Source organism: Lepidochelys kempii, chromosome 14 (genome assembly GCF_965140285.1).
Source record: "Lepidochelys kempii isolate rLepKem1 chromosome 14, rLepKem1.hap1, whole genome shotgun sequence".
Lineage (NCBI taxonomy): Eukaryota > Metazoa > Chordata > Testudines > Cheloniidae > Lepidochelys > Lepidochelys kempii.
The window spans coordinates 47,447,799-47,518,845 of NC_136393.1; the positions used below are offsets into that span (position 1 = coordinate 47,447,799).

At 46.9% G+C, this 71,047-nt stretch overlaps 2 protein-coding genes across 4 annotated transcripts; one reads left to right on the forward strand and one right to left on the reverse strand.

The window, feature by feature from the left end:
- Nucleotides 1–10,376: 10,376 nt before the first annotated feature.
- Nucleotides 10,377–34,076, forward strand: LOC140898183 (C-type lectin domain family 2 member D). Of its 3 annotated transcripts, none has more exons than XM_073311613.2 (7): nt 10,377–10,450; nt 16,375–16,521; nt 22,333–22,560; nt 27,482–27,598; nt 31,093–31,274; nt 31,965–32,068; nt 32,281–34,076. In XM_073311613.2, exons 3-7 carry the CDS (start codon nt 22,482–22,484, stop codon nt 32,429–32,431), a joined length of 633 nt encoding a protein of 210 aa, XP_073167714.2. In that variant the 5' UTR covers nt 10,377–10,450; nt 16,375–16,521; nt 22,333–22,481; the 3' UTR covers nt 32,432–34,076. The 3 variants fall into 3 exon arrangements, with proteins under 3 accessions (XP_073167714.2, XP_073167713.2, XP_073167712.2); XM_073311612.2 differs by lacking the exons at nt 10,377–10,450; nt 16,375–16,521 and adding exons at nt 17,822–17,975; nt 21,578–21,814; XM_073311611.2 differs by lacking the exons at nt 10,377–10,450; nt 16,375–16,521 and adding an exon at nt 17,822–17,975.
- Nucleotides 34,077–34,314: 238 nt separating this feature from the next.
- LOC140898179 (killer cell lectin-like receptor subfamily B member 1B allele A) lies at nt 34,315–49,667 on the reverse strand. The gene is made up of 6 exons (XM_073311606.1): nt 49,529–49,667; nt 38,836–38,940; nt 38,287–38,436; nt 36,638–36,792; nt 34,860–34,972; nt 34,315–34,449 (listed from the first exon to the last, which is right to left on the reverse strand). Exons 1-6 carry the CDS (start codon nt 49,665–49,667, stop codon nt 34,323–34,325), a joined length of 789 nt encoding a protein of 262 aa, XP_073167707.1. The 3' UTR covers nt 34,315–34,322.
- Between the last annotated feature and the right edge of the window lie 21,380 nt (nt 49,668–71,047).

A 71,047-nucleotide genomic window follows, 5' to 3' on the forward strand; every position in this document is an offset into this window, starting at 1 on the left:
AATTGGAAAAGGTACAGAAAAGGGCAATACAAATTATTAAGGTATGTAACATCTTCCATATGAGGAGAGATTAATAAAACTGGGACTTTTCAACTTGGAAAAGAGACAACTAAGGGGAGATATGATCGAGGGGTCTATAAAATAATGACTGGTGTGGAGAAAGTAAATAAGGAAGTGTTATTTACTCCTCATAATACAAGAACTAGGTATCACCAAATTAAATGAATAGGCAGCAGGTTTAGAACAAACAAAAGGAAGTATTTCTTCACATAACACACTCAGCCTCTGGAACTCCTTGCCAGAGGATGTTGTGAAGGCCCAGCATGGACGGCAGGTATTAAAGGCCAGGGTAGGTTAAGCCAACTGAATCTTATCTTGGATGATGTCTTGATAAAGGTCCCGGTGCTTTAAATGTCCTTTATCTGCATAATTTTCCTTGATATAGGCATGGAAGTGCTTTATTTCCCCAGTGAGGTTAACATCAACATCTTCAGGATAGTTTTTCATCAGGAGCATTACTCTTTCATTTGCTGTTTCTCCAAGGCATCTAAATCAACCAAAAATGAAAATTTGTTTGCAACATTTTCATATACGATTTCTCTTTTCTTCAAATTGGTTTCAAGTGCATCTGTTACAGGGATAAAGGATTTCACCCGAAATTTGTCTCTTGAAGAAAATGTTTCACCAGCATTAGGTGCATCACCATCATTGACTTCTTTTTTTTTAACTCTTCTGGGTTTATCTACACATTTGTAATCTACATCAGACAGGTTTTCTTTTGCTTTACGTTCAAATTAGTCTTTCACGGGTTTCTTTCAAGAAGTGGGGGAGTGATGTGTAAAGTTTTGCACATGAACTAAGAGCTCTCGGTGCATCCTGTAGGGCCTTGCTGGTTTTGTGGAACTGATTCAACAGACGATTTCAAAGTTCTAACATGAACACAAACTCTAATTCCTCCATATTCTGGTTAACTAAGAGTTATAATTATCAATGGAATACCAATTTTCAAAGAATGAGAATACAGTAAAATGAATAAGCTGTAATATAGTAGACAGGTACTCACCAATCCAACAGTAGTATTGCACTGCAGAGTGGTTGGAGTCTTGAAGTACTTAGGTGTGTACAGTAAAGTTTTCTATACAGTAGGTTATCACTAAAAATACACTTAACACTAAAACCCCACTGAACGTAATTTAATTTTTCTTTGATGATTCAGAAGGCACTTCAGGATCTTGCAGTGCCTCAGGGTCATCATTATCAACATCAATTATCGTTGTAGATGTAGAAGGTGTAAGAGATTGGGCTGAACCTGTACTTACCCTATAACACACCCTGGAAGCTGCTTTTTTAAATAAATCCCTGATATCAGCTTGCTGACTTGTCTTCTGCGTCTTTTGCATAAAAGCAGAATGCAGCATGTGCAATTGCATAACCTCTGGGGCAGTATACTAGTCCCGGTTACTAGATTGAAGATTTGTATTGGGAGATATCAGAAATGCCAGTTAATAGAGCTTTCCAGTTAATAAAGTGCCGGATAATACAGCTTTTACTGTATCACCTTTTTCACCGTCATCAGTATGAAGATGATTAAGCACTTCAATAATTGAACCATAACTATCTGCTGTAGCCTTTGCATGTGCTTCCCATCTAGTGTCAAAAAGACATTTTTGTACGGTGAACTCAGGACCCAAAAATGATTTGAGCACTGCCCAGCAATGTGACGAAGCAGAAAAGAATGTGTATATCTGTTGCACAATAGCAAAAAAATTAACTGCATCAGCAATCAGCTGCAGCACGGCCAACAAGAGCAAGTGAATGTCCAGCACATGGAATATATATAGCATGCTTATTTTTCTCTAGAAGTTTTTGCAGCATGCCATTATACCAACCTGCCATGTTAGCTGCATTGTCATATGACTATCCTCTGCACTTACTGAAGTCAACTTTGCAGTCATTCCATGGATAATCCAGCACTATGTTGGCCATATTTTCACCACTATGATTTTTCAGTTCAAGGAAAGTTAGAAAGCACTCAGTGGGAAAAACCATCATCGGGTGACACATATCCTACAATAACAGTTAGTGATCTACGTGTGAAAGATCTAGTATAGAGTCGACACACAAACTGAAATATCCTGCTTCTCTTAAGTCATCCAAAATGGATCCTCTCACTTTTTTAGCCATAAACTGGATGAATTCATCACATATTGTTTTAGACAAGTATGAAGGTTTCCCATATCCTCTGCTTCCATAATGTTTTATATGGTTAGACAGAAATGGATCAAACTTAATTTTTTTCTCAGCCCTGGCCTCCTGCCTGTCAATAATGAACAATTAGTGAAGGGTAAGGGTAGGGTAAGGGTATTTGTGTAGCTAGATGTGTATATTTTTGTCATATTTGAACAAAAATCTCTATATTTAGAGAAAATCTTCTTTTTCCCATACCTCCTTTATTTATCAACGGATTTTGATAAAATTTAAATGGAGTATGCTTTTTCTTTTTTAGAGGCTTCGCAGATTCATAGACTCATAGACCTGGAAGGGACCTCGAGAGGTCATCTAGTCCAGTCCCCTGCACTCAAGGCAGGACTAAGTATTATCTAGACAGATGTTTGTCCAACCTGCTCTTAAAAGTCCCCAATGATGAAGATTCCACAACCTCCCTTGGCAATTTATTCCAGTGCTTAAACACCCTAACAGTTAGGAAGTTTTTCCTAATGTCCAACCTAAACCGCCTTTGCTGCAATTTAAGCCCATTGCTTCTTGTCCTAACCTCAGAGGTTAAGCAAAACAATTTTTCTCCCTCCTTCTTGTAACAACTTTTTATGAACTTGAAAACTGTTACCAGGAGGGGGGTGGGTGGTGAGACCAGGCCAGGGTCACATTCTCTCGGGTTTCCATTCAATAGGGATGCAGCTGACAAACAGCTCATGCCATGAAACCCAGCACAGAGAGCTGGGCCCAAGCCCAGTGTTACAGCCGGGGGTGGGCAGGGAGCTGCAGAGGGAGGGGACAGTTATTGGGGGGCCTGCAGGACAATAATTAATAGATAAGAGGTCGAGTTCAACACGATTTGTCAGGTCTGTTACCTCGACGACTCCTGCTAGCCTGGGCCGCTGCCCCCCTCTCCCTGCTCTGCGCTTGGCTTCCCAGGAGAGGCAGGTTGAGATGAAGATGGAAACAACCCCTAGCGCATAGCGCTTTACCTGCAGGCCATGTGTTTACTTAGCGCTCCTAGAGTGGTGTGGGGGGGTAGGGGGGAGCAGAGAGAGGTGCGAGCCCTTGGTTGGGAGCCTGGGGGGAGGGGCTGGAGAGGCGCGATCGTGGTTGGGAAACTGGAGGGAGGGACAGAGCAGAGATGAGAAGAGGCAGCGGGAAAGGGGAAGTGGAACCAGGAGCTCAGGGTGGCTGGCCGAGGGGGTGGGGAGCTCAAGTCACCTCTTACTGAGCTGCTTGTTTTCAGGCGGCTTGGGCTTGTTTTTGAAAGGCAGAGTCACATATTTATCTCGTGAGACTTGGCAACTTTCTGTATATTTCAGTCCAGCAGCAAGCACACCACAACAAACACAAACACACACACAACAGACGACAAAGGGATGCAGTAGATTTTCCATCACTTTAAATCAAGACTGGATGCTTACGTCACTGGGTGAAATTCTCAGGTCTGCGTTATGCACGAGGTCAAACAAGACTAACACAAGGGTGCCTAGTGGCCTTAACATCTATGACAGCTTTAATGCCTTTTGATATCCATTGAGAGAAGCTGCCCAGAGGGTCAGAGGCTTCTTTGAGACTTGAAAACAGAGGAGTCCCACTGCTAGGGGGGTGGAAGCAATCGCCCAGGGGCCTAGTTCTGAGGCGTGTTGCTAGGCCCTTGCTGGGGATTGTGGGGCCTGCACTGAAGAACGCTGTATGTGCTAAGTATGGATTCTGTGGAGATCTGGTGAAGGACAGTATGGAACATTTCCCCCTTTTACACTGAAGTCCCCAAATGGAGACTGTAAAGTTCAGAATTCTGCGGCTGCTGCCACCCCACTCTGCGGCCCGTATTCTCCTTCTCATGCCTTTCCTGCTAACTCCATTGGTTAGTCCGTAGGACGAGCTCATGGGCAATACCGAGCCAACAGTTACACTGGGAGCAGGGACTTGCCTGAAGGACAGCTGGAGCTCTGCAAGGCATCGGCAGCCCTAGCTCCACTCCCAGGGCCTATAGCCGGCCCGCACAGCCCACCAGCCGTATTGGAGCCTTGTGCATTATTGCCTCTCCAGACAGCCATCAAGAAAAGCTAAAGTTGCGAGTGTAACGCAACAAGTGTCCGTATTGCATCAGGCGTCACCGTTCTGCCGCAATGTTGTGAAACCCCGTTGTGTCAGCATTACACGCTCCGCATTGCAGCAGGGGGCGGGGAGTGTCTGCAGCAGCCCGATGAGCAGAGGAGATACTGATTGTCCGCGAAAGGGCAACGAAATGGTTCTCCTGTGGCCCTGCAGCATTTCAATGTCGGCAAGCCCTAGCTCACCCAAGGGCGCTGTTAGTTCTCTGAGTCCGTACAGAGCTGTCCCCTGCCCAGGCCACAGGAGAGCCAGGCTGGCCCCGAGCTGCAACCGGCTGAAGGGAGACGCCATTTTGGGACAGGTGAGCACCCTGAACTGATCAGCTCCCCCAGCTGGCAACCCACAGACAGCCCATGGGCTGTGCCCTCGTCCCCCGCCCCCAGCGCGTGCACGCAGCCCCCCAGTTCTATCCTACTACTCGCTAGAAGCAAACACAGCCGGAAGTTACCCTGGAACCCCACCCACCACCACAGCGGGTACTGGGGGTGATGCAGCCCTCCCCTCGCAGCGTGTCACCCCCTCACCCCGCGTCCCTTCTCTCCCCCAGCTCCCTCCTCCCCACCCCATTTCCCCTGCACCCCAAGATGAGTCTCTAAGTCCCCACCCCACCCATCTTCCCCCATCCCCTCCCCTCAGTATCTTCCTTCCCCAGGCCGGTCTATGGGGCTGGGTCTCTCCCCTCTCCTCACTAGCCCCGGAAATCAGACACTCGCTGGCCAGTGTAGTGTTGGAAACTGCTCCCCATAGGAATGTGCTACCTGGAGCAGTTACTGATATGTAATAGATTGTAAGAAACTGCTGTCTGATGTAGCAAATGCCTGCGGGTAGCACTTTTTCCCCTGCACTCCTTTGTTGTCCCCTGCACTCATAGTAGGACAAAGTATTATCTAGACCATTCCTGACACGTGTTTGTCCAACCCGCTCTTAAAAATCTCCACTGATGGAGATTCCACAACCTCCCTAGGCAATTTATTCCAGTGCTTAACCACCCTGACAGTTAGGAAGTTTTTCCTAATGTCCAACCTAAACCTCCCTTGCTGCAATTTAAGCCCATTGGTTCTTGTCCTATCCTCAGAGGTTAAGGAGAACAATTCTTCTCCCTCCTCCTTGTAACAACCTTTTATGTACTTGAAAAGGGTTATCATGTTTCAGTCTTCCCTCATAGGTCATGTTTTCTAGATCTTTAATCATTTTTGTTGCTCTTCTCTGGACTTTCTCCAATTTGTCCACATCTTTCCTGAAATGTGGCACCCAGAACTGAACACAGTACTCCAGGTAAGGCCTAATCAATGCAGAGTAGAGCGGAAGAATTACTTCTCATGTCTTGCTTACAGCACTCCTGCTAATACATCCCAGAATTATGTTCCTTTTTTTTTTTCAGCAGTGTTACACTGTAGACTCATATTTAGCTTTTGATCCACTATTACCCCCAGATCCCTTTCCACAGTACTCCTTCCTAGGAAGTCATTTCCAATTTTGTATACATGCAACTGATTGTTCCTTCCTAAGTGGAGTACTTTGCACTTGTCCTTATTGAATTTCATCCTATTTACTTCAGACCATTTCTCCAGTTTGTCCAGATCATTTTGAATTTTCATCCCATCCTCCAAAGCACTTACAACCCCTCCCAGCGTGGTATCAGTCGCAAAAATTATAAGTGTACTCTCTATGCCATTATCTAAAGCATTGATGAAGATACTGAACAGAAACGTATCCAAAACTGATCCCTGCAGGACCCCACTCATTATGCCCTTCCCACATACTGTGAACCACTGATAACTACTCTCTGGGAACAGTTTTCCAGCTAGCTTTGCAGCCACCTTATTGTAGCTCCATCTAGGTTGCATTTCCCTAGTTTGTTTATGAGAAGGTCAGTGCGACACAGTATCAAAAACTTTACAAAATTCAGAATACCATGTCGTCCACTTCCCCCCATCCACGAGGCTTGTTACCCTGTCAAAGAAAGCTATCAGGTTGGATTGACACAGATTTGTTCTTGACAAATCCATGCTGAGTGTTACTTACCATCTTATTTTCTTGTAGATGTTTGCAAACTGCTTAATTAATTATCTTTCCAGGTACCCAAGTTAAGCTGACTGCTCTGTAATTCCCTGGGTTGTCCTTATTTCCCTTTTTTATAGATGGGCACTATAATTGCCCCTTTCCAGTCTTCTGGAATCTCTCCCATCTTCCATGACTTTTCAAAGATAATTGCTAATGGCTCAGATATGTCCTCAGTCACTTCCTGGAGTATTCTAGGACGCATTTCATCAGGCCCTGGTGACTTGAAGACATCTAATTTGTCTAGTCATTTTTAACTTGTTCTTTTCCTATTTTTGCCTCTAATCCTACCTCATTTTCACTGGCATTCACTATGTTAGACATCCAATCACCACCAACCTTCTTGGTGAAAACTGAAACAAAGAAGTTATTAAGCACTGCTTCCAGTTCCACATTTTCTGTTTCAGTAACTCCTCACTTAAGGGTTCATGTTATTTTGTTGCTGATCAGTTAGGGAACATGCTCATTTCAAGTTGTGTAATGCTCCCTTATAACATTGTACGGCAGCCGCCTGCTTTGTCCGCTGCTTGCAGGAAGAGCAGCCCGTTGGAGCAAGCTGGTGGGGGCTTGGAACCAGGGTGGGCCGGCAGCCCCCCATTGGCTCCCCTACGTTCCCTGTGGGGCAGCCTTCCAGCAGGCTGTCAATTGCTGGATAGTTCAGCTGTCCCTCCCCCCACTGCCCTGGGCTGCTCCTGCCCTCTGCCTTGGAGCTGCTCCCAGGAGCCTCCTGCTTGCTGTGCAGGGGGGAGGGAAGAGGGGTGCAAATGTCAGGGTGTCCCCCTCCCCTGGCTCCTGCCCCCCATCTCCACAGAGTGGGGGAGGGAGGGAAGACACAACAGGCCTCAGGACGGAGGGAGCTTGCAGGTAGCAGCTGCAGTCTCAACTTGCTGATCTACTTAAAAGGGCAATGTACTTAGAGTGGGGTCAACGTACTTTAAGGGGCAATGCACGTCTCTCTCTCTCACACACACATTCACACACACGGTGTGTGTCTCTGTCTCTCTCTGCCATGCTGTGCCTCCTCCCTCCATTTGTGCAACCTTGTAGAGTGTGAGGCTACATTAACAACAACGTGTTAACCCTTGAGGGCTCAGCCGAGTGCTGGTTCATCACTTAGCAGTAAGGCATCCCCTGGGAAATATCCCACCCCCTTCCACCCTCTGACTCCACCCCCTCAACCAAGCTTCACACTCATCACTGCTGTGCACAGTATTAAATTGTTTGTTTAAAACGTATACCAGCGGTTCTCAAAACTTTGTACTGGTGACCCCTTTCACATAGCAAGCCTCTGAGTGCGACCCCCCCCTCATAAATTAAAAACACTTTTTTATATATTTAACACCATTATAAATGCTGGATGCAAAGCGGGGCTTGGAGTTCAGGCTGACAGCTCAGAACCTCCCCCGCCCCCCCATGTAATCACCTCATGACCTCCGCTGAGGAAGGAAACGTCTTTCCCCCCAACACCCCCTACACCCCCTTTTCTGGGGAAGGCTTGATAAAAATCCTCACCAATTTGCATAGGTGAACACAGACCCAAACCCTTGGATCTTAAGAACAATGAAAAAGCAATCAGGTTCTTAAAAGAGAAATTTAATTAAAGAAAAAGTAAAAGAATCACCTCTGCAAAATCAGGATGGTAAATACCTTACAGGGTAATCAGATTCAAAACATAGAGAATCCCTCTAGGCAAAACCTTAAGTTACAAAAAAACACAAACAGGAATATACATTCCATTCAGCACAACTTCTTTTATCAGCCATTTAAACAAAACAGAATCTAACGCATATCTAACTAGATTGCTTATTAACCCTTTACAGGAGTTCTGACCTACATTCCTGCCCTGGTCCCAACAAAAGCATCACTCAGACAGAGAGAACCCTTTGTCCCCCTTACCCCCCTCTAGCTTTGAAAGTATCTTTTCTCCTCATTGGTCATTTTGGTCAGGTGCCAGCGAGGTTATCTTAGCTTCTTAACCCTTTACAGGTGAAAGGGTTTTTCCTCTGGCCAGGAGGGATTTAAAGGTGTTTACCCTTTATATTTATGACAGCTTGTCTCTGCATCACCCGCTCAGGTCAGGAACATGCTTACTTGGTTAGCTGACACTTATTGTGTTTGTATTCTGCCAAGGCCTACTCTGGATCATACTTAGCTCCAGCAAGGATACATTATGACTAAAATAGTGTGTAAGGAGCGGTGCTAGGGGTCACTCTCCTGAGTTAGCATTAATAACAGCAATGGTAAGGTTCAGCCTACCAGTCCGTGCTTCTCCAAATTATTAGTAATTTGGGGGATAAAATTACTTCATGCTCAACACCTTAAAACAACCTTTTCGTTCCAGGTTGCATCCAAAAACACTGCAGAACTCCTTCCAATGGATTATTTGACGTGATCCTCAGAAGATGCGTCTATCACAGGAGTGGGTGGGTAAGGTTTTGTGGCCTGCGATGTGCAGAAGGTCAGACTAGAGGATCATGATGGTCCCTTTTGGCCTTGAAGTCTGAGCTTTGCTTAACAACTTTCTGTTACTTCCTTTGCAGGAACGTTCCTGGGGCCTATGGACAGACTCTCACTGAGCACTGACTGATCAGATAAGTATTATCCAATCACTCTCCAATTGCTCAAAGAAACTCTAATCCCACTCTTGGTTCTCTGTAGAATACAACTGATTCTTAGAGGATCTTTCTGATCTCTCCCCTCAGGTTCGGCTCAGAAACCAGCTCATCATTTCTCCCAGTAAATGACAATCAGTTTATTTGACTACTGGGGAGGATTAGGCTGCCCATCATTGGCTGGGATTTCTAATAGCTATGAAGGGGTCAGGAATCTCAGAAACAGGCATGAATCAGGTGAGTGGCTTCCCTTCTGAATGACCGCAGGGGATTCAGGCCTGGCTGCTCTGGTGAAGGTTGCAAACCAGTTTACTTTATAGCTCCCCTGTTCTCAGATGCTCCTAAGTTTGTTGATTTCCCAGAGCCGGGAGGGAGCAAGGCCTAGATCTCCTCAAAGGTATTTAGGTGCCTAATCCAAAATCTGGAGGACTGTTTTAGTTTGATCCAAGCAGTGTGCCTGCCTAGTAGATGGAGTGGGGCCCTCCAGTTGTAAAGAGGTTCTTTGGCTGTGGGCTCCTCTCTTCGTGAGTAGCTGAGAGCATGATGTGAAGCTACAGCTGGTTTTACGGTTCAAGTGTTTTCAGGCAAGGAGGGTTGTGAATGGGTGTCAAACAGCTGCATTTGTACCTCCCCAATTGAGACTGGGGTCCCAGCTAGATGGCAGGTCTCGAGGATTGGGGGCCCTGGTATGGAAAAAGTTGTAGACCTGTCATGGTTATAACTATGAATCTGTCCAAGTACTGAGACCAGGAGTGAGTCTATTTGTGAGTGGGATTGATCAGAGCCAGATTAAGGCATAAACATTATTGACCCTGACCAGGGCCCTGGCTCCTACCTGGAGTCATGTGATTACCTCAGACTGTTTTGTTGTTGTTGTTTGTTTGAAAAGTTTTGAGTCCTTAGGAAGAAAAGACCAGAACTGTGACTTGACTGTAAGCAACACAGAAACATCTGCGTGAGTCTACAGAGAGCCTGAGACCATTCTCTGAATTGGGAGGAGCTGCTCCATGCATCTCAATGGAGTGTTAACCCCAAAACCATCAAGACCATTCCAGTAAAGGACTCTGCATTTGGCAGGAGCAGAAGAATGCAGTGGGCCCAGTTCCCCTGCCCCCACCCAAGTAAAGACACCAGTCCCGCACCATCTCCTTGCCTCCTTCGCTCCCTTGCATCTTGGGAAGAAGGTGGTGTGGAGATGCTGGAGTGGGAATTGTGGACTTCTGTGAACGCTGCAAGTAAGGGGAGATGCTGGGGAGAGGACTGTGGGCGAGGAAGGGCTTGTGTTATTTTGTTTGGATTCTCACTTACCCTGGAGGAGGGAGGACACTTGTTGGCATGGTGACTGTGGAGAGCTACATTGAAGTTTCTACCCAACTGCTGAGGGGAAACTGAGGCATGGCCAGAGGTAAACTGAGGAACAGACCGACTGGATGCCAGGCCAGGTAAGGGCCTCTTACAGAACCCATTCTTTGGTAACTTGTGGCTGTTTGGAGTTTTTGACGCACAGGTTTATGCTGCTTTGGAAGGTGGTGGTGGTGATTTTTGTTACCTAAAGCTATTTGTAGCATGAAGCTCTGATTTCATATGTGGTTGTTCAGGTTTATACCACACCTTCCCCATGGTATCCAAGTGCTGTCCAGTGCTTTAGTGGTGTGACTAGCATCAGTCGTGCATGGTTCTGTTTTCGGGTTTTGTATTGCTGCCCATCCCCCACAATATCTGAGTGTCCTCCATTGTAGCTCAATCTATATATATATATATATATATATATATATATATATATATAATTACTTAAGAATCCCCAGTCATCATTTTGAGGGTTGACAGGTTCTTGTCCCAAGATCAGGCCCAGTATTATTCAAATTATTGTATAGATAGGAATGGGCCTGTAAGGTCCTTGTATTCATCATCATCGTGTTCCCATGATGCCTCTGGCGTTTAGGGCAGCAACGAAGTTCCTCCACTCCTGTCTGCTTCTGGCAAGTCTTTCAATGGTTCCCCAGCTGTGCCCCAGGTTTTTCACTTGGCTTCCCCAGCTCTTCGCCAGGTTGTTTTCAGGCGGCCTTGTTTTCGCTTGCCTTCAGGTGTCCATCTTATTGCTACTCTGGTAATGGAATCAGTTTCCATCTGACGCACATGGCCGATCCATCTCCAACGCTTCCTGGCAAAGATGGTGCTCAGATCCTCTTGGCTGCACTGTGTCAATAGATCTTGGTTTGAAATTGTTCTGGGGCAAAAAGATATGGAGGATTTTTCTGAGGCAGGTCATATGGAATGAAGACAGTCTGGGCATGTGATACTTTCTTATTCCCCAGCATTCTGCACTATAAAGTAGTGTTGAAAGCACAGCTCTGATAAATCTTGAGTTTGGTTTTGGTGTTGTAGTTTGATGATTTCCAGACTGTATTTAAGCTCCTAAAGGTATTCCTGGCTTTACTGATTTTATTCCGGATGTCCTGGCTTGTTCCACCACCCAGACTGATGGTGTTGCCCAAGTAGGTGAATGTTTCTATGTTGGTCAGAACATAATCCTCTATCCATACTGGTGATGGTGAGGCAATATTAAAGGTCATGATATTTCATAGAATCATAGAACTGGAAGGAACCTTGAGAGGTCATCTAGTCCATTCCCCTGCACTCATGGCAGGACCAAGCACCATCTAGACCATCCCTGACAGGTGTTTGTCTAACCTGCCCTTAAAAATATCCAATGATGGAGATTCCATAACCTCCCTAGGCAATTTATTCCAGTACTTAACCCCCCTAACAGTTAGGACATTTTTCCTAATGTCCAACCTAAACCTCCCTTGCTGCATTTTAAGCCCATTGCTTCTTGTCCTGTCCTCAGAGGTTAAGGAGAATAATGTTTCTCCTTCCTCCTTGTAACAACCTTTCAGGTACTTGAAGACTGTTATCATGTCCCCTCTCAGTATTCTCTTCTCCATACTAAACAAATCCACTCCTTTCAATCTTCCCTCATAAGTCATGTTTTCTAGACCTTTAAACATTTTTGTTGCTCTTCGCTGGACTTTCTCCAATTTGTCCACATCCTTCTTGAAATGTGGTGCCCAGAACTGGACACAATATTCCAGCTGAGGCCTAATCAGCGTGGAGTAGAGCGGGAGAATTACATCTCGTGTCTTGTTTATGAAACTCCTGCTAATACATCCCAGAATGATGTTTTAAAGTCACTGTCAACCCAGTGTTGTGTGCAGAGCAATACCCACTTCCCCGCATCGATGACCTCTTCGCAGGCCTGGCTGGGGGACAAAAGTTCAGTAAGATTGATCTGAGTCAAGCGTATATACAGATGCACGTCGATGAAAAGTCCCAAGAGCTGTTGACTATTGTGACGCATAAAGGGCTTTATTGATACTGTCATCTACCCTTTGGAATAACGTCTGCTCCTGCCCTGTTCCAGAGGGCTATGGACCAGATCTTGTGTGGCTTGCCAGGAGTCCATGGTCACTGGAAGGAATGAGGAGGATCACCTAAAGAATTTAGAGACTACCCTACAAAGACTGGAAGAGCATGGCCTACGAGTCCGCAAAGACAAGTGTGAATTCTTCCAGCCCCCTGTTGAATATTTGGGACACATCATTGATGCTACAGGTCTTCATAAGGCCCCTGCAAAAGCTAAGGCTATTGTGGAGGCTCTCCCTCCTCAAAATGTTAGCCAGCTTCGCTCGTTTCAAGGACTATTAAACTATTATGGAAGGTTCATCTCACAGTTAGCCACACTGCTAAAACCACTTCACCAACTCCTTGGGCAGAACAAGGCCTGGAAGTGGACTGAAGCCTGTGATGTTGCATTTAACAAAGCTAAGGATGCATTGCTAAATTCTGACGTTCTGACGCACTTTGATCCATCCTTACCCCTACAGTTGGCCTGTGATGCCTCCCCTTATGGAGTGGGAGCAGTCGTGTCACACATTATGCCTTCTGGAGAAGGGAGACCTATTGCTTTTGCTTCATGCACTCCAAGCAAAGCAGAAACTAACTATGCCCAAATCGAACATGAGGCATTGGGAATCATTTTTGGAATTCGGAAGTTTCATTGGTACCTGTTCGGACGGAAGTTTACTCTTCTCACAGACCATCAACCTCTGACTTCAATTTTTGGACCCCACACAGGCATTCCCCCATTAGCTGCTAGTCGTATGCAATGTTGGGCATAGTTGCTTTCCGCACACACGTATGAAATCAAATATCGGAAATCCACTCTGCACAGCAATGCGGATGGTCTCTCAAGGCTGCCTCTGCCATCAAACGTCAACATATTGCCCAGAAGGAAATCTTTTACTTTGAACAGGTAGAGAATACACCCATCACCGCTACTCAGGTAAAGGCGGCAACTCGAGTTGACCCAGTATTGTCCTAAGTTATGGACCTGGTGATGCATGGAACATCTCGACAAACCTCTCTGATCTCACCCTACCTTGTTACCTACATGTCCAGGAGGATGGAGTTATCAATCCAAACTGGTTTGTTGTGGGGGAGACATGTCATTATCCCACCACCACTGAGATCACAGATGTTAGAATAGCTACATTCCGGTTACTGTGGAATAGTGCACATGAAGGAAATTGCACAAAGCTATTTTTGGTGGCCTCGATTGGACAGTGCTATTGAAGAAAAGGCAAGAGCTTGTATGTCATGTCAGGGTGTGAGGAATGCACCCCAGTGGCACCCCTACACCCATGGGACTGGCCTGAAAACCCATGGCAAAGTATTCACATTGACTTCGCTGGCTCCCTTGAAGGAAGCATGTTCTTGGTGGTGGTAGATGCCCATTCTAAATGGCCAGAAGTCTCTATAATGCAGTCCACTACTGCAGAGAGTACTATCCAAAAACTACGGGGACTCTTTAGTCGTTTCGGTCTGCCAGAACAACTTGTGAGTGACAACAGACCGCAGTTTGTCTCTCAGGATTTGCAAAATTTTATGAAGGCAAATGGGATACACCACGTCCCAGGCTTTCTAATGATGGGACGACAGCTGTGCACTTGCCTTGATCTGCTGAAACCTTCTGAACCCCGACAAACTGTGCAAAGTCAGCAGCAAGATCAAGTTACCAGGCGTGCACCCAGAGCAAAAGACCGAACCTGTAGCCTGGGACAGCCAGTTTGGGCTCGGAATTATACTTCTGGAGCTAAATGGGTCCCTGCCACTGTCATCGCTCAAACAGGGCCTGTTTCTGACACAGTCCGGGCTGCAGAGGATCTCACCTGGCGGCGACGTGTAGATCAGCTGCTGCCAGGTCATGCCAGTCCTCAGGACATCTTCAGCTGAGTTGCCTGACTTCACCGCTTCTGGCAAGACACCGAATCAAGAGTCACCTGATCCTGACTGTCCCCCTCCATTACTGCTGGTGGCTGAGATACCGCCCTGCCCAGAACGAGCTGATACCACATCCTCACCCATTCGCCCTAGGAACCCTGAGCCCATTGTCAGGCCTGCGCCCAAGACACTTTTGGGAGCAACAACACCAGAAGTCTGCCGTAATCCACCGAGAGACAGAAGGCCTCCTCAATGGCTGGATCTTTAGCTAGGGTGAACCCATGGTTACGGGGCAAAATAATCTCCAGGGTTTAGCCGGGAACGGAGGCAGTCTACCCTCCTTCTCTAGTTTAGTGTCTGTTTTATTTAGGGGATGTTCTTATTAAGGGGGGCAGGAATATGTTGTGCATTTGGTTGTCGTGGTAATAGACCCTTGTTGTTGCTATGGCAACCGAGTTAGATCATTAGGGGATAGCCCAGCCAGTTTTGGCTGGTTTTTGGTTAGTTCAGTGTGTGGCAATAAATGGCTGCTTTCAAGGTTTACAGCTCTCTGTGTCTCCAGTGATTTCTTCCTAAAACTGTTGCCCCCAAGGATGTAACAAGCCGCAGGGGAGATGTGTGTGTGGGGAAGGGGGGGGGCAGAGGCGGCGATGGCCCCTGCTGGCCCCCCCATCGTGGCCCCCGCTGGCCCCTCCCCTTTTCCAGCATCGCTCCCCATGCCTCCCCGGAGCACCAGTCACCACTGCCTAGCCCTATGGCCTACACCAGGGGTCTAAAACTCGCAGCCTGCGGGCCATCTGCGGCCCGCGAACCTCCCCAGTGTGGCCCACGGGGCTCCAGCAGTTTTGGGGCCAGGTCTCTCCCTTGGCCCCACCTACTGCCCCCGGGCGCTCCCACCCCCCAGGTGATTTAAAATGGCCCAGGGCCCTGGCAGCGCAGTGGAGCAAAGTGGCATCTGCCTGCTCGCTCCACCTGTCTGCCGGCTCCTCCCTGCGGCCCCGTGGTGGGGAGTGGAGGGCTGTCCCTCCGAACGCTGCCCCCGCCCGAAGCGCCCCTGCAGCCAATGGGAAGCTGCAGGGGCGGTGCCTGGGGGCAGCAGTACATGGAGGCCCCCCAGCCCGCCCCGCCTTGGTGCCCCACGTAAGCGACGCACCCCCCCCAACCCCCTCCCAGAGCCTGCACCCCCTCCCCACACACCCCAAACTCCCTCCCAGAGCCTGCACCCTCTTCCCACACATCCCCTCCCATCCACAAACTCCTTCCCAGAGCCTGCACCCCTCCCCCTGCCCCAGCCCAGAGCCTGCACCCAGCACCCAAACTCCCTCCCAGAGCCTTAGGCAGGTGGGGGGTGGAGTTTTTTTTGGGGGGGCGGGTTATTATTTTCTCCGCTGGGGGGATTTGAGGACTGGCACTGGTCCCAAGGTAAATTGAGTTTGAGACCCCTGGCCTACACCATGTAAATAAGAGTGTTTTCCTTTGTCTCAGTTCCTAACCCAGAAGGAGAACTGCCTGTCTCACTTTACTGTTCTATATTGACGCTCTTCACTGTGGTGTTGAGGCACCTTCCATGTACAATCAATAGCTAAGCCCCTAGTGGTCTTCATGGTGTCTCTGGCACGTCTTTCTTTTCTGGGTAAAAGCTCTGCTTAGAGTAAGGTGTTCAGAGTTTGGGGGCTGGTTGGCTGACTTGTGTCAGGGTCTTTGTGAAGTTGGGGAGCATTAGGGCAGATGGAGGCGTTCATGCTCTGAGTATCAATCTTGTAATGGGGAAAGGCGTTTTTGAAAAGGAACTTTTGGCCCCCATTGTTACCCAGATGTTTTGTAACAGGGCCAGGTTCTTTGACTGGCTACCAGCATCTATTGTCTGGGGAATAACCTCCCTCAGTCCACCAGGTAAACAGAAGACTTAACAAGGAAATATCTTCCAAAACAAACAGGGCTTATTTAGAGAACTTAACAATACCAGGGAATGCAAAGGGGAAAGGAAAATAAAAACAGTAAATAACTCAGTGGTTTGCCCCAACAGTGGGCCTGAAGCCAGGTCCCCAAACAGCCCTTGGCAATAACCAAAAGTTTGTACTTGCAGGTCCTCAACGAACCAAGGTCCCAACGGACCCACGGGATGATGATGGACACAGAAGCGGTCGTCTGCGACTGGGCTTGGTGGATCCTGGACCTACCACTGCCTCCAGCGATTGCCAGGGACAGGAGATCAGGAGCACAGGAACAGATGGTAAGTTCACTAGGTCACACACGACAAGTCAGTCAGTCCCAGGTGAGGATGCTCTGTGGTGAAGGAAACCTCCTGAAGCTGGCACAAATAGTCCGTTACTGGCTGCCTCGCTAACGGACAGCAACTGCTGACGGGCGCGCAGCCCTTATAAAAGGTTCTGTGTTGTGAAAGTTCCTCAGAGCCTGTCCCTTCTGGAAAGTTCCTAGAAAGATATAATTACTGGAAGGGACCTCGAGAGGTCATCGAGTCCAGTCCCCTGCGCTCATGGCAGGACCAAGTTCCAAGTCCTTTACATGTGCCATACACACAACAGCATCCACAACATTCATAAACATGAAAATAAACACAAGGGAAACAGCCCCATCCCCATCCGAGGGTCTGGGTGTCTCCCATGTAAAAGCAATAGTAGGTTTGAAGCCCCTTGTGGTCTTCCTGGACTCCATAAGAACATAAGAGCAGCCAGACTGGGTCAGACCAAAGGTCCATCTAGCCCAGTGTCCTGTCTCACCAATGCCAGGTGCCCCAAAGGGAATGAACAGAACAGGGAATCATCCAGCGATCCATCCCCTGTTGCCCATTCCCAGCTTCAGGCAAACAGAGGCCAGGGACACTATTCCTGCCCATCCTGGCTAATAGCCAGTGATGGACCTGTCCTCCAGGTACTTATCTAGTTCTTTTTTGAACCCTGTTAAAGTCATGGCCTTCACAACATCCTCTGGCAAGGAGTTCCACAGATTGACTGTGCCTTGGGTGAAGAAAAACTTCCTTTTGTTTGTTTTAAACCTGCTGCCCATTTGTTTCATTGGGTGACCCCTAGTTCATTGACACTCCCACCCTGACGGTTAGGTTTTTTTTTTTTTAAAATGGCGCTGCACACAGTGGCAAGTTTCAGAGTAGCAGCCATGTTTATCATACACATTGTAAGGGGAGGGAATCACTTTAGATAAGCTATTGCCAGCAGGAGAGAAAACCTTTTGAAGTGATAAACACCCATTTTTTTCATGGTCTGCGTGCATAAAAACATCCTCACTGCATTTTCCACTTTTATGCATCCCACGGAGCGAGCTGTAGCTCGCGAAAGCTGATGCTCAAATAAATTGGTTGGTCTCTAAGGTGCCACACGTCCACGGTGGCAAGTTCTCTAAAAACATCTGCTCAGTGACCCCCCCAAGGTCTTTCTTGAGCCCCCACAGCGAATTGACACCCCTTCTCTCCTACGCCGAGCTGGGGTTGTGTTTTCCCACCTGCCCCCTTCCCGCAGAGACCGCCCCCCCCGCCCCTCTTTGGCTGGGGGGCGGAATCCGTCAGCACTTCCCGGATCCCAGCAGGGCACGGGGGCCTTGCTGCGAGCGCTGATAGGCCCCACGTCGCGCCCGCGGGGCGGGGTCGCCGCCTCGGGGCTGATCCCGCAGGTGTTTGCGCCGCGCCGAGCTCCGCCAGGCTTCGGCTCGCAGGTGAGGGTGGCGCGTGTCCCCGAGCTGAGTCCAGGGCTGCGGACACCCCCCCCCCCCTCCACGGAACCTCTGGCTCGGGCTTTTGGTGCCCCCCCCAGCCCCGCCTGCTGCTGGGAGCCGCGGGGCAGGGGCCGGGGCATGGGCCGCAGGTGCCGGTTCCCCGGTTGGGGGGTGCAGCAGGGCCCGGCCGGAGACGGGGGAATGGGAGGCTGCAGCAGCTGGCGGCCATTCCCCCCCCCACACACACACGGCGGCAGTGAGCGGGGGGGAAGGAGGAGACGCGCTCTGTGGGGGGCCCCCGGGATTTCCAGAGCAGCAGCGGCCCCTGGTGCGGGAGGGGAGCAGCCCCCGGGAGCTCGGAGGGTGGGAGCAGCACCTGGGGCTGTAGCCCTGGGTGTGCGGAACCAGGTGCAAACAGCCGCCCCCCACCGCCCCCCACCGCCTGCACGACGGGCTCGGGTCCCCTCCCCAGCCCCACACAGTCCGGTGGGGTTGGGTCCAGGGTCCCAGCTGCTGCCCGGCCCCCCCACCCAGCCCTCTGCAGGTCCGGAGCCTGCTCTAGCTCCGACCCCCTGCTGAGGGGCACCCGGACTTTTATCGGTCTGGTCGGTGCTGCCCACCCCAGCTGCCAGGGTCCCTTTTCCACCAGGAGTTCTGGTGGGAAACTGGATGCCTGACAGTCGTATGGCGAGGTAAGAAAAAAGGGTTATCAAAACAAGTTTTGCATTTAAATCTGATGACTTAAAACAGTGCTTCTCAACCAGGGGTCCGGGGCCCCCAGGGGAGCCTCAAGCAGGTTTCATGGGGCTGCCAAGCAGGGCCGGCATTAAATTTGCTGGGGGCCCAGGGCAGGGAGCCGAAGCTTCACCCCATGGGGCTGAACCCTGAGGCTCCGAGCCTCGCCACTTGGGGCTGAAGCCGAAGCCTGGGCAACTTAGTTTCATGGGGGCCCCTGTGGCATGGGACCCCGGGCAATTATGTTGTTTGCTACCCCTAATGCTGGCCCTGGCTTTTATATGCAGAAAAAAGGAGTTTGTGGCACAGGTAGGCCTTGGAGGTTTTCACAGTGTGTTCTGGGGGCCTCTGAAAGAAAAAGGTTGAGAACCCCTGACTTAAAAGTCCTGTATCCTGGTGATGACCAGGGATCGTAGGTAATAATACAAATAGAAGAGCCCTTGTCTTCTATATAGAGCCTATGAGGCCATTCGGAAAGTCAACGCAACTGTTTGTGGCTATAGCCGAACGCATGCAAGGCCAGTTTACTCACAGTGCATTTCCTCCTGGATGACAGCTTGCATCCGTGCTTGCTGTGATCGGATGGAAGTTCCCCCACCTCTTCAGCTGCATTCCTGGCTCATGTTCCGCTTCGGGAAATCTGCAGGGCGGCGACGTGGTCCTCTGTTCACACCTTCACGTCGCACTGCGCCATGTCCATTAAGCTAGGGGTGACGTTGCGTTCGAAACAGTAGTTCTTCAGTCAGTGACACGTTGTCTCTGACCCCACTTCTGAGGTAGGGCTTAGGATTCACCTAACTGGAATTGATATGAGCAACTGTAAGCCACACACCTTCTGGGTGTGGTGTACTGTCCCATGTAGTGACACTGAGACCACTTACAGAGAGAGGTCAAATGAGGAGAGGCTGAGGGAAATGGGATTGTTTAGTCTGCAGAAGAGAAGAATGAGGGGGGATTTGATAGCTGCTTTTCAACTACCTGAAAGTGGGTTCCAAAGAGGATGGATCTAGACTGTTCTCAGTGGTAGCAGATGACAGAACAAGGAGTAATGGTCTCAAGTTGTTACGGGGGAGGTTTAGGTTGGATATTAGGAAAAACTTTCACTAGGAGGGTGGTGAAACACTGGACTGCATTACCTAGGGAGGTGGTGGAATCTCCTTCCTTAGAAGTTTTTAAGGTCAGGCTTGACAAAGCCCTGGGTGGGATGATTTAGTTGGGGATTGGTCCTGCTTTGAGCAGGGGGTTGGACTAGATGACCTCCTGAGGTCCCTTCCAACCCTGATATTCTATAATTCTGCTCTACAGCCTTAGGTAAGAGCCAGATGGCTTTTAGCTCATGCGGGGTCGTCGTTGGGCAGGATCGAACTGGGGACCTCTGGAGCTTAGTGCATGAGCGTCTACCGCATGAGCTTGCGCCACTACATGGGACAACACACCGCACCCAGAAGGTGTGTGGGTTACACAACCACTCGAACAAAAGTCGGTTGCTCACCTTTTTGTAACTGTTGTTCTTCAAGATGTGTTGCTCATATCTATTCCATACCCACCCCCTTCCTCAATGTCGGAGTAGCCGGCAAGAAGGAACTAAAGGGGGGGTTGGGCCGGCAGGGTCATATATATAGGGCACCATCCTGGCACTGCTCCAAGGGGCTCCACTGCCAGCCTGACAGGTAGTGTCTAGGGAAAACCTTCCAGCAGTTGTGTACGTGCCGAGCACGCACCCTAACTAGCATTGAGCCACCACCAGAAAGAAGAAGTTATAGTGGCATCTTTGGCTTTTGTGGTCACCAGGCTGTAGACCGCAGAAAGGGATTAGGGCTCGTTGTGGACCACAATCTAAATATGTATCAACTGTTGGGGAAAAAAGGGAACATCATTCTGGGATATATTAGCAGGAGTGTTGTAAGCAAGACACAAGAAGTAATTCTCCCACTCTACTCTGCGCTGATTAGGCCTCAAACTGGAGTATTGTGTCCAGTTCTGGGCACCACATTTCAGGAAAGATGTGGACAAATTGGAGAAAGTCCAGTGAAGAGCAACAAAAATGATTACAGGTCTAGAAAACATGACCTATCAGGGAAGATTGAAAGGAGTGGGTGTGTTTAGTCTGGAGAAGAGAAGACTGAGAGGGGACATAATCTTCAAGTACCTGAAAGGTTGTTACAAGGAGGAAGGAGAAACATTATTCTCCTTAACCTTTGATGATAGAACAAGAAGCAATGGGCTCAAACTGCAGCAAGGGAGGTTTAGGTTGGACATTAGGAAAAACTTCCTGTCAGGTGGTTAAGCACTGGAATAAATTGCCTAGGGAGATTGTGGAATCTCCATCATTGGAGATTTTTAAGGGCAGGTTAGACAAACACCTGTCAGGGATGGTCACTCTAGGTGCTTGGTCCTGCCATGAGTGCAGGGGACTGGACTAGATGACCTCTCGAGGTCCCTTCCAGTCCTATGATAAATTTATCATCAGAGGAAGTGGGCTCCAGCCCATGAAAGCTTTTGCCCAAATAAATGGGTTAGTCTTTAAGGTGCCAGAGGACCCCTCGTTGTTTCCACCTACCATGCTGGCTCCCCGTTGATGTTATAAGCACATGTGTGCCTCAGTCAGCTTTGTGGATCACAATGGTGTTCCTTGGATTTTCTAGCCACCTAAAAGCTAGGAGCTGTGATGCAGTGCTTGAGTCCTTTGTGGCTCCCACGCCACCTTCGTTAAGACTTTTGAGCAGTGGTCCTCAACCTATTTACCATTGTGGGCTGCATCCAGTACGTGTATGGCCCTGCTGAAGTCTCATGGGCTGTAGCTGCGTGCTGATTGGGCCGCAGGTTGAGAACCATGGCTATTGAGCTCACCTTGTTTTCATCCATAGATTAGAAGGGCAAAACAAGCTTTGCTGCTTTTTCAACTCCCAATCGGTTTCTTTGAATAAACTGGAAAGAAGAGAATACTCTCTGTACCTGCATTAGAGGCTGCTGCTGTCCAAAGCTGCTTTAACAAACTATCACCAGTGCGTAGCCAGTGACTGGCACCCGCTCAGCGGCTTGACTTTCTTCAAGACTTCATCAGCAAACGTGTTCTGCTGGAATAGTATTCTTTTTAATTAAATGTAAATTATTTTAATTGGATTATAGTAAATTTAGGCCTTAACATAGGTTGTTATAATAAAAAAAAAAGTTTAATTTTAAGTTGGGGGTTATTTAAAAAAAGTATTTAAATAAAAACACCAAATTTTAAACCACTGATTTTTAGGCAATCTCGGGGTTGGGGAGGCTGAGTCCTGTGTCTGTGCCCCTCCCAAACTCCTTCCCCTCCACCTCCCTAGAGTTGCCAGTGTAGGGGGAGGCACTACACACAGTTCTGTATTGTGCACACTTGCCTTTTATGTCTGGAGTGTGCACATCCCTGTCTGCACCCCCATCCAGCCTCAGTGCGTCCCTCCCCTGCTGAATTTGGAGGGGGAAGGATGAGAGGAAATGGGAAATCTTCAGTGAGGGGCTTGATGACACCGGAGGGTATTGGTTACTACGCTGTTCTTACCTCTGGGGTTTGTTCTGAGGGATGGGGGAATGGGACGCCATAAACAAACCCACTGACCCTTGTGTTGTCCTGACTGTGTCATTTCAGGTTCTAGGTCAGCCGGGAGGGGAGCCAAAGCCGTGGAGGATTGTGTAGCTGACTCTGCCACGGCTGCATGAAGCTGGTTCTTGCTGCTGGTGAGAGGGGTCCAAGTTGATGAGAGTCTAGCACCCACCACTGCCTCACTGAGAGGAGAGATGAGGGAGGGAGAGGAAGCAGATCCCTCTGAGCAGCCTCTTAACGGCTCCAGAGACTTGAAGAGCAGAGGAAAACCAGGTAACTGGAGTTTTCCTGCCTAGCAACAGGCTGAAGAGAGATGCTGACTTTCAGTGGTGGGTGTAACTGCCCCCCCATCCCACCCCGGTGCGGCAGGGGCTGTATTCCTTCAATGGACTCCGCTTGTTTCCTGCCGCTGCTCTCTCGTGTGGTTGTTGTTACACGTGCATTTTTAGGACGGCACATGTTGTCAAGGTTCCTACCCCACTCTGAACTCTCGGGTACAGATGTGGGGACCTGCATGAAAGACCCCCTAAGCTTATTCTTACCAGCTTAGGTTAAAAACTTCCAACGTACAATCTTTGCCTTGTCCTTGAACCGTATGCTGCCACCACCAAGTGTTTTAAAGAACAGGGAAAGAGCCCACTTGGAGACGTCTTCCCCCAAAATATCCCCCCCAGGAAAGGGGGTGTAGGGCTTGGGAAGGCTTGATAAGAATCCTCACCAATTGGCACAGGTGAACACAGACCCAAACCCTTGGATCTTAAGAACAATGAAAAAGCAATCAGGTTCCTAAAAGAAGAATTTTAATTAAAGAAAAGGTAAGAGAATCACCTCTGTAAAATCAGGATGGTAAATACCTTACAGGGTAATCAGATTCAAAACATAGAGAATCCCTCTAGGCAAAACCTTAAGTTACAAAAAGACACAAAACCAGGAATCTACATTCCCTCCAGCACAGCTTATTTTACCAGCCATTAAACAAAAGGAAATCTAATGCATTTCTAGCTAGCTTACTTACTAACTTAACAGGAGTTGTGAGGCTGCATTCCTGATCTGTTCCTGGCAAAAGCATCACACAGACAGACCAAACCCATTGTTCCCCCTGGGCTCCAGATTTGAAAGAATCTTGTCTCCTCATTGGCCATTTTGGGTCAGGTGCCAGCGAGGTTACCTTAGCTCCTTAACCCTTTACAGGTGCAAGGATTTTGCCTCTGGCCAGGAGGGATTTTCTAGCACTGTATACAGAAAGGTGGTTACCCTTCCTTTTATATTTATGACAACATGGTCTATCCCTTTTGGCTCACATCTCCGTGGATACGTCCTGTCACTGCCCTTTCCTTCCGTTTGTTTGAAAGGGTCAGATCCTCCCTTCCGTGTGTGAGCAGCAGGCAGGCTGAGGTGTGCACACTCCTAACACACGCAGAGCCCTGCCTCTTTGCAGGGCAAGGAACAGGTGTAGCTGCCTGTGGCCACAGCACATTCACTTGTGTTTTGCCAGTGCACTTACTGTGCCCTCAGATGTGGCTCTGGGCACTAGGGAAGAGGATTTGCTAAGACTGAACTCCCACAGGGGTTTTGTGGATTTACTCTCCGTGGTACATAGGCTCTCTTCCAAATTTCCTGCCAACCTTTGGTTATTAATTATGGCAATTCTCTGGCTATTCTTTTTATCCATATAAATGGTTAATCTCTTTTTTAACTTTCCTAAATTCTTGTTCTCAATTTCCTGTGGCAGTGAGTTAGAATCATAGAATTTTCAGATTGGAAGAGACCTCAGGAGGTTCTAGTCCAATCCCCTGCTCAAAGCAGGACCAACACCAACTAAATCATCCCAGCCAGGGCTTTGTCAAGCCGGACTTTAAAAATCTCTAAGGATGGAGATTCCACCGCCTCCCTAGGTAACCCTCCAGTGCTTCACCACCCTCCTAGTGAAATAGTGTTTCCTAATATCCAACCGAGACCTCGCCCACTGCAACTTGAGACCATTGTTCCTTGTTCTGTCATCTGCCATCACAGAGAACAGCCTCGCTCCATCTTCTTTGGAACCCCCCTTCTGGTAGTTGAAGGCTGCTATCAAGTTCCCCCCTGACTCTTCTCTTCTGCAGACTAAATAATCCCAGTTCTCTCAACCTCTCCTTGTAAGTCATGTACTCCAGCTCCCTAACCATTTTTGTTGCCCTCCGTTGGGCTCTCTCCAATTTGTCCACATCCTTTCTGTAGTGGGGGGACCAAAACTGGACGCATTATTCGAGGTGTGGCCTCACCAGTGCCAAATAGAGGAGAATAATCACTTCTCTTGATCTGCTGGCAATGCTCCTACTAATACAGCCCAATATGCCGTTGGCCTTCTTGGCAACAAGGGCACACGGCTGACTCATATCCAGCTTCTTGTCCACTGTAATCCTGAGGTCCTTTTCTGCAAAACTGCTGCTTAGCCAGTCGGTCCCCAGCCTGTAGCTGTGCATAGGCTTCTTCCATCGTAAGTGCAGGACTCTGCCCTTGTCGAACCGCAGATTTCTTTTGGCCCAATCCTCCAATTTGTCTAAGTCACTCTGGAACCCATCCCTACCCTCCAGCATATCCACCTCTCCCACCAGCTTAGTGTCATCTGCAAACTTGCTGAGGGTGCAATTCATCCCATCACCCAGATCATTAATAAAGATGTTGAACAAAACCAGCCCCAGGACTGACCCCTGGGGCACTCTGCTTGATACCAGTAGTCAACTAGACATCAAGCCATTGATCACTGCCCATTGAGCCTGACAGTCTAGCCAGCTTTCTGTCCACCTCATAGTCCATTCATCCAATCCATACTTTAACTTGCTGGCAAGAATACTGTGGGAGACCGTATCAAAAGCTTTGCTAAAGTCAAGATATATCACATCCACCGCTTTCCCCATATCCACAGGCCAGTTATCTCATCATAGAAGGCAATCAGGTTGGTCAGGCACGACTTGCCCTTGGTGAATCCATGTTGACTGTTCCTGATCACCTTCCTCTCCTGAAAGTGCTTCAAAATGGATTACTTTAGGACCTGCTCCATGATTTTGCCGGGGACTGAAGGGAGGCTGACCAGTCTGTAGTTCCCTGGGTTCTCTTTCTTCCCTTTTTAAAATATGGGCACTATATTTGCCTTTTTCCAATCGTCTAGGACCTCTCCTGATCGCCATGAGTTTTCAAAGATAATAGCCAATGGCTCTGCAATCACACCAGCCAATTCCCTCAGCACCCTTGGATGCATTAGATCAGGACCCATGAACTTGTGCATGTCCAGCTTTTCTAAATAGTTCTTAACCCATTCTTTCACCACTGAAGGCTGCTCACCTCCTCCTGTAGCAGATCAACGACTCACCGCAGTGGCACCTCCTGCTGGTTGCCTCAGGAATTAGCTCTTTTCTAGCACTTGGAGTGCCCCCTGCTGGCTGGTGTCTTGCCTGCCTCAGGCCCCGGGTCTCTCCTGGACCCTGGTGCCCCTTACCTTGGGGTTCTACCCCCAGCAGTACCCCCACACTCTGGGTCTCTCCTCCCAGGGGAACCCCCAACCCTCTATACCTACCTTGCCTCAGTGGCTACTGCCAGTTGTCATCTAGCCCCAGTTCTCTGGGGCAAACTGCAGTCTGTAATGGCCATCATTGGCAAGGGGTTTGGACCAGCTGCCTCTGCCTGTACCTCTGCAGCCCCAGTACCTGCTTTGGCCTTTAACAAGGCCTCGGTCTGGGGAGTTGCCAGGCTGGAGCTCCCTAGCACTTCTTACCCTTCCTCTGGTCTGGTCCTCCAAGGCTGGAGTAAGACTGACCCAGCTCCTCCCTTAGCCCTTCTTATACTGGCCCAGCCGGGTCCTGATTGGCTGCCTCCAGCCCGCTCATGATTGGCTCTCAGCCCCAGTGCTCTCTAAGGGCTGGCCTTTAACCCTTTCAGGGCGGGAGCAGGGTGACTGCCCCGCTACACCTCCCCATACTGTGTTGCCTGGTGCAGCAGTCTGGGAGCTGACCTTTTCTGCTTCAAAAAAAAAAAAGGCTGAGGCAAAAAAAGTATTGAGTACTTCAGATTTTTCCACATCATCTGTCACTATGTTGCCTCCCCCATTCAGTAAGGGTCCCACACTTTCCCTGACCTTCTTCTTGTTGCTAACATACCTGTAGAAACCCTTCTTGTTACCCTTCACATCCCTTGCTAGCTGCAACTCCAATTGTGTTTTGTCCTTCCTGATTACACCCCTGCAGGCTCCACAGTCTAATTACATGTTGCTTGGAAAAAATAGTTCCTTTCCCACCTTTTTAATCTCATTGAATGTCCCCTTGTTCTTGTGTTATGAAAAGAGATCACTGGGAAGGAGTGAACTACCCCGTTAAGGGACAGGCAGGAGGCTACAGCTGGGACAGCCTGGGGTGTAATCAAGGCAGCCGTGCCCCCGCCATAGGCCTGTGCTTTATAAAGCGAAAGAGGGAGCTGAAGGAGAGAGGGGAATAGAAGCTAGGCAGGCTGCAGCAGTGGTTGTTTCTCTCAGGCTCTAGGAGACCAACCTCATGAGACTTGGTTTCACAGATTAACTCTGGGATCCATGACGCAGGGTCCTGAGGTGAGCACCGTATGAACTGTTTGTTGTAATTGACCCTGTCCTGAAGCCTTATTGAAAAGGGAAGTGCTATTTTCTTAATTAGTATTGGCATCTCTTTGCCCTGGGCTGTTAACGCAAACCTACTGCTGCCAATCAAGGGAAATTGTGGGATGCACCCACAGTGCCACACCAGGCCACACGCGGGTGTGCAGGGACTGCCCACACCTTTACCAACAAAAGCTCCCAGCTACCTTCTGTCCCATCTGTATTGCATAGACAGTTTATCCTGGTCCCTCTCATTTACCTCCTCTCCATGGCAAAACCATTCCAGGCTTGTCAATCTCTTGTGGTAGTTTCTCCAGGCCCTTGATCATCCTCCAACCTCCTCTGAATCCCTCTGAATTCTGCATGGTCCTTTCTGGGGATTAATTGGTTAATTAACCACATAGTGGTGTTTGCAGGAGCGATGTTCTCCTTCACAGTCTGGATGGGAGTTCGAGTTAATATTTGTGTCCAGAGCTGGGACAGAACCATTTTAGAAATCAAAATAAATACCTGGTGTGTGTCAGATCAGAGCCTGATGGCAAACAATTCTGGTTTCCGTAGCCCCAGGAGCATTAATGGGTTTTTATCTTCCAGATGATCCAGTTTACGGCAACTTGAGGAAAGCGGCTTTATCTGAAGGTCGAGCTGTATTCATTGCCATAGTCGTGGTCTTGGTGTTAATCACCATTGCTTTAGCAGCAGCTTTGGGAGGTAAGTTCAGTCTCTGAGTGTGGTTCTCTCTGATGGTTCAGTTTCTGAGTGTGGGGGAGTTTGTTATCCTTAGTGGCTCACAACTCTGTGTGTTCTCCTCGCCTCACTGCTTTAGCAGTCAGGTCAGACAGGATTCTCTCTAGGTTCTTTTATGGTGTCCGTCACTGAGAGCATCATAACATTGATGGATTTCTCCTCACAGCCCCTGTGAGGCAGGGATGTGTCCTTGTCCCCATTCGGTGGCGTGGGAGCCAAGGCACCGGGGCTGGTTCCACAGGGTGCTAAGGCACCGAAGTCCCAGTTTCAGGAACCCCTGTGATCTGCCAACCCCCTGCCCGGCTGCCACTGAACCCTGGGGGTGCCTACCTGGCTTACCTGGGGATGGTGCTTTTGCTGTAGAAGTTCCCTGAGCTGCTGCTTGGCCCTCGACACCCAAGGCCTGTCTTACCTGTGGGGTGGGATTGGGCAGGTGTGCTTAGGCTGCCTGCCTCTGTGAAACAGGTGCGGGGCAAGGACCCTCCCACCTTAACCCTGCCCCAGTGGTTAGGGCCCTCACCTCCGATGTCAGATCCCGGTTCCAGTCCCCTCTGCGAGACGGGATCTGAGCAGGGGTCTCCCACCTCCCAGGTGAGAGCCCAGCCACTGAGCTGTGGGCAGTCTGAGGTGGGGCGGGGGGAGGGGTGTTCTCAATATTTCCTGTTGAAGTTGTTCCACTTTGATTGAATACTTAAATATTAATTGTGCCAGAGAGTTAGAATCCCTCTATAATCTAGTGCTTAGGGCACCCACCTGAGAGGTGGGAACTTCCTGTTCTCCAATCCCTGCTCCTCAGGGAGAGGGGGACTGAAGCAGGGTCTCCCACATTGGGGGCAAGAACCCTACAAGTTAAAGGTTATCAAGGATGTCATCTCTTCTCCCCACCCTCTGTCCCCAGCTATTTTCAGGGGATGTGACACCTGGTGAGCTCACTATCACAAGAAGTGACGTGGGTACCTGACTCCAGGAGGGGGATTTCCCACTGCAGGTTGTTAGCAGGGCTGGGCCCCTCCCTGCAGACAGGGCTTGGGGGCTGAGCTTTGAGAGGGGCAGGGCATGGGGCACAACCCTGGTCACTGTGTTCTACTGGCTGGTTTGGGCAGCCCCTGTCTGGCATCCTAGCTCTTGTGGATCCTGTACTTAGACGCCCCTCCCTCCCTGTTCATCGCGTGGGGCACCCAGGCACCCAGCTCAGGCCTTGTAGATCGCATTGTTCTTCCAGTGATTTCCTAGGCTAATAAAAGTTTGGCGTTGCAAGGCTGGACGTCAAATGCTGAAGTCCCTTTGTGGATCCAGGCCGAAGTGACTCGCCCTGGGTCAGCCAGGGAGTCGGGCTCAGCTGGGAATTGTATCGGGATTTCCTGAGTCCCAGTCATCCAGGGCAGTGAACACGAGACACTTGCTCTTTTCTGGCTTCCAGCCCGCTCTGTTGCTCCCTTTTGTACCCAGGGACTCTCCCTTACACGCATTTGAATTTATGGACTGACAGGAATCCCCTGTCTGATCTTCACTGAGCAGGGTAACTTGTCTGCAGTTTGGTGATTTGAGGTTACTAATCTGGCCATTTTGCCTCCCTCCGCCTGGTTGTCCCACAGCAGGGCTGACAGGGGTAACAGCATCCCTGGGAGCTATATTGCTGTGGGGGGAAGCCCCATCCCTGCTGTTGAGAATTTTACCCCATGGGTCAGCAGTCTCTAAAGGGAGGGCTCCCCAGGGACAGTGTGTGCAATTACAGAATAGTTCCCTGCAGTGTGAGCCTTTTGGTAATGTGCAGCCCTACACGTTCCTGCAGGGGATAAGTGGGGTGCAGGAGGATCTAGCAGTTGGGAGCAGGGTCCAAGTGCGGCTTGCCGGGGTTATTAGAAGGGGCGCTCACTGCTCCCATGTTCCACTCCAGTGTAGTGAGCTCTGGGGTCAGGCTGCAGACTCCAGGGTATCTGATGCTTTGATACGTGAGATGGGTGAGGAAGGAAACCCGCTCAGAGAGGCTGTCAGAACTGAATGGATCTGAGTGCCCCTTGTCTTCAAGGTGGCATTGGCAGAGCCCAGCAGGTCTGGCAGCCTCTCTGCTTGTGCCTCCGCCTGTTGTACCTGTTCCCACAAAACTAGTAGCTGAAATGACACGCTCAGTATTCACCCTGCACTGCCTCCTGGACTGAGCTGCCAAGCTCCATAGGTGTGTTCACACCTTTTGTAGCTGCACAAATCGGAGTCAAAGCCCTTCCCCCAACTCAGGAACTTTAAACGTTTCCAGTGATTACTTGTAGGTAACTTTCTTTGCAGCAAAAGGGTTACATTTCAGGGAGGGGCTTAAAAGTGGTTTTGTGTGGCCCTCTCCCTGCTGCTTGTCCTCCTGAGGGAATTCTGTGTCAACAAATGAAAAATTCTGCACACGATATTTTAAAATTCTGCAAATTTTATTTGTCAATAAATGTGGAGGCTCCAGCCTGGCCGTGGAGAGCCCAGGCCACTGGCTGCATGGAGGTGGGAGATCCCTGCAGCCCCCTACCTCCCAGGACAGGGACTGAATGACGAGGCTGCATCTGACCCTGACACAGCGCATGGCCCGGCTGGCCTGCCCCAGAAACACCCTGAGGGCCAGGGCCCTGCCTCTCTGTGTCAGGTGCACCAGGTGGGGACAGAAGGCTCATCCTGACAAGATTCCAGTGTGGAGCGGCCTAATGTGGGGGATCCAGGTTTGGGATGAAAGGATTCTGTGTGGGTCAGTCTGAGGGTGGGGGCCTGGGGTTGTGGGGGGGAGCTGGATGCACAGGAACTCATTGAGGGTGTTCTGGGTGCAGGGGCAATGGGACTTGGGCTGAGGAGTCCAGGTAAAGCTGAATGGGGCTTGGTGTGGCCATTCTGTGGAATTGATTGAATTATCGCACCACTCTTAAACTTCTTTCTCTGAATCCTGATGCATTAAATACATAACTGGCAGCCTCAGGCTCAGGGTAACTCGCTGCCGCAGGATGTAACTGAGGCCCAGAGCTCAGCTGGATTCATCAAAGGACTGGATCTTGATGTGGATAATGGGACCATCCACAGTCATACTGGAGAGGGTTCAGTGTGGAAGGGGCACAAACCCGCCTGCTTCAGGCCAGGAGCCAGCCACTGGCAGACAGAAGTGTCCTCCTACCCTTCTTGGCAGGCTATTCTCTCGCCGAATCAGGGTACGAATAGGAATATAAATCTTCCCGCTTTGGGGTCTAGCCAGCCTCTGAGGGCATTTGGGGGAAATGTTCCCTGGGGCCGGCTATCCCACCACTGCCCACTAGGGGGTGCATTGCCCTCCCTCTGAAGCAGCTGGTGCTGGTGGCTCTCAGAGATCAGTCGTCAGCCCCACTAGTCTGATCCAGTCTGGCCGTTCCTGTGTTGCTGTTCCTGCTTGTTCTCCACAGAGAGATGAGAAAAGGGACGGTCTCTCACCCTGGGTTCTCCCTCTCTCTCTTTTTTAGTGGAAAAATCTAAGCAGCCTCCTCCTGGCCCCGCTGCTGCCTCCCAGTGCCCGGACGGCTGGTTCAGGAACCGAGGGAAATACTTCTATTTTTCTAAGGCCGAAGGGAACTGGACCTACAGCCAGAGCTTCTGCTCATCGCACGCTGCCTCCCTGGCTGGGATTGAGAGTCTGCAAGAGCTGGTGAGAAGCACAGATGTGTTGTGCCAAGCCCAGCGATCATCGGCACCACAGATAGGGCTGGAGTCAGGCTGGGCTCAGCCCCTGTAGGGCAGAGGGGAGCCCGGGTGCCTCCCAGGCTGGGCGGCCAGAGTCAGTGCGGTTCTGGCAGTTGAATCCTGGCTGGACTTGGGGCTCCAACTTCCCCAACTTTGCATCTGCTCAGAGCCCCAGGTGGGAGACTCCTGCTGTGCAGGACAGGGCCACCTCAGTCAGGTCCCGGCCAATGGGCTGTCTGGGGCCTGGAGGGGGTGAAAAACTGCCTCCCCAGCTCAGCCCCAGGGTTCCCTCATGGGTGAGGTGGGGGAATCCCTCTGAAGGTGAGACCGGCTCTGTGCCTGCATCCCTCAAGTGCCCTGCCCTGGTGGCAGGGGTCTGTCTGCCCTCCCCCTCCTGGCCTTGCTGTGCTCTGAGAAGGGGCTGCTGGGTGAACAGTGACCTTGCAGCTCAATTCCTGCTTCACCCAGTGGATGCCACAGCAGCCCCAAAAAAGAGGACGGGGGAGGGTGAAGGGTTAATACTTATCTGATCCCTTCACCCAATAACAATGGAAGAGGCCTATAGAAATCCCCTACTGCCCAGGGCTCTGTGAGGTGTTGGAGCAGCACAGAGTCAGGGTCTAACACAGCTGTTTGCTTATATTGCATTTGTAAGGGTTCCCTGCTGCCCTACAAAGGCAAACTGGACCACTGGATCGGCCTCTGGAAGGACGCGGGCCAGATCTGGAAATGGGCCAACGGGACTGCGTTTGACCATCGGTGAGTCTTTTTCCTTTGTGTTGGGTCAGAGGTGATGGAAATGTCCCACTGGCTGCTTTAACTTCCCCTCCTGCCGGGAGCGGGGCCTGGTGCAGGAAGGGGGGATCCGGAGGGTCTGTAAGTTCATCAGCTCCTCTCCCTGACCTGGGGTGTCTCCCCCGGTCTGTGCCTGGCACACACTGATTCTAGCTCCAATTGTCTCTGGGTTACAGATTTGAAATACAAGGTGGAGTCGACTGTGCGTACCTGGATGAAGACCTCAGAGTCATCAGCTCCAGCTGCAGCACATCAAGAAAATGGATCTGCAGTAAATCTGATACCCCTACGAAGGAAGAGGAGCGTGTAGTGGGAGGGGACTCGTGAACCAAAGGCGACATGTCTGGTGGTGAAAAATTCTGTGCTGTTTCTTCTCACCTGTTTCCTGAAATGCAGATTTTCCCTGTCTCCTGTCTTCCTCCTCTCGCTGTCTTACAACTTAGAAGTAAACTGAGGGGAAGACACTCCTTTGTTTCAGACCTGCTTGACCAATGCTGCCTAATTGGGGCTCTGTCCGTTTGAATGTGTGCCAACAACATCATTTGGGGAAATTTATAACTTTACATATAATGTTACTATGTCCATTTCACCATGATATTATTGACCAGCAAGTTATTAGTTTTCAAGTGATGCCTTACAAGGTGTATTTTCTATAAAGATTATTACAATAGGGTGTAGAGTGTGACTACGGAAGTACATGCTGTCACAGGGTGGTACCTCTCTGGAGTTGTTTAGTGACTCAGCTTAATCAACCTGTACTGTGTGTAGTTCCTGAGGAGCTGTGGTCGCCTTCCCCCATGGAGTAGACCACAAGCAGAGAGAAGCCACTCATACATTTTAACACAATGGTCCCCAAACAGATTGCAGGGCAGGAGGTTGCAATATCCCAGATTCTCAGCCTCCCTTATTGCTGGGGATAGTCTCCTCAGCACCAGTCGGAAAATTTCTCCCTTGCACAATTCATCCCATTAGCTCCAATTGATCCCTGGTGCCTTTAATAATTTCTTGCCATCTCGGGGTTTGCACCCTTCAGACTGGGACATGGTTCTCATGGCTCCTTATTGTGTCCCCAAACTGTGACAAATTAGGGTAACCTAATCATTAGGATAACCTTCCTGCAGACAGCCATCCCTGCAACCCCTTGGATGCCATAGAATGTCTTGGGCCTTGGGCCCAGGTGGTCGGGTTCCATGGGGTGGTGGCACTTCCGAGCTCTGTCCGCCTTTGTTGTTTACAGCCAGCCATGCAGCTGTGCTGCCCTGTGAGATACGGAGTGTGGGTGTCGTCATGCAAACCCAGCCTCTGAATTTGTGCCTGGGAGCCTCCTTTGGTGAAAATGTGGCACGGGCCTAGAACCAGCTTGACACGCTTGCCCCCCTCTCCAGGAGGCTCCTCTTTCCCCTCCCTGCCCAACTTTTGTGCTGCCCCTGTTCACTGACTGCCAATTTTCACATCCGCAGGCTGCACTTCAGGGACAGATTTCTTTAAGGCACTTTTTCATGTAAAATATTCTTACGTGTCTTTTATAAAGAAACTGCAGTGCAACAACGTGTAGTGCTGGAATGTCCAGGCTGCTAATTACACAAATGCTAATTATGCCAAATTCCAGAGGGCAGATTGTTGCTGCTTGAGTTAGGTGCCTTCTCTGCAGCTCTTTAGGTTCTTGAAGGTGTCTGACCTGTGTAACCTTGGTCTGCAATATATTTGCCTTACTCATATCTGTTTATAAGGTATGATGAGCTCTTTCCTGGGAATGGATTATGTTGCTGACAGAAAACGGTCCTAAAATAGCACAGCCATGTCTAGATGTCCCTTTGTGAATCTAGCCTGAATTTTTTTAGTATTATTATTATTATTATTTATTATTATTTTGGCTGAAACTATTCAGTGAATTCAACACCAGTTTGTGAATAGTCTTGTTCCTTCCAAAACTGCATTTTTTGGCAAATAAACTATTCAGTGGAAAAATGTCTCCCAGCTCTACTTGTGATGTCATTTCACTAGTTCTCCCTTCACCTTAATCTGCCAGCCCAGACAGGACCTGAATTTCAAATGCAAGAAAAGCCTTTCAGGCTGTCTTTATCCACCTTAGAAAAGTGGGAGGGCACAAGCCCAATTTTTCCCTTTGAAGCTCATCTTCAATATTCATCGTTCATGTGACAGACTGAAACTAAAGAAGAATTTATAGTTCATACTTAGAAAATACACGTAATTAATGTCACTGTCTAATGAGGAGAGCGTCTTTTTCACAAATCCATTTAGAGACTGTAGTGCAGGGTTCACACTGAATCCCATCTGCTTTTATCACCCCGCATTTCCCTTCAGCAGGATCCACTAACTTGAACCTGGGAAACAAAATAAATAAATCCCTGTTTAGAATTTTTGAACAAGATGTTTAGCAGCTTTTCCTCATTCGGACACACCTCTCAAATTTCTTCCTTAACTGCTGAACTCTTCCTACAGAGCCCTAATTGATAAAACGCTTCCGAGCACATGACCCTTTTGTAGCAGCTGGTTGGCCTTGATCTATTTCTGAAAACACTTGTCCATATTACAAAACCCAGCCCTCAGGATGCGAAAGCCATCGAATGAGGCTCAGGACTCAATTCATCTCCTCTCTGTGCAGAGTGTCATTCCTAGCTCTGAATATCTCTTGCGACCATATGTAGCCTCTGCTGACACCAGTTCTGGAAAGCAACAACCCTGTGCCCCCTGCTGTACATCTTACATGGACTCATGGGATAAAAACACTCACAGTGTTTGATTGAACAGGGAGCCGTCCACCCAAGTCCATTTCCTCGCACAGGATGTAACAGTGAGTCCAAGCCAGATCTGGTTTGTGTCTTTGGAAGTAGTTTGTATGAAAGTCTGTAAATGACATGGAAGAATGAAGTGACGGGGAAGGAGGGTTAACGTGGTTAAGGTGCTAGTTAGAGACTTTGGGAACTGGGTTCAATTCCCCACTCCACCACAGCCACCCTTTGTGACAGTGGGCCAGTTCGTATTTTCTGTCCTGACTGGGGAGAATTCAGGCCTTGGTACAGTCTTTGTGGTGTCTGGGGGTCATGCTATCGGTGAGGTGTCCACCGCTGGGTAGCAGGGCACAGGTTATGTACTGTTGCTGGCCTTAACTTTTCTTTTCCTTGCTTTTTAGTGTGTGTGGGTATGTATAGAGCAGGGGTGGCCAAACCATGGCTTGTGAGCCACAGGAATCTCTTTACAGTTAAAGTGCTGCTCCCAGAGCCCCCTCCCACTCCCATTCTCCACCTACCAGACTTGGCGGGGAGCTCAGGGCTTCTGCCCTGCGGTGGGGTGGTGGGGCTAGGAGGGGCTTCTGCTACAGATGACTGGTGCTTGCTGAGAGTAGGGGGGGGCACAATTTAAAGGTTCCCTCTCCCAACAGCTTGAGTCAAGGTCCCCCCAGCTGCCCTCCTTCTTACCCTCAGTGCCCCCACCCTGCATCTCCCAGGTGTTAGCTCCGAATGGAGAGGCAATGCCAAACAGCTGGGAACTGCAGTGAGGAGCTCCCAGCTGATTGTCGCTGCCTCTCCCCACAGCCGCAGCTCCCAGTGCAGGGAGTTGGGCCCAGTGGCACCATGTGATCGAGCTGGACCAGCAAACCTTGGGGAAAACTGGGGGGCACATGCCCCCTCACGCATCAACTCTGGCTTCCTGCCAGTGTGGAGGGGGGCATAGGCGCCAACTCCGTGGGTGCTCCGGGGCTGGAGCACCCATGGGGAAAAACTGGTGGGTGCTCTGCACCCACTGGCAGCTCCCCGCCCCACCCCAGCTCACCTCCGCCTCTGTTCCGCCTCCTCCTCTGAGTGCACTGCGTCTCCGCTTCTCCCCCTAGCTCCCAGCGCTTGCCACCGCAAAACAGCTGTTTTGCTCGGAAAGCACTGGGAGGGAGGGGGAGGAGGGGGAACGCGGTGCGCTCGGGGGAAGAGACGGGGGCGGGGATTTGGGGAAGGGTCCAATAGGGGCAGGGAGGGGGTGGAGTTGGGGTGGGGACTTGGGGGAAAGGGTTGGAATGGGGGCGGAGTCAGGGAGGGGCCGGAGGTGGTGGGGGGCTCGAGCACCCACTGGCGCTGGGTAAAGTTGGCGCCTATGGAGGGGGGGCTCTCAGGGCTATAGTCCTGCAGGGCACACCTCTTGGGGCTCAGAGCTTCAGCAGGAGCAGGGCTGAAGACTTGAGCCTGGGCAGGTGCCTCCTGTGGGGCTGAAGCCTGAGACCCCTGCCCCTGCAGGGCCAAAGCCCCAAGCCCTGGCAGATGCCTCCCACAGGGCCAAAACCCTGAGCCTTGTCAGGTGCCTCCTGTGGGGCTGAAGCCCTGAGACACCCCCCCACCTCCGCCCCCCTCCTTGCAGGGATGAAGAACTCTAGAACTTCCGAAGATTGTTGTATGTGGCTCAGAGGGTCGGTAAGTTTGGCCACCCCTGATATAGAGCAGCCTTGACAGACACATAGCACAGTGGTTTTGTGTATTAATTATTACTAGTGATGTTCATATCTCCAGGACTAGTTTTATTTACCATCTCATCCTGGTCCCGGATCACCAGCAGCCGAGAGCTCCTCCTTGAACAGTCATCGCGGCTCTCGTTCCAGGGATTTTTTTCTTTTGACACCCAGTAGCACTTGTCCCTGTGCAGCAGCCAGTTTGGGGGGCAGAGCTTACACCCTGATCCCTCTGGAGGGGGAAATGGAAATGTTTAATGGAGCTGAAGGTTCTGAACTGCATTAAACTCCTGCACAGACCTCCAGACTCAACATTTTCAGCAGAGCTATGCCTTGGCTTTGTTTGAGGACAGGTCCAACACTCCACTCGCCGCAGGTGCTGCAGGCCAGGAGGGAGGGGTATTGGTGAAGCTGTGAGTACCTCAGTCCTGAAATAGCACGGGCTAACGCAGGTCAGGCTCTACTGGGATCCTCCTTCACTTCCTCCCCTTTAGTGTAGTGTTCCTGTGCACTGCTTAACAGCCATTGCATTTCCCCTTAGAGATGGCTGCATGCCAGTTGGGGGGAGATAATACTACATATAAAAGAGTTAAAAAAACTTTATTTAGGTTGCAAAGTCAAAATTGGAAATGCCACATTCATGGTTGTCCATGCAACTGTAATTCAGCCTCAACGTGAGGTCATCCAGTACACTGAATGCTTGGGGAGCCATCATGGACCTGGAACCAAATAGGCCTGTGCACTGAATGAGGCAGCAGCCCTGAGATAAAAATAGTAGATAATCCTGCAATAAAGACCGTATCATAAGGCACACACAAATGGGGGCTGAATTAGGTTGTGCGGGTAACTGAATTAAGGTTGTGCAGATAATTTGGCATTTCCTAACTTTTGGGAGCTTGACTCTGTAATCTTTGTGTTCTCTTAATCCAGTATTGTGTTTAATTTCCTAGTTTTTAAAAAAACATAAAAAAATTCTGTGACTGGAACAACTGCACCAGCTTGAATCAGCAGCAGCGTTTGGACCCTGGATCTTCAGTATCACACCACACTGCTATCGCTCCAGCAACAGGAATAACTCTGCTTGCTGGTTACAGGAAAAGTCTGTGATCCTGAGGGATGGGGGCAGGGAATAGGCCTGAGTGGTCAAAGGGAGCCCAGCCAGCTCTCTGCCTTCCCCAGGAGGAGCTTCTAACCCATGTGGTGTTCCTGGGAGCAAGGGGTTGATAGACCACTGGGGCTATGTGCTGAGTGAGGGGGAGCCTGGCCCAGCTCTCACCCCTCCCCACCTCCACCTGCATCTGCTCAGGTCACTCCCAGTGCAGAGTGTGCTGCTATGGCAAGGTGAGCCCAGCACTTTTGACTGTTATTTTGTCATGCTACAGAGTTTTCCTGAGGATCACAAGCAAGGAGGGAAATGGTGGCTCTTCTTCCAAGGTTCCCATCTCAGCAAAACCTGGATGAAATTTCATGGGCCAAAGAAAACATGAAGGCCCCTCGGCCCCCTATTTCAAAGGCCTGCTTCGAACAAGGGAAGTGTGAGAGCTCCTCAAAGATACCACAAGACCCTTTTACAATGGAAGCGTTAGGGACCCTAAACAGGAATCGCTACCAGATGCCCTATAAGTAGTTATTGAAGTGGTTTGTGTCCTGCACTGGGTTACCCGAGCTAACCACTAGATGGCACTACAATACAGGAAGCTGCGGAGAGAGAAGGTGCTGAGGTTACCTGCTGAGTTGTTGTGAGATGATTCACACACAAATTGTTTCAAGTGGAAATGGAAATCTTTTAGGCCAGTGCTGCAGTTGGATTGATGGATGATTCCCTCCCTGGTACTGTTGTTCTCCGGTGTATTCAGACATCCTTTGAGCTGAGAAACTTCAGAAGAGCATGAGAATGAGCGGCAACTACCATTTAGGGATTAGCAAACTGAGAATGAGGGTGTGTGTAATAAACAGTTACATGCTGTAGCTATCAAACTGAGAACTGGGACAGAGAGAGAGAGCATGACAGAGAAAGAGAGAAAATCTAATTTATTACACATTATAAGGTGTCTTCCACTTTTCCCTGTGCACACTGAGCAGTGGCGTTGTGAGAGCTGGATCACATAGGTCTCATGTATCAAGTTCTAACACTAGCTTCTTCATGTGATATTGTTCCCTTTGTGATGATAATGAAGAGTCCAGGATATTATTCTGATTTTTGGAATCAGAAATGTGCAGGAAGGGGGAATTTCAGAGTGCCGCATTTTGCACAAATTAATTTTGAACTGCTTACCCCAAACACTTATCGCTATCACAGCTCCCAGCAGGATGAGGATCCCAGCTGCTCCAAGCCCTGCAGTGATCCAATGACAGTGGGGACGCTGATGTAGATGATGATCTGGAAGAGTCAGGATTGAGTGAAATATCTTCAGCACATTGTGCAAGAAATAATAATGGCCACCTGCTGTCCTGTGGAACCCGTGCAGCATCCTTGAATGGGCATTTGTGTTCCCCCTCAGTCCTCACATAATACTAGGAATATTTTTAAACCTGTCAGTTAAGGGCCACGTCACTCTTAGGGCACCCCATAAAGAAACAGAGCAAAATACTGCAAAGGTGAAGACAATACTAACAGATTTCTACTGTCAATTATTTAGCAACATGGTTCTATCCCACTTAGAGTGGTGCATATTTGACCATGCTATATGTCGAGTCTTTGCATCAGCCCCCTCAGGCTTTGTGTTGACCAGACAGTGGTTCTTAACCTTTCTGGGGTCAGGACACATTTGTAAACCTCAATGGCCTGTCACGACACAGTAAATAGCATTAGTGCAAAAGCCACACGACTTACTAAATATCTTACCCACAACACACAATATGCACGTTAGTATTGGCCCCGTTCGTCTTTACAGACGTTTGGTATTGCGGATGTGAGGTCACAGTTGGTGCTGCAGCTTTTTTGATAACTATAAAAACCAATTCTGGACAAACATGTTATCGCATCGAGTGCAACGAAAGGTGTTTTCCTGTTGTCCAAGGCTAGTCACTTGTTTTTTACTTTGACTTTTTGTTTTGAGTGTAGAGAGCCACTGTTTATCACGTTCTGTGATGCCTGTCTCCAGACTGGATTGCCAACTTGAATGATCTTTTGTACTTGGGCTTCCTAAGTCTGTGACTCAATACCAAAGCATTGGGAGGGATAGCTCAGTGGTTTGAGCATTGGCCTGCTAAAGCTACGGTTATGAGTTCAATCCTTGAGGTGGCCGTTTGGGTCAAAAATTGGGGATTGGTCCTGTTTTGAGCAGGGGGTTGGACTAGATGACCTCCTGAGGTCCCTTCCAACCCTGATATTCTATGATTCTATTTTAGGTCTCTTTTGCAGGCATCTCAAAACCTACGTTTTGGGTGTCCTCTCTGTCTTTGACCCTCCTTTAACTCACCATATTATAAGATGTCTTTAGGAAGTCTTCCATCTTGCATCCTATGCACATGACCTAACTAACGAAGATGGTTGTGCTTGATAATAGCTCTCAGGCTGGAGATTTGTGCCCTCATTAGCACTTCTTCATTAGTAATTTTACCTTGCCAGGTGATGTCTAGAATGGATCTCAGGCACCACAGATGGAAGCTATTGAATCTCTTTTCTTGCCTGCTATATGAGATCCATGTCTCGCTGCCATAAAGGAGGATACTGACTATGCAGGCTTTATAAATCAAGATCTTAGTCTTTGTCATAAGCTTCTTCAAGAATATACACATTAGTGTAACTAGTGCTTGTATACCATACATATCACAGCAGCAGTATCTGCATTTCCTATCCCATGGGGCGGGCTGGGCTCGGCTCCCCACTCTGGTGTTGTGACTTCCAGGGTCACAGTGCTGGTCAGGTTTGGCCTGGCCTGCCTGACAGGGGCAGCTGATCCGAATTTGTGTGAGTGGCATTGTGACCCAGTGCACAGGTTCGTAGTGCGACTCACGCAAATTTGACCTGTCACCAGCCCTGTCATCATGACTGAGGAGAGACTGGGCCAAGCCTGAATGAAACCACTGTGTTCCTTTGCAGCAGATCACAATGCCCGGAGCAGCTCCAGCCTTGCAGACTGGAGCTGCAGGATCCACGGCTGCGGGGTGAATGCAGGATGGACTCGGCAACCCCCAAGTCTTTCCTTCCTTTCTGCACAAAGGAGTTATCTGTGTTCAGTCTGTTACACCTCTGGTCAAGGACAGCCAGGTCGGTATTTTGTAAGTAAACAAGCTTCACTAAGAAAATAGCTTGAGACCGGATCACTAATTTCACCTCCAATGGGAAACTGACCTGCCAGGCCCAAAGTCTGCTAACGCTTGGCAAAACAGCAACAATATCAAGGAAGTCAGAGTCACTGGATCTATACCAAATAGGTGCACATTTTCATAGTGACATAGAACAACTGCATATAACCAGAGGCTCGCACACGTTGTAGCATCTGTCAACCAAGCTTGTTGAACATGCCAGGGGCTCCTTCCCTCTATTCCCCCCACAAGCTCCCTGGGTGCCCCCTTCCACCTTCCTGTACTGCAGGGATTCCCTGCAACTCCCTCAATCTCCCCCTGCCAGGAGATCTGTGCCCTCCATTCCCCTATCTCCCATACCAGTGTCCCCTTTTCTTTCCCCCATGCTGTCCTTCTTCTAAACCAGGGTCCCCCATTTCACCCCATGTCAGCAGTTCTGTGTTCCCCTCATTTCTCCCTCCTTCCCATTCCAGGTCCCTCATTCTCCCCTCATGACAGGGATGCTGTGTGCACCTGCATGCCCCCTTCCCCCCACTTCCATCCATGCCAGGGGCTCTGTCCTCCTTCCATTTCCCCCTTTCTCCACTCATGTTCCCCCAATCTCCCACCGGGGTTCTGTGTGCACCCCCTTTCCCTCTCCTCCTGGACCAGCAACCCCCATTGCCCTCCATGTAGGACTCTACATGTGCCCCCATTTCACCCCTTTCCCCTCATGCCCCACTTTCCCACATTCTCCCCTCTATGGCAGGGGCTCGGTCTGCACCCCATTTCCCCCTGTGCCCCATACAAAAGTCTCCCATTTCCTCCCAGGCCAGAAGCTGTGTGCACACCTCCTTCCCCCATGCCCCTCCATTGTCCCCTTCACACTCCCCTCCAACCATCATTATATCTCTTCTGTCTAGGGTTGCCAAAATTGTATTTCAAAAATAAGGGACTGTTTTCTTAGCACCCCTGCCCCACCCCTCCTCCCAATATTATCATTATTATTAATAAATAACAACGATAATCGGCACTCAACCGCATTCACCAGGGGTATTTCTTGCTACTTTTTTTCAGCACTCAGCAACTCCTGATCTTGTACAGAGATGAAAAAATAAGGTGCTCCCTTGTCATAAGGCCATGTTGGCAACCTGTTCTGTCTGTCTGGGACATGAGTCATGCAAAAAGAAAAGGAGTACTTGTGGCACCTTAGAGACTAACCAATTTATTTGAGCATAAGCTTTCGTGAGCTACACCTCACTTCATCGGATGCATACTGTGGAAAGTTTAGAAGATCTTATTATATACACACAAAGCATGAAAAAATACCTCCTCCCACCCCACTCTCCTGCTGGTAATAGCTTATCTAAAGTGATCACTCTTCTTACAATGTGTATGATAATCAAGTTGGGCCATTTCCAGCACAAATCCAGGTTTTCTCACCCCCCCCCCCACACACAAACTCACTCTCCTGCTGGTAATAGCTTATCTAAAGTGACCACTCCACGGTATGCATCCGATGAAGTGAGCTGTAGCTCACGAAAGCTCATGCTCAAATAAATTGGTTAGTCTCTAAAGTGCCACAAGTACTCCTTTTCTTTTTGCGAATACAGACAAACACGGCTGTTACTCTGAAACCTCTCCTTACAAGGTGTATGATAATCAAGATGGGCCATTTCCAACACAAATCCAGGTTTTCTCACACACCCCCCCCCCACACACAAACTCACGGAGTTTTACTTTAACTTTAAGTTTCACGGAGTCTGCTTTAACTTTTACCAGCTCTCTTTTCTTTTTTTATTAATAAATCTTTAGTTAGTTTAATAAGGATTGGCTACTAGCACTGTATTTTGGTAAGATCTTGAGCAGCCTGTTACCTAGGGTAAGTGACTGATCCTCTGGGATTGGAAAAACCCAATGTATGTGATTTTTGGTTTTAATAACCTTTTATCATAAAGTCCAGTTTGCCTGAGTGGTAAACAGGGACTGTAGAGCCTAAAGGGACTGTATGTGGCTTCATGATAACTAGTATAGTATTTTGGAAGCACATATTTGTTATTGTCTGGTGAAATCTTATGATAGAATAGGGTGACCAGATGGCAAGGGTGAAAAATCGGGACAGGAAGTGGGGGGTAATTGGTGCATATAGAAGACAAAGCCCAGAATATCAGGACTGTCCCTATAAAACTGGGACATCTGGTCACTCTATGATAGACTATACCACCAGTCTGGGGTACTTGCCCTGTATTTTGACAGTCTGATCTGAGATTGGCCCTCTCAGCTGTGTCCCTTACCAGGCAGCGTGACAGTGACACTCTACAGTTATTGTGTTACAACCAGACAGACAGAGAAATGCCACCCAGTTGAGTGTAAGGCCTTGCAAGTTTGGCCAATTACAGTACAACATTAACATGTTCCATATGCCCTATGTAACATCATAGTTGGGATATTAATATTTATTTAGCAACTGCAGTGTTAGTAGAATAAAAATAGAGGCTGACGACATAATCATCTAAAATTTTCTCACATATATCCATAAGCTCATGTACCTATAGAAGTTACACCCCAAAGATATCTGTTTTGTAAAATAACTTGTATAGTTACATTTCAAATACACCGAGCCATTTTCAAGGGAATCCTTTAAGAAAAAAGTGTCCATCCTTTATATTAAAATTTAATTCATGATTTCTTGTTTCCTCGTTATTTTAGAAATACTGATGCATATTCACTGCCCACCCCCAATCTCCTCTCATCCTTACCACGGGTTCCCTCCTGTCTGTTCTAAGTCACAACTTCCCAAACTTTGACTGATCCACAAATACCGAGTCTTATAGCTTATCTCTGCACTCAGGAAATGTGAACACCTCATCCCTAGCCTTGGAAACGTCCTTGGCATCCTGTCCATTTCAGAATCCAGGAGAAGATATCCCTTTGTGCCTTCATCATTCCCCCTCGACCAGGCTTCCCTCCTTTCCTCCTTTTCTCCAGCCCCATTTCCTGTATTCCTCAGATACTAGATTTTATTCTTGTCTGCACAGATACTAGTAGGCTTGTCCCGCTCCACACTTCGCCCATCAAGTGGCACAAGCTCCACAACACCCTGCACTGAATTGGCTCCCCAACTATTTTCAGATCCCATCCTTCCTCCTTGGACTGTGAGACTCCCACACCTCTCCTAATAGAACAATGAAGTTCTTAAATTGGTTAGTCTCTAAGGTGCCACAAGTACTCCTTTTCTTTTTTTAATGAAGTTCTGCTAGATGCCTTCTGCCCAGTCATTCCTCTCAAGACTCACCAAATGTACGGGTCCTTACCATTTGCCTTGCCCTGCTATAGTATCTAGATAGTTCAGTTACAGCCTCCAAACAGGTTTATGAAATATATGATTTATTTGTATTGTGGTAGCACCCAAAGGTTCCAGTCTGGAGCAGTAACCTATCCGCTAACTAAGGCCAGATCTACACTAGGAAATAGACCTGCCCTAAGAGACTGTATCATAAACTTCTCATGCCAGGGACGTTCTCACTGAGTACAGAACACAATGGGAGAGAGGCTGAGCAGAACAATAATAAGATCAGACATTACAGAGATTAGCTGTGTGCACAGTTTGATGGTGAATTTAATTGTATAATTATGTTAGGATACCTGGAGACTTGGGTAAAAATCTTTGTTATTTTAAATCTAAATAAATAAATAAAGTAATCTGAAATTTGTTTCCTCCTTTGGTAAAGTTAAATCAGTTGCTCCAAACTATCATTCAACTTAGGCATCATTGATTGCCTGATTTTTCTGTAGGTATCACAGCAGAGATAGGGCTTGAGGAATTTGAAGGAAAAGAGGGTCATCAAAATATAACAGCATGGCCCTTGTATTTGTATGTAGGGCCTGTCGCTGACTATGACATTTTCTGAGACAGTTTGTATTTACTCTGAAGTAAAGTGCACCACAGGGCATTAAAGAAATTCAGTACCCAGCTCCAGGAGTGGTAAAGGATTCAGGTTAGCTAAGTCCTGCCAGATACATGGTGCATAGAACACATAGACCTGTCCTTTGTTGCTAGAAAACCAGTGTCTAAACTACCTGACTGTGCTTTGAGTTACCTATGTGGGGTAACTATTGTGAGCTCCCTGTTGCACCTTTAATATAGTTGGTGGATTGCTGGTGATGTCAGGGGTTCGGCTGATCACCATTTTGGAGGCTGGAAGGGATATTTGCCATATGGCAGAATTGGCAAATTGCCGTGTGGGTTTTTTCCACCTTCCATTCAGCATCAAGGTGGTCTGGGTTTAGATTATAATTGTTGCAACTTTGACAGGTTCCCATGTGGCTGGTAGTTTAGAAAGGGTTTGTTTACAGGTTCCTGTAACCCGGTGGTCTGCCTTGGCCATGGTCCTGAGCACAGTATTAATTGGTGCAGGGGTTTGTCTATGCTTTGAGCTGGGGGAGCAGTTCCCCGTGCTAACTCTGATTGAGCGAGTGCCCTAAAAATCACACGTAGCTGCAGCAGCAGCAACGTGACTAGTAGGAGGGTGTTAGCCACTCTGAGTAGGTGCCTGTGGTCTCAGCTGGGTTCGTACTGATGTACTCAGGGTGGTGAGCCCGTCCTGCTGCTCAGCTAGACACACTATTTTTTAAAATACACTCTAGTTTTAGCACACTAGCTAGATCAGAACTAGTGCGGGGTTTGTCTGCTCAAGGTGGGTATCTCACCCCAGCTCGAACTGTGCACATACCCTATGTCTCATGCAGCTTGTGGCTCACCTCATCTTGTCTCTCCTATCTTTAGCATGGAGGAAGGGTTGGGACTCTGGCTTACCAGTCAGGGTGAGGGTGGAGAGGGGGCATGACTTTCACATTTACCCTCTAGTCTGTAGTACACCAAGGCCATTCGTGCCAACTGGAGAGCCGCACTGGAACAACCTTTCTGGGTAGTTTGGGTAGTTACCCTAGTTAGGTAATAGTTTTAAATAAAGTTCCAGCCTCCACATTTAACCATATAATGGTGTCTATGTCTCATTGTCTTTATGTCCACATTAACGTCTAATTGTACTTTGTCAAGTGGCTGAATTTTTAATTGCAATTTAAAAGTAAAGCAGGCAGTCTGAGCTTAGTACATGTGGAGCACTGACAGGAGAAGAGATGTTCCCTAACCTGATCAGCAAATAGCCCCCTTCTTCCTCAGCAACACTCACAATTTCCTACTGCGTCACATACCATACAGCTGTTTCAGGATGCTCTCCCATATCTCAATGCTACTGTTGGCAACCCCTTGGAGGCCTCCCCCGCCTTTCTGTAAGGGGAAAAATTGGATTGTATCTTACCCTGACCCATCAGCTTCCCTTCTCACCCAATGTAGGGAGCCTGTCAAGCTATCAGGACAGGTAAGGCAAGGAAGGTCCTGCATTAAGGTACAGAGACCTCTCCAATATTATGGTAGAAAAACATTACACAAGTGAGGATTGTGTGACAGTCGAATGTGCCAGGTTCTTTTTGTAAGAGGCATGTCCTGTGAATCCTCTGCTGAAAACCCTCTGCCACAATAACGCTATGTCTGAAACACTGTGTTGTCTTAACTCCTAAAATCCTCTGTGGGAACAACTCCTATTCCGGTAACAGAGTGTCTTCTGAACTTTTGTGCCAAAAAGCATTACATTATCAGCATCAGACTCCAGGGTTCTCTTTTTGTCTTTAACACCCACTATTTGAAGAAAACATTGAGCTCAGAAGTAGATATTTATAATTGTTATTGTATTAATTCAATTGCCATGTGGAAAATAATTTGCAAGGCAAAAACACAAAACAAACAGTTCAAAAAGTCAGATTTGTTGCCAAAGAGCTCTGAAAAAAGGTAATACACCTCATTAATTTAATTTTTTTTCTGATAATTGGAGGTGGTATAAACACAGATTAATCACAGAAATGTAGGGATGGAAGGGACCTTAACAAATCATCTAGCCTATCAGCTGTGCTGAGGCAGGATTAAGTATATCAGGTCCTAGCCCATCCCTGACCGGTGTCTGGAAGAACACTAAGCCAAACCACACGCCAGAACTTTCAGAACAGACAAAATGCATCCAGACGTGACATTAGTGTGTAGCAAGCTGGTGCTCTGTAGAGTCACACCCTAGTTTAACGCACACAAGGGCTTGTAAAGTTCCCAAGTAGACAAGCTTGTACATTGGACACTCCTGTTCATACAAACCCGAATGACATTAGCCTGTTTTTGCAGCAGTATCACACTGTTGACTCATATTCAATGTGTGATCCACTATAACTACCAAATCCTTTTCTGCAGTACTAGTGCCTAGCCAGCTATTCGCCATTTTGGAGGTATGCATTTGATTTTTCCTTCCTAAGTGTAGTACTTTGCACGTCTTTATTGAATTTCATCTTGTTGATTTCAGACCAATTCTCCATTTATCAAGGTCATTTTCAATTCTAAACCCGTCCTTTAAAATGCTTGCACCACTCCTAGCTAGAAACTGTCATTCACAAATTTTACAAGTCTAGTCTCCACTCCATCATCTAAGTCATTAATGAAAATATTGAATTGTATTGGACACAGAAAAGCCACCCATGGAATTCCACTTGATACGATCTCCCAGTTTGACAGTGAAGCATTGTTAACTACTCTCTGAGTATGGTCTTTGAACCAGTTGTACACTCATTTTTTTAGTAAATTCATCTAAGCCACATTTCCCTTGTTTGCTTATGAGACTATCATGGAGGACTGTGTCAAAAGCCTTGCTAAAATCCAGATATATCGTGTCTACTGCTTCCCTCCAGCCACTAGGCCAGTTACCTTGTCAAAGAAGGAAGTTAGATTGGTTTTGTATGATTTGTGCTTGACATTCCATGCTGCTACTAATTATCACCTTATTCTCCTCTAGGTCTGAACAAATTGATTGTTTGATAATTTGTTCCAGTATCTTTCCAGGTATCAAAGTTAGACTGACTGGTCTATAATTTCCTGGGTCTTCCTTTTTCCTCTTTTTGAAGATAAGTACTGTGATTTTCTTTCTCCAGTCCCCTGGGTCCTCACCCATCCTCCATGAGTTCTCAAAACCAATTAATGGTTCTGATATTGCTTTGGTTATTTCCTTAAATACTCTATTGTGAATTTAATCAGGCCCCGTTGACTTGAATGCATCTATCTTATCTAAACATTCCTTAAGCTGTTCTTCCCATATTCTAGCCCAAGATCCTTCCCCCTTGTTGTTAATATTGTGTTACGTATCTGCTCTATATTAATCTTTTTAGTGAAGACTGAAGCAAAAAGGGCACGAAACACCTCAACTTTCTCTGTGTCATCCTTTATTTGCTCTCTTTTCCTGTTAAGTAATGGACCTACATTTGTCAAACTAACAGGACAAATTCAAATATCAGTTTTAATTTGTGTTTTGTTCATTGCCACTTTGAAATAATTTCTTAAAACTAAAGGCTTAATACTCCTATTAAAAGGTTAATTGCCACAGTCTTACTGGGTTATCACTCCACCGTACTACCCTGAAAAGAGATATTTAACATCTACACTATTTATCAGTTCTAAAAGAGCATCATCAAAATTTTAAAGTTTCAAATAATACTAATTTTCTGGCAAATCCTTTAAAAATTGCTCTATAATTTTTATGCTTGCATTTTGCATCCTTTGAAGTCAAGGATTCTTAGCCTCAGTGGGGCATAAACAGGTTTCAGGGGGTTGTGACCACACTCACTTTCTTTTTGGATACATGGATGGGTGCCCTAAAACTTGTAGTAATATGGAATCACAGTATGGAAAAGCTTGAGAACTCCTGCCTTAAATTAACATTTAGCTCAGTTTCTTATTTCTTCATTATTCTGATATTCATTTTCCCTCTCTCCTTTCATCCTTGCTACTATGTTCCTCCTTGAGAGTCTCCTTTAAGTTACAACTTTTCAAAATTAATTTGGTATGAAACATGTCCACTCCTGTTCTGCACTCAGAGATAGAAGGGAAGGTGGGAATATGTTCCCATTTCAGAATCCTGTGCAAAATCCCATGGTTGCTTGTAATTTTCTCTATTAGCCAAATTTCCCTTTTTCTCCAGCCCCAGGTCCTAACCTCCTCAAATAAACATTGGGTCTTTAACCAGAGGCCAGTAAATCCTTTTCTTTACTCTGCACTTCTTAGTGACACAGGCTCCATGACACAGTGTACCTAAATATCTCCCCACCACTTTTCTTCTAATCCTCTCTAATGAGACAATGAAATCCTTCCTGTTCTTGGAGCCTCCCAGGTTCCTTCTGTTCTGTTCACTCTTCCCAAGACTTGACCATTGCCCTACTCCTTATCCCTCTGACTTATCCCACTATAGTAAATTGTAGATTCACTAGTTTACTTCAATCCTCCTAATATGTATGAAAGATGGCATACAATAACGTATTGTATTTGTATATATAATTGTAATTGTATATATATATAGGCTGCCAGCGGCTACTCTTGTAGTGATGTGGCTGTTTTAATACTGACATAATGCTTGCTATGATAATGCTTTAAAGAAATTCCGTATCCAGTTCTGACAATAGTAGGGGATTTCACATTCTCAGAAGTCCCACTCTGTGAACATAGCATATAGAGCTGTTCCTTGGTTCTAAAGACCTTCTTTCTAAGCTATCTGTGCTGCAATTCAAATAATAAAAAAGTACATTAGGATTCCATTTTTCTAATTGAAAAGAGAGATCATACTAGCACAAAAACTAAGAAATTAAAGACTTACTGAGGTGCCGAGCTGGATGCAATGGTTTGGAAGAGGCTTTCAAAATGTTTAAATCAGCATAAACTATTTCACCTGCCATGATAAGCGCAGAGGAGGGAGAGCACGTACAGAAGAGGATGGAGTCTAAGAGCAGCCTCATTTATATATGAGCTAATGTATCCAAAATCAGGAAGTGTCTGTCATCTATTTGAAGCTTTTTTACTTCCTTTTCCCCTGGTGATTTGAGAAGTCCAGGCACCCAGGCTAATAAATTAATGCCTATGTGCTAGCAACCAGTCTGAGTTGTGCTTGAAAACACTCAGGACAGGAGAGCTGTTCTGCACTACGGTGTTTAGGATTTTAAAAGCACAATTATTTTTCAGTAGTACAAGTAAGCTGAGTCCTGATGCATTTAGCATGGCAGCTCTGAAAATTCACATGGCAAGAAAGTCTTGTTAAAGCATAAAAGAGGGAAATAGTCAATTGGCATTTCCCTAACCTTTCAGTGGAGCAGCCATCTTTAATATATGCCTTTCACTCTAGTTCTCTCTCTGTTGTTGCCACTCAACTCTTGTGTGAGTGAAAAACTCTTTTTCATGGGGTGGCTGAACTGCCTTCTCCAGGGAAAGGGGGCTCTGCTGGATCAGGACCTGAACGCGGGAGTTGTGGTGCCACTTCAGCTCCCACTGAAGCCAATGGGAGGCCAAGGAACTCAGCACCTCTCAGGATAGGACTCCATGTCTGAGGACCAATAATGCCAGAGTCAGTTCAATAGACTGCAGTACTGCCAGCCCCAAATGTTCAAAAATCATGAGTCAGGCTCACCAAAAATCATTAGATTGGTTTTAAAATCATGAGATTACGTAAAAATAATAAGAAAAGGAGTATAAAGACTAACACGGCTGTTACTCTGAAACCTGTAAAAATAATAGTTGATGTTCTTTATTTGCCTTCTGCTTTTTCAGCCCTTAGCTTCAAAACTTGACCCCAGTGCACCCTTTCTCCACAGCCATGAGGGCTAGAAACTTTTTCTTTAGGCATGAAGGCTGAAATCATCACATCTCCACTTGACTCCAGGAGCTGGGGCTTTAAGGAAAACAATAATTATCATGAGATGCATGACAAAATCCTGGGAGTTGGCAGCACTGAGACTGGTTCAATAAAATTCGTGCCCACAAAAAGTAAAACTGTTAGGTTTGCATTCACACAGTGTCATGTCAAGTGGGAAATAGAGTTGGAGGACACTGGTCATATGCTGGTACCCTGCATCTTCTACAACACTCACTACCATTCTCAATTCGTTAACTAGCAGGCTGATGGTACAACTATAAAGTTTCAAGTCTCAACTGTACAGAAAGCCCACCATCTTATGTACAACAAGGAAATAACTCCCCCACAAAATCTGTCTTAATTTATAGGTAAGGCTGCTGAGTGCAATTCAAAACAAGATACATTAAACATCCATAAATGTTCAGGTTGAAAGAAGACACAAGCTAAGGTTACATCAACAATCTTGAAGGGAAGCAGCGGAAGGCATTTTAAAAAGGAAGTACTCTTAGCTGTGCTGGCGAGTGGTGGCTACAACTGTTCTCATGCAGCTTTACTGAGCTGTCCAGGTTTGGGGAACTGCCAGGGAATTGTTTTTGGGAACTGTGAGGTTTTGAGGAACTGCTCAGAGGGGAGTAGCAGAACCTCCCCTCTTGTAAGGAGTTCAGCTACATGGTGACTTTTAATGGCAGGAGCCAGGAAGGGGAAGCATGGAAGAGATGGAAATGGAACCGCTTTAAATGCTCTCAGAATTTTTATACTTTACATAGTTATATATATGTGTGTGTGTGTGTTCACACATGTCAAGGTTCCTCCCCCACTCTGAACTCTAGGGTACAGATGTGGGGACCTGCATGAAAAACCTTCTAAGCTTATTTTTACCAGCTTACGTCAAAACTTCCCCAAGGTACAAAATATTCCACCCGTTGTCTTTGGACTGGCCGCTACCACCACCAAACTAATACTGGTTACTGGGGAAGAGCTGTTTGGACACGTCTTTCCCCCCAAAATACTTCCCAAAACCTTGCACCCCACTTCCTGGACAAGGTTTGGTAAAAAGCCTCACCAATTTGCCTAGGTGACTACAGACCCAGACCCTTGGATTTTAAGAACAATGAACAATCCTCCCAACACTTGCATCCCCCCTTTCCTGGGAAATGTTGGATAAAAAGCCTCACCAATTTGCATAGGTGACCACAGACCCAAACCCTTGGATCTGAGAACAATGAAAAAGCATTCAGTTTCTTACAAGAAGACTTTTAATAAAAATAGAAGTAAATAGAAATGAAGAAATCCCCCCTGTAAAATCAGGATGGTAGATATCTTACAGGGTAATTAGATTCAAAAACATAGAGAACCCCTCTAGGCAAAACCTTAAGTTACAAAAAAGATACACAGACAGAAATAGTTATTCTATTCAGCACAATTCTTTTCTCAGCCATTTAAAGAAATCATAATCTAACACATACCTAGCTAGATTACTTACTAAAAGTTTTAAGGTTTCAGAGTAACAGCCGTGTTAGTCTGTATTCGCAAAAAGAAAAGGAGTACTTGTGGCACCTTAGAGACTAACCAATTTATTTGAGCATGAGCTTTCGTGAGCTACAGCTCACTTCATCGGATGCATACCGTGGAAACTGCAGCAGACTTTATATACACACAGAGAATATGAAACAATACCTCCTCCCAGCCCACTGTCCTGCTGGTAATAGCTTATCTAAAGTGATCATCAGGTTGGGCCATTTCCGTGTGTGGTTTTTGGGAGGGGGGTGAGGGGGTGAGAGAACCTGGATTTGTGCAGGAAATGGCCCAACTTGATTATCATGCACATTGTGTAAAGAGTTGTCACTTTGGATGGGCTATCACCAGCAGGAGAGTGAATTTGTGGGGAAGGGGGTGGAGGGTAAGAAAACCTGGATTTGTGCTGGAAATGGCCCAACCTGATGATCACTTTAGATAAGCTATTACCAGCAGGACAGTGGGCTGGGAGGAGGTATTGTTTCATATTCTCTGTGTGTATATAAAGTCTGCTGCAGTTTCCACGGTATGCATCCGACGAAGTGAGCTGTAGCTCCCGAAAGCTCATGCTCAAATAAATTGGTTAGTCTCTAAGGTGCCACAAGTACTCCTTTTCTTTTTAAAAGTTTTAAGACTCCATTCCTGGTCTATCCCCGACAAAGACAGACTATAGACAGACACACAGACCCTTTGTTTCTCTCCCTCCTCCCAGCTTTTGAAAGTATCTTGTCTCCTCATTGGTCATTTTGGTCAGGTGCCAGCGAGGTTACCTGTAGCTTCTTAACCCTTTACAGGTGAGAGGAGCTTTCCCCTGGCCAGGAGGGATTTCAAAGGGGTTTACCCTTCCCTTTATATTTATGACAACACAGATAGAGAAAAATTCTGGTGGGTTTCCTGCCAGTAGCTGATTAAGAGGAAGAGAAAGTTTAAAAAGTCCTGATCCATTCTTATAGTGACCAAAAGCCTTCTCTATTCCTCAGTGGGAAGCAGTGTTGTCCACTGGCTCTGCTACTAAACTTGCACTCAGGAGATCTGAGTTCTGTTCCGGCTTCTACTATTAGCCTGCTGGGTGACCTTGGCAAGTCACATCAATATCCCTGTGGCTTGTTTTCCCCATCTGTAAAATGAGGATAATGATACTGGACCAGATTTTCAGAGATATATTGGGGCCTTTGAAAATCTGGCTAACTGACCACATGCTTTGAGATACATGGATAAAAAGTGCTGTATTATAGGTGACACAGCTAGTGACACGTAAACTTAACGTTGCTTCACACTTTTGATTATAACTTTCAGTTGCTTATAACTTTGCCAGATTTAACTGTTCATGCTGAAATTTCTGGCTGTGTATCTGCCTCAGGCTGAATTTTTCTTTTTGAAAGTTTCAGCAAAAATATTCAGCCATTTCAGTGAGATTAGGGGAAAACATATTGTTCTACCCATGTTAAATACCTGGTTATGAGAATTTTCTTCAGAAGCTCTAGCATCTCCAGGCTTTGGAGCAGGGACTTCAATTTGACATTGCGGGGTGGGAGAAATCACGCTGGTATCAGGGAATGGCTTTAGCTGTTCCAATGAAAAACCACCCAAATTTGGCCAAGTTATGAGCCTTTAACAAATTGCATTTTGCACAGTTTCAGTAGAGACTTGTTAGAGCTTCACTGCTAACCCCTCAAATCACTGAGCATGCTCCATCCCATCACAGCCCCTATATGTGACAGGACTTCACATGTGCCATCCCAGAAAGCAACTGAGCAGGAACACAGCCAACGGACTCAGCACATGCTGAGAGAATGGCAATGTCACCCACCATCACCAAGACTGGTTTGATGAGAACGATGCTGAGATTCAGGGCCTGCTCGACCAGAAAAGAAAAGCTCATTGCATATGGCAAAACGACATATTACACCAGCAGAAGAAAGAGTCATACAAGCAACTCAAAGCTGAAGCTCAAAGGAAAATCCGTGACATCAAAAATAAGTGGTGGCGAAAAGAGACCAAGGAGATTGAGCTTTATGCTGATAAACATGACATCAGGAGCTTTTTTCAAGGCAATAAGGGCCATTTATGGTCGATGCTCCCATGGTCCCACACCACTCCGAACCCAAGACAGGTCGACGTATTTTTTAAGGACAGCAAAGCCATCAAAGTCAGATGGAGGGAGCATTTTGAGTTACTCCTGAACTGTGAGTCAACTGTCTCTGATGCCACTATCAAATCTATACCTCAATAACATGAAAGAGAATCTCTTGCTGACCCCCCTGCCCTTGAAGAAGTAATAAGAGCCATTATGTATACCAAGAACAACAAGGCAGCAGGACCAGATGGCATACCAGCTGAAGCCTACAAGTCTGGAGGAGAAGAACTGGTAAGGAAGTTCCACAAACTTTTTCTTCATATCTGATATGAGAAGATTCCAGAAGACTTGAGAAATGCCAATACTGTTGCAATCTTTAAGAAAGGAGATCAGTCAGAGTGTGGAAATTATTGAGGCACTGGCCTTATTATCTACAGCAGGGAAAATTCTTGCCCGTATCCTCTTAAAAGGATTACTTCCCCTTGCTGAGGAAATACTGCCAGAATCTCAGTGGTTTTAGACCATCCCACAGGACAACAGACATGATCTTTGTTACCCGCCAAATCCAGGAAAAGTCTCAGGAGCAAAATCAGGATCTGCACATGGGCTTCATCGATTTGACAAAGGCCTTCGACTTGGTCAATCGCGAAGCCCTGTCGAAGGTGCTGGCCAGATTTGGATGCCCACCAAAATTTATTAAGGTCTTAAGGTTTCTTCATGATCAGATGACTGCCACAGTTCTCTGTAATGATCTTGAGACGGACCCTTTCATCATCAAAACTGGGGTTAAGCAAGGATGCGTTATTGCCCCAACCCTGTTCTCCATTTATTTAGCAGTCATTTTGGTCCTCATTAAAGACTGTCTCCCCCATGGAGTTGACATTCAATACAGAATGGATGGACGACGTTTTAATCTTCGCTGTCTCTGCTCGAAGTCTAAAGTCCTCAGGGCGTCCATTATTGATCTTCAGTAAGTTGGTGACTGTGCCATCCTTTGCACACTGAGAATGACCTTCAGTCCACACTGTGAATTTTTTGTACAAGCTTACCAAAGCCTAGGACTCTCACTCAATATTGAGAAGACTTAAGTGCTCTATCAGCCTACTTCAGACCTTGCATATGACCCACCACAAATCACTATCAAGGGACAGACTTTGGAGACAGTCAGGCACTTTTGCTACCTTGGTAACCAACTCTCTCAAAATGCAAAAATTGACAGTGAGATCCAGCACAGGATTCAGTGCACAAGTGCTTCCTTTGGGAAATTGCTCCAATGTGTTTTCACGGACCATTACCTATGGCAGGACACCAAGATCCAGGTCTATAAGACAATTATTATTCCTACACTCCTTTATGGATGTGAAATCTGGGTGACGTATTGATAGCACCTCAAGAGTCTGGAGAGGTACCACCAACAATGCCTCTGGAAGATCCTTCGCATCAAGTGGGAAGATCACTGCACTAACGCCAGCATCCTCACTGAAGCCAATATCATCAGCATGGAAGCAATGATCCTCATGCACCAACTCTGCTGGGCTGGACATTGTGTGCAGATGCCAGACTCTTGCCTCCCAGAAGAAGTCCTCTGCTCTCAGATCACCCATGATCAGAGTAGCTGATCACATAATTAAAGACAGTAACACAATGTATGCACAAAGCGACAAAATTAAGGTTGCACAGGCAACCTTAATTCTAGCATTTCTTAACTGGAGTGCTTGACTTTCCAACCATGATATTCTATTAACAATTTTTTTAAAAATGTAATACAGCTAGAGATTATTAGCTGTAGGAACTAGGAGACTGGGACCCTTATGACTTAGTTACCTACCCTTACACTGAAATACTTTAATGAAATGCATCAATATGATGCAATTTGCCCTGCTTCCCTGGTAGGCAAATATTACCTCAAACTCTGGCTTGAAGTTTCTTTTCTTTAATGCTATTTTTTCTGTCTGCTCCACTACTGTAGTGGAAATTATCTACCACAGAAGCTTAAACAGTGACAGGATCCTGCCTAAGCAATGATTTACTTTGTGCTTCTTTCCTGTGTGATCTCATGTGTCAGACCGTGCTCTGCATTTCAGATTTGTGAAGGGCCTCTTCCCTTACACCTTCTTTATAATCACTGAAGTGCACCAAAATCCTACCACAGGGGAACTGAAATTTTTTAGAGAACATATACAAAAATAGACTTTGAGACCTATGTGCAAATATTCACAATTTGTCAGTGAAACAGATTCCCATGAGAGTGCTGTCCACATCCAAATATTGTACAGACTCGTTCTGTGTACTCTACACAGTTCTGCAAGCATACTTCAACCACCACCACAAATCCCTAGCTATTCCAAACTTGAACATTTATAGAAAAGTTACTAACTTGTATAGTAATTGGAGTTCGAGAATCGTCTATTTGTATATTCTACTCTTGGTGTGCATGCACCCCAGGTGCTTGAGATTGGGGTGTTTTGGCCAGCATTGTTTGTTCAGACCACATGTGCCCTGGTTGCCCTCCTGCCCCTGTATCAAAGCTATAAAGGGCAGTGTGGATCCAACTGCCACTCAGTTCCTTCCCCACCACAGCATCCACGTATGTAATAGAACTCTAAAGTAAGAGGGAAAGAGGACAAGTCATAGAATATAAATATGGGCAATTCATCTTGACAAACTCCAACTACTCTCCAAGTAAGTAACTTCTCTCTTCAAGTATTTGTCCATGTGTAGATTCCACTCTTGGCGACTCACAAACAGAGATCTAAAATAAGTAGTTGGGTGCTCAGACTATCTAAAAAGAGATTGCAATACAGCTCTCCAAAGGAAGCATCTGCTCTGGATGCTTCCACCAAGAAGTAGTATTTGGAAAAGATATGTATGGCAACCCAAGGGTCTGCTTTGCAGATGCCCAGAATGGGAATGCTTCTCAAGAAAGCAGCAGAGGCTGCTTGTGCCCTAGTGGAATGGGTTCCAATATTATCTGGAGGATGTAATCTAGCTGACTCGTAACAGAGTATAATGCACCCCAAAATTGATTTTGACAGTCTTTGGGCAGAAACTGGTTGGCCTTCATCCTCTCAGCAAAAGACAAAAATAACCTTGGAGATGCTCTAAAGGGTTTAGTTCTTTGCAAGTAAAAAACCAGGGCCCTCTGACTATCAAATGCGTGTAATCTTGATTCTCCATTATTAGAATGTGGTTTGGGAAAAAATACTGTTCGATGAATTGTCTGATTTAAATGGAATCAGATATTTTTGGTAGGAATTTTGGGTATGGTCTGAGACACACCTTATTAGTATAGAAGGCTGGATATGGAGGTCCTGACATGAGTGTTATCTCCCCAGTTCTAGATGAAGTAATAGCTTCTAGAAAGGAGGTTTTAATGACTAAGAGTTACAAATAACATGTTGCTAGGGGTTTGAAAGTGGGCCCATCAATCTTGATAACTCTATATTAAGGTCAGGAGGGAGAGGACCAAGTTGCCTAATTAGGATTTTTCCACCAATAAGACCTTAAGGAACCTAGAGCTAAGTGGGGTAAATTGTATAGTCTCCCAAAGAAGGGTGCTATGCACTGATGGTTGCCAGGCATACCTTAACTGAGCCAATGGAAAGTCCAGAGGTCTTCAGACAGTAAATCTAAAATAGTATCCATGGGACAGAATTGGTGCTCTTCCCACCAAACTGTAATTCTTTTTTATTTAGCAGCATAGGTTTGTCTGGTGGAATCTTTCCTACTATTATCAAAATGTTCTGGACTTGTGAAGATCATGATCTCTCTACCTCAGACACCCATCCAGAAGTCATGCTGTGAGATGGAGGGAGGATGGATTCAAATGGAGTGTGAGCCCGTCGCCCTGGGATATCAAGTCTGAGATTACAGGTAAGATCTTTGAAAGACACTATGATAAACTCATCAAATCCTGGTACCAAAACTGTCTTGGTCAGGCAGGAACTAGATTTTATTCTGGAGGCATCTTGACTTATCTTCTTGAGCACCCTCAGAATCATTGGTTCATACATAAGTGTGGTGAGACCACTGAATGAGGAATACATCTGAGAGAGATCCTGTGCTGCACTTGGCTCAGGAACAGAAAGTTTGGCATTTTCTGTTGGTTTGTCTCAAACAGGTCTGATGGATGACCCCAGACTCTGAAAATTTGGAAACCATGGAGTCTGATTGTCCATTCATAGTCTGGTAACAAGTGTCTGCTCAAAGTTGTCTGCCAGCGTGTACTACAGACCTAAAAGGGATTTGCTGTTAGGAGATACTAGATGACTGCACCAGTTCCAAAGTCTAACCACCTCCAGGGACAGTGAGGAATGAATGTGCTTCCTCTTACACATTTATATAAAAGATTTTTAACACTGAGGGTAATTAACCATTGGAACAATTTACAAAGTGTCATGGTCTCCATCACTGGATATTTTCTTAAAAGATATGCTCTAATTCAAAGGGAATTATTGTGGGGCAGGTCTCTGGCCTGTGTTATACAAGAGGCCAGACTAGACGATTATGATAGTCCTCTCTCACCTTGGAATCTATGACAGTCATGTTGTCTGTCATAATCTAGATAGGCTGCCCTTTAATAAGAGGTAAGAACTTGATGCAGGTCTTTCAAACCACTCTGAGTTCCAACACATTAATAAGTAGGTGAGCCTCCTCACAAGTCCATTTGCTTTGTGCTTGATGGTGATCTAGGTATGCTCTCCTCCCCAGAAGTGATGCATCAGGTTGGGAGAGGCAGTAAAAAGAGTACTCTTCTGCACATGTTGCTTGGTTCTTTCAATCAGTTAAAGGAGGAGAGAACATCCTCAGGAATCTGTAGCGGCATGTCTAAATTATATCTGCTCAGCTCGAATGCTGATTTTAGCCAATCCTGCATGCAGTGTAGGTGTAATCTGGCATGCTGCATGACAATAGTGCAGGAGGCCATGTGTCCAAGTAGACTTGGACAAGTCCTTACTGTAGTGTACGGATTCGACTGAAGCTGTTTGATGAGACTGGACATGGTTACAAATCTGCCCTGGGGCAGATGAGCTTGGCCTGCCTTGAAGTACAAAATCACCCATATGAACTCTATTCATTGCGTTGGAGTACAAGTGGATTTTTCTTTGTCGACCTTCAGGCTGAGGTTACTGAAGAGTTGGAAAATCTGAAGGCTGAAACTTTGTACCTATGTTGCGATTTCCCTCTGACAAGCCAGTCGTCCAGGTGTGGATAAACCGCTATGCTTCGTCTTCTGAGATGGGCCACAATCACTGCCAAGACATTGGTGAGCATCCTCAGTACTGTTAAGAGACCAAAAGGGTAGAACCCTGTACAGATAATGGTTTTGTCCCAGTAAGGACCTTAACTACTTCCTATGCACCAAATATATGGAAGTATGTGATCTGGAGGTAGAGAGCCATAAATCAGTCTTCTGAATCTCGGGATGATATTATGGAGGCTAATATGACCATCCTGAACTTGTACCGTAACGTAAGGTGTTTAGCTCTCTCAAAGCCAGGAAGTGCACACTAGTGCAAGTTTTCTTAAAAAGCCAGCCTAGGAAATTAAATGCAAGTGTCTTAATATGCCTAGGAGAGGTAAATCACATTACTCCACACTGTAACAATCAGGGTCCAAACACTGCAAGGGGAGAACAGAGGCTCTGAACCCTAAAGAGTAAGCAATTGAATCAACTGGTTTTGTACAATGTTAGTGTATAAAAATATCAAAAGTAAGGTATTTTATGAAAACTTGAAATGTTCTGAACTTGATGGTCATTATAAATGATGAGTACTTGTGGCACCTTAGAGACTAACCAATTTATTTGAGCATAAGCTTTCGTGAGCTACAGCTCACTTCATCGGATGCATACTGTGGAAAATACAGAAGATGTTTTTATACACACAGACCATGAAAAAAATGGGTGTTTATCACTACAAAAGGTTTTCTGCGATACAACCGAATTTGCTCCAACCCCTCAGACAGAGACAAACACCTACAAGATCTCTATCAAGCATTCTTACAACTACAATACCCACCTGCTGAAGTGAAGAAACAGATTGACAGAGCCAGAAGAGTTCCCAGAAGCCACCTACTACAGGACAGGCCTAACAAAAAAAATAACAGAACGCCACTAGCCGTCACCTACAGCCCCCAACTAAAACCCCTTCAACACATTATCAAGGATCTACAACCTATCCTGAAGGACGACCCAACACTCTCACAAATCTTGGGAGACAGGCCAGTCCTTGCCTACAGATAGCCCCCCAACCTGAAGCGAATACTCACCAGCTACCACATACCACACAACAGAACCTCTAACCCAGGAACCTACCCTTGCAACAAAGCCCGTTGCCAACTGTGCCCACATATCTATTCAGGGGACACCATCACAGGGCCTAATAACATCAGCCACGCTATCAGAGGCTCGTTCACCTGCACATCTACCAATGTGATATATGCCATCATGTGCCAGCAATGCCCCTCTGCCATGTACATTGGTCAAACTGGACAGTCTCTACGTAAAAGAATAAATGGACACAAATCAGATCTCAAGAATTATAACATTCATAAACCAGTCGGAGAACACTTCAATCTCTCTGGTCACTCGATTTCTGATCTCAAAGTGACTATCCTTCAACAAAAAAACTTCGAAAACAGACTCCAACGAGAGACTGCTGAATTGGAATTAATTTGCAAATTGGATACAATTAACTTAGGCTTGAATAGAGACTGGGAATGGTTGATTCATTATAAAAAGTAACCTATTTCCCCTTGTTTATTCCTTTCCCCCCTCACTGTTCCTCAGATGTTCTTGTTAAACCCTGGATTTGTGCTGGAAATGGCCCACCTTGATTATCATACACATTGTAAGGAGAAAGAAAAGGAGTACTTGTGGCACCTTAGAGACTAACCAATTTATTTGAGCATGAGCTTTCGTGAGCTACAGCTCACTTCATCGATGAAGTGAGCTGTAGCTCACGAAAGCTCATGCTCAAATAAATTGGTTAGTCTCTAAGGTGCCACAAGTACTCCTTTTCTTTTTGCGAATACAGACTAACACGGCTGTTACTCTGAAAATTGTAAGGAGAGTGATCACTTTAGATAAGCTATTAACAGCAGGAGAATGGGGTGGGGGAGAGAAAACCTTTTGTAGTGATAAACACCCATTTTTTTCATGGTCTGTGTATATAAAAACATCTTCTGTATTTTCCACAGTATGCATCCGATGAAGTGAGCTGTAGCTCACAAAAGCTTATGCTCAAATAAATTGGTTAGTCTCTAAGGTGCCACAAGCCCTCCTTTTCTTTTTGCGAATACAGACTAACACGGCTGTTACTCTGAAACCTGTCATTATAAATTATGTATACAGACTGGGGTTATGAATCTATGTATATCGAATACTATGCTATAACCTGTACTACACTTTCAAATACACCTCACAGCAGGGAAGGGCTCCCCCCAAGCCAGGTGTTTACATAAAACCAGACACAAGTAATGATCGCTGGTACAACCCAGGAAAAGACAAATGATGGACCATTAGTGGTAAGACACAGAAGTCCCAGGTACCAAGTCAAGAGGGAATTTCACCCCCACTCCCCACCTGCTGAATAATTATGAATTACCAGAGTCTGGGAGAAAGAAAAAATGAAGAGCCTGCAAACCCAGTTAAAAGAAGGGAGTTGAAGTGAAAGGTATCCAGAAACTGAGAGACAGCCTCTAAGCTGTCTGTGAAACACCGGATCCCGTCCTTGACAAGGGCACACTGGGAAACTGTTCAGAGGAAACAGGTAACTCAGCGGTTCCCAGACTAGAGGTTGGGACTCCAAGTGGGGTCACACCGTGAGTGTAGGGGGTCCCACTGATCCTGAGTGTACAGAGGATGACCTTTTGCTTTTCACACCATGACCTTGCATGTACGTTGCATGCAAGATTACGCTATGCAGAGGCCACCATTTTGTCAGGGCACCCTCCATGGTGTCTGGGGTTGCAGGAAGCCATAAGGCTGAAAATGGGGTCATGCAGGGAAAATGTTTGGGAATTGCTGAGGTAACATATTAGAAAAGGGAATTTATCTGATATAGAAATGCAAAGCCTGAAGTTGCATCTCTATGTTTATTTTCTGTGTAACTTGGGTTTGCTTTTCCTTACTCTTTCATTTATTGAATCTGTGATTTTTCTCTGGTGTACAAACTTTGTGGAGTGTGTGTGCCAAAGCAAACTGATAACTGGGAGCTCCGTTCACACCTTCAGGGGAAAATTCTGAGTGTTTGGTAGTTAAGATGGATCTGGGGTGACGTGGGACCAGAAGGGCTGTTTAGGTCACTCTGCAAGGAGTAGCTAGACTGGTGGAAGCCAGGGTGAGAATTTTATATTTGTGGGCTGGCTAGTGCTGTCAGAGCTCTGAGCCATATCAGCACAGTATTAAGAAATCCCAAGGGTACAGGGCAGGTGGTGACAGACGCTCACTGATTTGGGTGATCCTCAAAACGTGTCACACACTATCCGATTTTGCCCTGTATTTTTTCCTCCACACCAAGGACATGGTCCACACAGGTGTCCCTTACTTCCACTGCTCTCCTGCACTGAGGCACACTTCCTTGTTGCCTGTATCAGGCCTGAAAGCCAGCACTGTGTGTGTCCTACTCCTGGTGGAAATCCTTTCCCTTATTCTCATTTGTCGTGCAGTGCACAGTATGCCCCACTAACATAATTTGCATTATCTACACTGGCACCCAAATGGTTTTGTAGACAGAGCCATCGTGTCTTTGGTCAGCCAAATGCACATTCCACCACAGTCCTGCAACTGCTCAGTGTTTAGTTAAACGTTGTGCCAGGTGCTCTGAAACCAGGGTCGGGCTTCACACGCCAGGGTAGTAGAGGATAGGTTGGGTGTCATAAAATAACAGTGGGCACACCCCCCCCATTGAATGATATACGTACTATTGAGAAGGAATAAATCCTTTCTTGTTCAAATATGAAAGTGCTAGATCTCTGAAATATCCTGGCATCATGCACCCTTCCGGTGAATCCCACACTTGCATCCATAAACCTTTCTCTATGGCCAGCCAAGGCCTGCATAATGAGTGATGAATACTGAAAACCAGAAAGGACACTAATGTGCATATGTGCCACTGATGACTCTAGCACAGTTTGGGAAGCTCATTCACTGAAAGCCAGCTATTATTTTGGGGACATTAGCAATTTTCATCATCCATGGGTAAACTACAGCAATAATTGCCTTGCAAACCTCCCTCATCACTGCACCAACAGTTGACTTGCCTACACCAAACTGGTTAGCCACTGATCTGTAGCAGTTGGGGCAAGCCAGCTTCCAGCAACCCGCTTTGGCACTGGTATGGCCTCCCTCATCTGCATGTCCTGGTGCTGGAGGGTCAGGGAAAGTTCCTCACACAGCTCCATAGTGTCCTTCCTCATGATAACAGTTTTCAAGTACATAAAAGGCTGATAAAAGGAGGAGGGAGAAAAATTGTTCTTCTTAACCTCTGAGGATAGGACAAGAAGCAATGGGCTTAAACTACAGTAAGGGAGATTTAGGTTGGACATTAAGAGAAACTTCCTGTCAGGATGGTTAAGCACTGGAATAAATTGCCGAGGGAGGTTGTGGAATCTCCATCATGGAGATATTTAAGACTAGGTCAGACAAACACCTGCCAGGGATGGTCTAGATAATACTTAGTCCTGCCATGAGTGCAGGGGACTGGGCTAGATGACCTCTCGAGGTCCCTTCCAGTCCTATGATTCTATGTGAAAGTACTGGAGCCACTGCCAGTCAGCCCAGGTCCGCATGATGATGTGATCTACAGCTCTGTGCTTGTGGTTCTGATCCAAAACTCCCAGTCCACACTGGAGGATTCCACTCAGGTGTTTCCACTGCTCCACGTCTGCATGCAGCCTAGATGCTGCTCTTTAAAAAGTACATCACAGTCATCTCAGGGCAAAAAGCTGCTGCCAGAATGCCCTCCACCACATCTCATGCCCACTCTCTGCCTCAGGTTGCATGAGTGCTAATAACTGGAACAGGTCACCATTTTGAGCTGGATCTATACCTTGCTATTGGTTGGCATGGAGTCTAGAACATGCCAAGTCAGAAGTGCTTTACTTTACTGAGTTGGTGGGCTAAGAACACTCCAGCAGAGGGGCCCAGAAAGGACAGACAAGTTCTCCCACAATACGCTGCCAAACAATTCATACAACATTGTAGCTTTGTGCAGCACTAAGAAGCATGGGATATGCCTCTAGAAGTCCTAGAACCTCACCCACATTAGTGTAGCACCAGGGTGGATGTGGCTACACAAGAAAGATTCGAGTGTGGCCTAGCACTATGGACTCTCGTACTTGGATTTAGCTAATCTGGGTTTCCAGAATTAACTTGGGTCTGCAGTGCAGATATACCCTCAGTGTGGCAACCATGCTCAGTTAAAGTCAAGAAAAGCAAAAGTTAAGGCTCCAAAAGCCTAGAAATATGTGAATAGGAGAGGGTAGAGTATTTTGTAACTTGAAAAACCCTTAGAAGAGGTTCCCACACTATTTTTGCTGCACCTTCCCTTCAGAGATTCGTGTCCCATGCATGAACACCTCTAAGGAAACAGTTTTCCTGCAGAGGCTTAGGGCCTGATAGCCCATCCCAGCTGGGGCATCCCGCTGCTCCCCAGCACACAAGCATCCCCAGCCGGGCACATGCTTTGGCCAGGCAGCCCCAGCAAGACTCAGCCAACCAGCCTGAGCCTCTCTCCTCATGCCCATGCCCTGGGACCCTCCAGAACCACTCACAGACCTCAGGCTCCTGGCACGATCCCCAGCACACATGCAAGAGCCTGTGGGCAGGGAGGAACTACCTCCCAAGGGGATGCCTATACTTCAGCCTCTGGAGAGGTGAGCAAGATGGACCAGATCCTCCTCTCCTGCTCAGGGAGAGGCCTTGCCCCCTTGATCATAGACTGTAAGGCCAGAAGGGACCCTCTTGATCATCTAGTCTGACCTCCTGCACATTGCAGGCTACAGCACCTCATCCAACCACTCCTGTTGTGGGTCCATAAATGCTGGCTGAGGTGCAGAATTCCACAACTCTTGATTTAAAGACTTCTAGTTAAAGAGAATCCATCATTTACTCCACTTCAAACCAACAAGTGTCCCATCCTCTATACTTCAGAAAAAGGTGACCCCCCGCCAGTGTCTCTGTAAATCTAACCCGCTTCCTGACCCCAAAAGATGGCAATGAGTTAGACGCTGAGCATTTTAGCAAGACCCAACAGCCAGACAGTAGAGAATTCTTTCCCACGGGTAACTCAGAACTCTTCCTATCTAGTGTCCCATCACCAGCTAATGGAGGTATTTGCTAACTGCAGTAATGGATAGACTATTTGCCAGTATAGACAACCTCATCGTACCACCCGCTCCATAAACTTATCAAGCTCAATCTTAAAACAACGTAGGTTTTTTGCCCCCACTACTTCCCTTAAAAGGCTGTTCCAGAGCTTTACTCCTCTGATGGTTAGAAACTTTCATCTAATTTCAAGCCTAAATTTGTTGACGACCGGTTGATATCCATTTGTTCTTGTATTACCACTGACCCTTCACTTAAATGGCACTGCTCTCTCCCTGGAGTTTATCCCTCTGACATATTTATAGAGAGCAATTATACCTCCCCTCAGCCTTCGTTTTGTTAGGCTAACCAAGCCAATATCCTTAAGTCTCTTCTTGTAGGAGTTTCTCCATTCCTCTGATCATCCTGGCAGCCCTTCTCTGCACCTATTCCAGTTTGATATCCTCTTTGTGAAACATGGGAGACCAGAACTGCATCCAGTACTCCAGATTACGTCTCATCAGTGGCTCGTACAATGATAACAAGACTTCCCAAGTTCCCTGTCTCTACTGGAAATGCCTTGCCTGACATCCTCGGATTGAAGTGACTTTTTTCACAGCTGCATCACATTGGCGGCTCAGTCATCCTGTGATACACCAACACTCCCAGGTCTTTCTCCTCCTCTGTCGCTTCCAGCTGATAATCCCCTGTTTATTCTTGTTGCTAGTCCCTAAATGCATGACCTTGCACTATTAAATTTCATCCAATTTCTATTACTCCAGTTTTCAAGGTCACCCAACTCCTTATGATATTCCATTCCTTCTCCGTATTGGCAATACCGCCCAACTCTGCGTTGTTCGCAAATTTTATTAGCACACTCCCACTCTGTGTGCCAAGGTCATTAATGAAAATGTTAAATAAAATTGGTACCAAGACTGATCCTTGAGGAACTCCACTAGTAACCTCCCTCCAGCCTGACAATTCACCCTTCAGTATGACCCAGTGTAGTCTCCACTTTATCCAGTTCCTTACCCTCCTTTTGATTTTCATATTAATCCCCACCTTCTCCAATTTAACTAATGATTTCCAGGTGGAATTGCATCAAATGCTTTACCAAACTCCAGGCAGATTAGATCTCCTGCATTTTCTTTGTTTAGAACAGTGGTTATCTTCTCAAAGACAGATCAGGTTGGTCTGGCTGTCTGGCACATCTACCTTTTGTAAAATCATGGTGTATTTTATCCCAGTTGCCATTTGCTTCTGTCTTTAATTACTCTCACAAAATTTGTTCTAAGATCTCACATATAATTGAGGTCAAACTAATGGGCCTTTAGTTTCCTGAACTGCTTCTGCCCCCTCTCTTAAATATAGGTACTATGTTTGTTCCTCGTTCCTCCTCCTTCTTCCAGCCAGGCAACAGCAGCAAGAGGTAGAGTAGGAGACTCAGCATTGTTAACCAGTCAGGTCCTCACACTTGCCTCATAACCCAGGAGAGCACACCTTGCAGTTTGAAAAACAAAGCTTTAAAATGAACAGCACCACAACAGCATATAGCTGGAAGCAACTGTGCATTTTTAAACAAAACCTTAAGCTGTACGGAAATGTTTTAAGAGACTGTGCAGAACAGCTAGCAGCAAGTGCTCTGGTTGCTTAGCAGAGGCAGGTAGAAAAGAAATGTGCAATATTAGTGGTTGACAAGTGGTAACACAGGCATACACGGTCACACAGGCTGTTGGTAGTAGTAAATAAACAAGTCTGTTCCACGAACTAACCAGTGTTAAGATGTCTTTATAAAAAGGCAGCTGAGCTGAGGAGCTAGAGGTACTGCACGTTGAAGTGTACAGTTGTATTGTTGACACCCTGCATTTCCTTTCGTTGAAAAGAAGTAAACTGCAGAAAGTTTTGCAGAGCTACATTTAAATGAATGGGTTTAATGCCCACTCAAATGGAAGTTACTGGATGAGAGAATAGATTTAGAGGGACATCCAGATGTTTAACCACATCTAGCCTATCTCGAGCCTGTGTAGTCAGTTACGGAATGCCTATAGACTCTAAATCTCCGTACAATAAGTTCTCAGTATTCAGTGCCCATTGAACTAGTTGTATTACTGCATGAGTATTCGCATGATTGGCAGCTGAAGAAAAAAAAAATCAAATTCCAGCCCTGCAGTTACCATATTGTTCTTCTCATTTTGATCTAAAGTGTTGTGTAATGTTGCTGTATATTAAACATTTCAACCCCGAGACAATTGCAGTGAATGATGTTCTACATTAGAGGGTCTAATCCTGCAGTCCTTATTCAAGCAAAACTCAAAAATATAGGGCCAGTTTACAAAAGTCAATTTATACGACTTAAACCTCAGATAAGATTGTGCATACAAAATCCTGACACGTTTAATAGCTAGGTTATAAGGTCACTTTGAACATTTTGCTTAAGTATATTTTTCATTAACAAAATCTTTGCTTTAAAACAAAAAAACAAGAAGCTGGGTAGATGTTGTGATGGGTTTGGGCCCTTTGGGGTGTCACCTGATGTGATAGGGTGTCACTGAGTCAGCCTATTCTGCCAGCCTGAGCCCCCTTTACCTGGCCTTGCTGGGTTAGACTCACAAGCCTCTTCCAGCCAAGCACACAGGCAGGGCCACACCCAGCTGCACAGAGAGATGGAGATCCGCTCTGGAAAGATTCAGCCTTAGGGGCTCACCCCAACACTCTGGAGCCCATTCCCTTTAAGGGGTACAAACCCAAAAGTTTTATGAAATTCACCCCCTCCCTCAATGCGGAGGGAGATATTCACAATTTCTTGCCACCCCCCCACCACAGTTGGAAATTACATAAACTGGGTTATATTATAAACAAGCAATAAGTTTATTAACTACAAAAGGTAAATTTTAAGTGAATATAAGAGAACAGACAGAACAAAGCAGATTACTGACCGAATAAAGCAAAATACACAAGCTAAGCTCAATATACTTAAGAAACAGGTTACAAAATGTAATGTCTTACCCTAAATGTTATTTTAGGCAGGTTGCAAAGTTTCTGTGGTTCAGAGTTCCCGTTATATTTCTTTTCAGACCCTTCCGCCCCCCCGCCTTCCCTTCAGATGGCTTTAGCAGTCTTTTTTTTGGGCAGACAGGCCATGGAGAGGAGGAGTCCCCTTTGCCTTCCTCCCCACCCTTAAATAGGATTTATATAAGGTGGGAATCCTTTGTTTCCCAAACTTGACCCCACTTCCCTTCCAGTGGAAAGTTACAAGAAGTTCCAGGTAATGTTTAATATCAGGTGACAAGACCACCTGACTCTAATATCTCAGCATCCATGAATCAGTGGCAGCATGGAGCATCCGCAGGAAGGCCAAGCCTTTTCCCAGCCCATTGTTCTTGCTGATGGGCCATCAGCCCTGTCTGATTTTTTCCATTGTTATAGCTGAAGTGTTAGCAGTGGGCATCACCCAAAGCAGCATAGTTGAAATACAGATACATAGTCAATATTCCTAACTTCAGATACAGAAATGATACAGGCATACAAATGGGATAATCACATTTAGTAAATTATAGCCTTTCCAATGATATCTTACAAGAGCCATCTCAGTTAGGTCATATTTATATCATAAGCATATTTTCATAAAGAATATGGAGTGAAACGTCACAGATATGACATCCCACACCAAGGCAAATCCTAAAAAAGGAAGTAAGTTATGACGGAACATAACTCCCCCTTAACCATATCCTAATGCCCATGTAGGACAGGTCCACTGACACTGATGGACTGCATCTTCTGGTAACCTTTTTATTCCTCCAAGTGAAAAGGAAACCACACAACAATTTCTCCTCACAATAACATGCCAAAATTCCTCAGCATTTATTTAGGGCTGAGGGGTACACCTTAGGGGTATGATGTGTTATTTGGGGTGGGGCAGGGATTGAAAACATGAGGTTTTAATCAAAGAAGAGTTATGGTTTTGGATACGGGCATCACCAGGCCAGAATCATAGAAATGTAACGTCAGTACGCAGAAAGATAATGGAGCAAATCATTAACTATCCTTTGAGTTAGAGATTAAGAAAAACTTTCTAAGCTGAGTCTCCCCTGCTGCAAATTAAGTCAATTACATCTCACATCCCATGCATGTAGCCATCGCTTGTCCCTATGTAGGGCCCTACCAAATTCATGTCCCATTTTGGTCAATTTCACGGTCATAGGATTTTAAAAATAAAACATTTCATGATTTCAGTTACTTAAGTCTGAAATTTCACGGTGTTGTAACTGAAGGGGGCCTGACCCAAAAAGGAGTTGTGGTGGGGTTGTAAGGTTATTGTAAGGGGGATTGCGGTACTGCTACACTTACTTCTGGGCGGCTGAATAGCGGTGGCTGCCCGCCGGGAGCCCAGATCTGAAGGCAGAGCCGCCGCCAGCAGCCGCGCAGAAGTAAGGGTGGCCTGGTATGGTATTGCCACCCTTACTTCTGCGCTGCTGCTGGCGGGATGCAGCCTTCAGAATTGGGTGCCCAGCCAACAGCCGCCACTCTCTGGCTGCTTAGGTCTAAAGGCAGCACAGAAGTAAGGGTGGCAATACCACAGCCCCCCTGAAATAACCTTGTGACCCCCCCTACAACTCTCTTTTGGGTCAGGACCCCCTATTTGAAAAACCCTGGTCTCCCCCATGAAATCTATATAGTATAGGGGAAAAAGCACAGAAAAGACCAGACTTCACGGGGGGAGACCAGATTTCACAGTCCGTGATGTGGTTTCCATGGCCATGAATTTGGTAGAGCTGTGTGTGTAGTTTTGGATAAAATGCCATGTAAGTTAACTGATTGATATGAAAATCTGGAAAATTTCGTAGAGAGAAAACTCTGATGAAGTTCCGCCTTATCTTTAAAGAAGACTGTGTACGGTGGTTCAGATGTGAGGGCACACAGCTCGGAGATCCATCTGGCAGAAGGGACAGTAACTCGGAATATCACCTTCCATGGAAAGTGTAGCAAGGAGCACGTGGCTAGAGGTTCCAATAGTGGTCCCATTAGTTTAAACAAAACCAAGTTCAAGTCCCCAGGGGGAAAACAGGCTCCCTTAGCTGAGGGTACAATCTTATCAGGCCTTTACGGAATCTAAATATGCAGAAGTCAGTTTCCAGGTATTAACCATACAGAAACCAGTTATTTCTCCAGAAGTTAACATGCTGCAAAGTTTACATGTCACACCACCAGAACCCCCTCTGTCCTTTTTGGGGCCACTAGATAAATATAATCTCAACTCAGAGCTTGAAGGCTGTTGCAGATACAAAGGAGAATTTGCAGAGAGAGCCTAATCAGAGGTAACTGGATAGGACTAAAGTAGACTGGCACACTGCCTGCCCCAACTCTATAGGGTGACCATATTTCCCAGAGGGAAAATGGGACACCACATGGGACTAGTCTGAGCATCCCCCGTCCCCATGGCTGGCCCAAACCGCACATCTGAGCCCCCACCCTGCGGGGCTTACCCGAGCCCTGCCCCCTTCCTCCCACTCTCAGGCTGCGCCTGGCCTGAGCCCTGCCCCCTCCTGCCCACCCCCACAAGGCTGGGGCAGGCGGCACTGCTCATCTGAGC

What these genes read in the sequence shown, in the direction of transcription:
- LOC140898179 (XM_073311606.1), bottom strand. Translation starts at nt 49,667, where the DNA reads ATGAGGCTGCTCTTAGACTCCATCCTCTTCTGTACGTGCTCTCCCTCC. An exon ending in ATCTCACAACAACTCAGCAG is followed by an intron (nt 36,793 to 38,286) that starts GTAACCTCAGCA and finishes TTCCCCCTCCAG; the next exon opens with AGGGATCAGGGTGTAAGCTC. An exon ending in TCCCTGTTCAATCAAACACT is followed by an intron (nt 34,450 to 34,859) that starts GTGAGTGTTTTT and finishes TTTGTTTCCCAG; the next exon opens with GTTCAAGTTAGTGGATCCTG.
- LOC140898183 (XM_073311613.2), top strand. Translation starts at nt 22,482, where the DNA reads ATGAGGGAGGGAGAGGAAGCAGATCCCTCTGAGCAGCCTCTTAACGGC. An exon ending in TTTAGCAGCAGCTTTGGGAG is followed by an intron (nt 27,599 to 31,092) that starts GTAAGTTCAGTC and finishes TCTCTTTTTTAG; the next exon opens with TGGAAAAATCTAAGCAGCCT. An exon ending in GGGACTGCGTTTGACCATCG is followed by an intron (nt 32,069 to 32,280) that starts GTGAGTCTTTTT and finishes TCTGGGTTACAG; the next exon opens with ATTTGAAATACAAGGTGGAG.